This window comes from Maniola jurtina, chromosome 2, assembly GCF_905333055.1.
Source record: "Maniola jurtina chromosome 2, ilManJurt1.1, whole genome shotgun sequence".
NCBI lineage: Eukaryota > Metazoa > Arthropoda > Insecta > Lepidoptera > Nymphalidae > Maniola > Maniola jurtina.
Window position 1 is genome coordinate 5,848 of NC_060030.1, and position 72,089 is coordinate 77,936.

General features: G+C 44.3%; 2 protein-coding genes across 2 annotated transcripts in view; both read right to left on the reverse strand.

Moving 5' to 3' along the window:
* The window catches only part of LOC123877616, a gene marked incomplete at its 3' end in the record, with an annotated part of 11,611 nt that extends 5,719 nt beyond the window's left edge, over positions 1-5,892 (reverse strand). The window contains exons 1-5 of the mRNA XM_045924442.1: positions 5,405-5,892; positions 5,213-5,335; positions 5,003-5,140; positions 4,613-4,712; positions 4,430-4,534 (exon numbers count right to left, since the gene is read on the reverse strand). Of these exons, the coding sequence (XP_045780398.1) occupies positions 4,430-4,534; positions 4,613-4,712; positions 5,003-5,140; positions 5,213-5,335; positions 5,405-5,892 (954 nt within the window). The remainder of the gene's footprint in view (positions 1-4,429; positions 4,535-4,612; positions 4,713-5,002; positions 5,141-5,212; positions 5,336-5,404) is intronic.
* Positions 5,893-11,809: 5,917 nt separating this feature from the next.
* On the reverse strand, positions 11,810-50,735 carry LOC123872146 (Down syndrome cell adhesion molecule-like protein Dscam2). The gene is made up of 36 exons (XM_045916309.1): positions 50,584-50,735; positions 45,086-45,160; positions 43,571-43,751; positions 41,443-41,576; positions 40,640-40,795; positions 36,305-36,445; positions 35,792-35,909; positions 35,461-35,677; positions 34,707-34,920; positions 29,987-30,140; positions 29,720-29,871; positions 29,216-29,306; positions 28,626-28,807; positions 28,254-28,399; positions 28,040-28,175; positions 27,700-27,819; positions 27,373-27,594; positions 27,143-27,296; positions 26,893-27,041; positions 24,738-24,933; positions 23,543-23,688; positions 21,085-21,155; positions 19,387-19,648; positions 19,103-19,246; positions 18,853-19,026; positions 18,139-18,268; positions 17,896-18,065; positions 17,650-17,811; positions 17,226-17,417; positions 16,862-17,062; positions 15,782-15,948; positions 15,292-15,400; positions 14,853-15,134; positions 14,053-14,208; positions 12,009-12,107; positions 11,810-11,928 (listed from the first exon to the last, which is right to left on the reverse strand). The coding sequence occupies exons 2-36, from the start codon at positions 45,126-45,128 to the stop codon at positions 11,810-11,812; spliced, it is 5,490 nt and encodes a 1,829-aa protein (XP_045772265.1). The 5' UTR covers positions 45,129-45,160; positions 50,584-50,735.
* Between the last annotated feature and the right edge of the window lie 21,354 nt (positions 50,736-72,089).

Sequence of the window (72,089 nt, forward strand, 5' to 3'; positions counted from 1 at the left end):
CAAAATGGCGTCGACTTTTTTAAATTTTGGTAACAGTTTCTTATTTTGTGATCGCAGGGAGCTCTAAATATCAATTTTGAACGAAATCGGTCAATTAACAAAGAATTTCAAAATGGCGTCGACTTTTTAAAATTTTGGTAACAGTTTCTTATTTTGTGATCGCAGGGAGCTCTAAATATCGATTTTGAACGAAATCGGTCAATTAACAAAGAATTTCAAAATGGCGTCGACTTTTTAAAATTTTGGTAACAGTTTCTTATTTTGTGATCGCAGGAAGCTCTAAATATCGATTTTGAACGAAATCGGTCAATTAACAAAGAATTTCAAAATGGCGTCGACTTTTTTAAATTTTGGTAACAGTTTCTTATTTTGTGATCGCAGGGAGCTCTAAATATCGATTTTGAACGAAATCGGTCAATTAACAAAGAATTTCAAAATGGCGTCGACTTTTTTAAATTTTGGTAACAGTTTCTTATTTTGTGATCCCAGGGAGCTCTAAATATCGATTTTGAACGAAATCGGTCCATTAACAAAGAATTTCAAAATGTCGTTGACTTTTTTAAATTTTGGTAACAGTTTCTTATTTCGTGATCCCAGGGAGCTCTAAATATCGATTTTGAACGAAATCGGTCAATTTACAAAGAATTTCAAAATGGCGTCGACTTTTTTAAATTTTGGTAACAGTTTCTTATTTCGTGATCCCAGGGAGCTCTAAATATCGATTTTGAACGAAATCGGTCAATTAACAAAGAATTTCAAAATGGCGTCGATTTTTTTAAATTTGGTAACAATATCCTGTTTTGTGATCCTAGGGATCCTCAAATATTGATTTTGAACAAAATCTATGACAGTTCAAGAAAATAGATTTTAAACACTATTTAAATTATTATCATTAACATTAAATTAAATGAAAACACGACGCGCGACGTGTACTGCAGCCCCTGAGCTTGAGCACAGGCCGAGCCGGTATAAACCGATTTCTCTCCGTACGCGACGTAGCGCCTGTGCTCACGCACACACGCGCCTCAAGCTTGTAGTAGTGTACCTATCGTAGCGCGCTTGTATGAAGCTTTGACTCTGTTCGCTACTCATGTGGTTATACAACGCAATACCACACTAACAAACACTCGTACAAACATACAGACAAGTATATACTCACACACACTCACACACACACATGGACGCACGCACACACACTTTTGAACGGTTTGAACGGAACACGGTTTTGAAATTGAAATTGAAAAAAGTGTAAGAATTTGTAAGAAAATATTTAAAAAAGGTATATCAGCCGGTTTTTTATTCCAGCTCTTAATACATGTAAAAACGTCCAATCTGTTCATTTACTTGAGCCTTTACCCTAGTACCTAATTATATCGACCGCCCCATATCAAAACAAAGTAAATGTCATTTTTCCGAAAATCGTTTTATGTCATAAGCCTAACTTTCATAGTATGTCCCGTTGTATTGTAAGGACACCCACATTAAAGTAAAATTAAAAGCTAGTAAGTCGCTTTGACTATTTTAAAACATAGTAAGTCTATGAACTGGCTAGGTTTTTTATAGATTAATGCGCCTTACTAAGTTTTTCAAAGGAATTAGATTAAATAAAATAAATATCACCCATTATCTAAATACCATGTCAAAACAGTAAATACTTAATGATGCATTAAAACTTAAAAGTAAGATAGGAAAAGTCAATGACCTCTACATGTCAACTGTTAAATATGGCTTGCAAGGGAAATACTTTGCATACTTACATAATGTTTTTAGGGTTCCATATCTCAAAAGGAAACACGGGACCCTTATAGGATCACTTTGTTGTCTGTCTTTCTGTCCGTCTGTCCGTCTGTCGTGTCTGTCAAGAAAACCGATAGGGTATTTCCCGTTAACCTAGAATTATGGGCAGGTAGATAGGTCTCAACTCTCATAGCCCAAGTAAAGGAATAAATCCGAGAACAAATTTCGTGATTCTAGATCAACGGGAAGTACTGTATAGGTTTTCTTGACGGACGGACGGACAAATGGACAGACAACAAAGTGATCCTTTAAGAGCTCCGTTTTTCATTTTGAGGTACGGAACCCTAAAAAAGAAAGTGATGCACATCTAATGAATAAATGTGTAGGCCAGTCTTCACACTAAAATATTTAAACCCCTTTAATTTAAAAACTGTCATAGCCTAGTGGTTAGAACGTCCGCCTCCTAATCGAAAGTCGGGGGTTCGATCCTGGAATCACGCACTACTAACTTTTCAGTTATGTGCGTTTTAAGCAATTTAATATTGTACATCAAATCTTTGAAAAGAGCAACCGCCGAGTTTCTTGTTGAAGACTACGGCCTAAACTTCTCTTGAATTTAAACCACTTACTAGGTTTTGATCTGAGAAAGAAATTTGACATTAATTGACAAAATTGAGAGACCTAAGCTTGTATAAGAACACAGAAGTGTCATAATTCGTGTTCACTTTGCCTAACGTCTCTCAGAGAGAGATTTAAACTGTTTCTTATAATCACTGGCCATATTTCAAATGCGAAAGTGTGTTTGTTGGTTTAATATTCAATCACGCTGCAACGGAGCAACCAGTCGACGTGGTTTTTTGCATGGATACATTTAAAGACCTTGAGAGTGACATCTCTCTCCGCATCGTATTCTTTATTGCTGAGGGTTGTGACCTCTTTCCATTATTCCTACATCTAATGGTAGGTTTTCTTGGGATAATAATGCGGTGGGTTCAAAGAGCCTACGGAACTCGACTAGAAAAACGAGATTTTGACTCTTAGTTTTAACGGTTATGAATTAGTTATTATTATCAGTGATAAAATTGATTAGGGCTGCCAGGTAAAATTACATTTATCTCGGAAAATCAAAGAGTTTCCACGAGATTTTTTCCAAGTTTGCGCTACTAAGTACATATATTATGAAGAGGAAAGGTTTGTTTGTTTGTTATCGATAAACTCTGAAACTACTGAACTACTTGCACTAAAGACATAATCATCAACATCAACCGACAGACGTCCACAGTGAACATAGGTCTTTAATAGGGTCTTCCACATGCTACGGGTTTGCGCCGCCTGAATCTTTGCGCTTGCGCTTGACGACAATCATGCTTTAAAGAAAGCAATGATGAGGTCCAAGTTGGAGCACGCTTACCTGGAAGATGCCTATTCACTCTTGGCTTGCAGGTATCTATGGTATATATGGCAGGAAACACGGCCGCCGAAATGGCGTTCCAACCTTTAGGCTCTCCCCATTGCCCGCAGCATGAATCTGAGCTTCCTTATGATGGTTATATTATGTACATATAATATCTCATAAGAAATCTCTAACACACAATCCAGCTAAGTAGGTCCAATTTCAAAAAAAGCTAGCTAGCCGACAAATCTAACTCAGTTAGGCAGCCTTCGGGAACCTTCGAGATGTCTCTCGTCCAAAATTCCTTAATGCTTGAAGACCAGTCTTTGAATAGAGCATGATGTCAGTGATGAAAAATGGATCCGAAATATAGGTCTTTTTTTGTACACAGGAAATGCCTGACGCATACCCCTCCGTCATGTGGGGCTTGCACCAAACTTGCACTACTACGAAATCCATTTCGGAACACGGCGCCCGAAACGAGGCGCGCTATCTCCTAAAAAACATAGGTATAATACCTATTTAGAACACTTACTATCTGTCATCATAATCTATGACAACCTCCGAGTATTTACCTGGTAAAACCGTAACTTTCGAATAAATTTTAGTATATAAGCAGGCTTCATTTAGAAATGAAAAAATCCCTATTTTATTTTTCAACGATTATAAACACAACTTTCATTCAAAAATAATAAGCTTAAATTCATTTTAAATAATATTTTGCGACGAAATGACGCGCACAGTCCTTCCGCCATGACAGTCCAGTGGACACTGAATTCCATAGAGCGCCTGCAAGAAAATAAATAGCACAGGAAGTTTTTTGGTTAGTTTTAGATTATTTAAGAAATGAAAAACATTTAGTATAAAACTAACAGTTCAAATTGATTGCTAAACCTAAACATATCATTTTCTGGAGGTTGGCTTCAAAGTATCAAGATGTTAAAGAAAACTTTTACAGAACAAGTTGCGAACAGCAATGTTTTCAACTTGTTTTTTTTTATTATTGGGATAATGTATACTAAATTAAAAAAGGCCCTTATAATCTTCACAAACTGAAGTTTTTAATTGCATGTATTTAATAGATGTTAATGCTTTAGAAAAATAAACAATTTACTTCAAAGTACAGCATTTTTGCGATTTGTCAAATAGCAATTACCTTAAGTGCTAGTTTCTTAAATTAGTTTTTATAATAAAACATGAAAATCTGTCCAAATCAGCGGAAACGGATAAAACCAAGCGAGTAAATAAATAGTAAGGTACAAAGTACGGTGCATGATAACATTGTAATATACGCTTTACCTCCGCCGTGAGGTCGTTCCCGTAGTAGCAGTACAGGAACAGCTCGGTGAGGATGCAGACGATGAAGAGCAGCATGGACGCGAACTCGATGCTCAGCACTGCGAGCTGCACAAGCAGACAACACCAGGTCAGTTCATTCCGTTCAGTGTAGTGGCTCAACAGGATGTACTGAAGCGCGCTCACGCTCACGAGCTGGTAGGCCGCCATGCACAGGATCCAGCCTCCGATGCCGAACTGCATCAGCAGCGCTGTCCCGAACACGTCTTGTAACAGAGCCACAGTTCTACAATTGATAACAAATTATTGTTACTTACATCTTCTGTTTTTTGTTTTTATTATAATTTTTGTGACAGTGTTTTGCCTACACTTCGAGATTAGGTCCCGCAATTTTTGGTAAGTACCTATTTGAAAATTATTTTCTTTTTCCTCGCATTGTTCTGCGAGCTAAATTAGCCTTTATTTATTACATACTGAACTCACTCAATAATTGATAATCACGCTTCACCCGAGCGCGTCACTCATTCCACAAAGATGGATAGGAAGTGTATCGAATGTATCGCGGAGGACACTCACTCGGTGACCTTGCGGTACTGATGATAGCACTCCACGAACAGCCTCATCAGCACGGCCTCCGTGCTCGCGCCCGGCGCCGCGCGCAGGCTGGCGGCGCGCAGGCTCGCGGCGCGCTCGGGGAGCGATTGCAGATCCATTCTGAAAAATACTTACTAAAATAATAGCACTGTCCTTTTGGATCTCAACGCAATAAATACGAAAGCAGCTCACCTGAGTATAGTGAGCTGCGCCTTGCACTGCGCGAGCACGGTGGCCAGGAACGCGTCCATCGTGGTGTTGGCGATGGCCACCAGCGTCGTCGCGCCGAACGAGTACAGCAGCACCGCCGCGAACCTGCCGACACGCACGCGGTCACAAGCGGGCCGAGCGGGGCGGGGGCCAGGGGTGGGGCGGGGTGCTCACGCGGGCAGCGGCTCGGTGCCGACGCCGGTCCAGAAGGGGAAGTCGTCGGGCAGGCCGCGCGCGCGCCGCAGCACGGGGAACAGCAGCCACAGCGTGCACGTCAGCACGGCGGTGCCCGCGTACACCACCAGCAAGCGTCGCGCGCCGCGCGCCACGCCTCGCTCCAGCGCCGCCGCGCGCCCCGCACGCGCCGCGCCGTCGAAGCTATGCACCATGGCGTCGATGCGGTCGGCGTCTGCCAGGAACACGAGCTGCTTGGCGATGGCGGTGACGTGGCACAGCAGCAGGAACATGACGCGCGCCAGCGCGCGCATGTCGCGCAGCGCGCGTGCCGCGTGCGCGCACTCCTGCAGTAGGTAGGTGGCGGTGAGCGCCAGCACGAGCGCGCGGTAGGCAGCGTGCGCGCGCGAGGCGGTGCGCGCGCGCATGTAGCCCGCGCGCCGCAACAGCGCCGCGTGCAGCGCCACGCAGGTCGACGCGGGCGGCATGGCGCGCTGCGGAGGGAGCGTCGTTACTGAAAGTGCACAGCTCCGGCGGGCAGTGACCTGACGTAAGGATTGAGGAATTCGATGCAAAACATTTACCTAAAGTCACCACCCCTCGAATCTATTCCCAATTCCCAATTCATCGAAGAAATCGATCTCATTTTCAAAGATCTTTCAAGGGTTTAGCGGAGTTCAGGCTGAATGTTGTACAATACATATAAAAATCTGCTTCATTTCTTGTTTTTTTGTACCTTTAGTACCTGCTACATCTAAAAATGCCTCGCTTTTAAGTTACCAAGTATCCATACTTTCTCTAAAGAAGATAACTCACTCTCTCAGTTTACTGAAATGACGGAGGTCTGGAGACTCTAGGATCTTACTATATAAAGATTTAATCAAATTGGTGAATTTGTTTTATTTTAAAAACGGGTTCGAGCAATTACATCGTCAAGGTGTGTACGGGCTCGACGAAGATCGTGCGCGGCAGCAGTGCCAGTGGCCGTGTCGGGCGGAGTGGCTGGTGTGGCAGCGTGTGGCAGCGTGTGGCGCGTGGCGCGCCGGTGGCGGTGGGCGAGGCGGGGCGGAGACGGCCCGCCTTCGTCGGCTTCGTACTTCATTAGGGGACGTTTTAATTACAGCGTGGCGTCGTACGGCGTGACCTCGGGAACAGAGTGTAAATAATTAAGGATTGTCCGCGGGCTATATGCTTATTTATTATTTTGACTAGCGGCCAGTCCCGACTTCGGGTTGAATGCCATAATGGATACGTTGTTCGTCGAGCGCGGCACGCGGCGGTCAGCGCCGCGCGAGGCACGCGCCGGTCAGCGCCGCGCGAGGCACGCGCCGGCACGTGGAGGCGGAGTGCGTGGCGTCGCCTACTGACTGCATTAGCTGACGATGTGGGACTCTACCTTCCGCGCCGCTCGCCCTCGCCCCGACGCGACTGCACGGTGACGCGGTGCGCATCGCCGCGCCGGCTGAGGCTGCACTCGAAGGCTACGTTTTTTAAAATTATAGACTGACGTTTGGCTGCCATTAGTCCTGTCGGCAAACGATTATGTAGCCTGAGGAGGAGCGCGCTTGCCGAGAAAATGCCTTTTCACTCTTTACTTGCAGGTAGGCTCTATTACAAATGAAGGAGAAAACTGATGCAGGAAGGGTGTTCCATATCCTAGCGGTTCGAATTATAAGCGAGGAGGACTTATGACAGAAACTCGGCGCAGTACTTACAGCTGGGGCTACTCGTCACTCGTCACTCGTCACTCGTCACTCGTCACTCGCATATCTCATTCCAATCGGATGTTATCCTCATCCACAAATAATGCCATCAAAATATAGATAACGTCAAAAATACGAACCAAGCCACAACAGCCCGGCGCCGTGTGCTCCTTGTAATCATAATAATTATAATAGGGGTTAAAGTATGAAATTGCCGATTTGTACTGAAAAATAAAAATTCGTTTTTTTTTTTAATTTAACATATTTATTTAATCAAAATAATTACCATTATTATCTATACGTTGCTGTCATCTAATAGGAAGCTCATTTATGCCTTTGCGATAGAACTCTGGTGATCTAGATTCGACAAACTATGTGAAAGCATTTTGCACTGCCTCCTGAGAAGAAAACTTTTTATCACGCAGAAAATTGTCCAAATCACGAAAAAAATGGTAGTCCGTTGGAGCAAGGTCTGGCGAATACGGAGGGTGACGAATGGTTTCTAATTGCAGTTCCTGTAGAGTTAAAACGGTTTCTCGTGCTGTATGAGGTCTCGCGTTATCATGGAGCAATAATGGTGAAGATCGATTCATAAGTCGAGGCTGTTTCACTGCTAGTTTCGCTATTCAGAGTTCGGTGTTCGGCGCAGTAGACATCTGCCGTTATTGCTTGACCAGATCGGAGAAAGCTATAGTGAATAACACCACGCTGAGACCACCAAACAGTTACCATTACCTTTTTATTGGTAAGCTTTGCTTTAGGACGCTGTTGCGGCGTTTGTCCTGGGGTCAGCCATTGCATTTTCTGCTTACGATTATCGTAAAGAATCCATTTTTCATCACATGTCACAATTGGATCCAATATGCCTTCATTTCTGTATCGATTCAACAAGGCAACGCAAGTTTCAACACGCGTTTCTTTCTGCAGATCAGTCAAATCATGAGGCACCCATTTTTCATATTTTTTTATTTTATTGATTTGACGCAAATGAGTCAATATTGTTGGTAAGGTAACGTTAAACCATGCCGCTAATTCCTGGGTAGTTTGGCTCGGATCGGCTTCCACCATCTATTTCAAATCATTGTTATTCACCTGTGTGGGCGGTCTTCCACGTGGTTCGTTCTTCAAATCGAAGTTTCCATCACGAAAGCGTTTAAACCAAAATCGCACAGTGCGTTCATTAGCAGTCCCCTCTCCAAACGCAACATTAATTGCGTTGCACATTTTTTTAAAGAAGAACTACATAGGTACCGTATGTAAAAAGTTTCAAAAATCTCATACCATGAAGGTTCTATGTCAATTCGAAGTACCTATTACAATAAGACGGCAATTTCATACTTTAACCCCTATTATAGTAATTAGTTATCATGGTTGTGATGGATCAGATCGCAGCGCAATACATCTTGCGATTACACTGATTGATCGTAAGAGCTTGCCGGCAGGCGCCGTGTACTTAACAGGGCTCTCTCCGTCACTCGTTTCATACAATCGTAGTTCCAATTTCATTTGAATATCAAGCAACCAAAGTCCATGAAATACAGACATATTCTAGAAACTAATATCTGTGGTGTTTTAGATTTTTCTAAAAATATGTAGTTTTAAAATTACAGGGGCTTTAAGATTTGTATGAAAATTTTTAAGACCGGGTAACTTTGAAACCGAATATTTTAACAGAAATCTGGAAAACCACAGACATTAGATATTAGTTTCTAGAATATGTCTGCAAAATTTCAAGGACTTTGGTTGCTTAATATTCAAATGAAATTGGAACTACGATTGTATGAAGCGAGTGACGGAGAGAGCCCTCTTAACTAGGATATATGCATCATTAATGTACTGCAGTCCCTCGCCTCGAGATAAGCCGCGCAATTCATTAGCTGTTATAATGCGGCGGTCGGTGACGTCATCACCCTGCACTTCAAACGATTAACTTCAACAGCCGACATCCGCGGCCAGGGACTCAGGACGATGGGAAGGAGCATCGCCGGGAACCACGCGACGACGCGGACGGCTCGTTGATGTGTGGGGCGGCTTCACCGCGTCACGCATAATAATATTATACGAGTCTATTGCATATTTTTGTAGATATTCAAAATCTCTTTCTTCCTCAGCACGATTCTGTGATATACTTATTATTTCATTGAACAGAAGCCTAGCAGGTCATCAGATGCTCGTCTCCGGCGCCGAAGCCTCGTCCTAGTACTGCCTGTGCACTGCACTGTGCACTGCACTGTGCACTGCACTGTGCACTGCACTGAGCAGTCCGCTCGCGCCGCGTCGCGAGAAGTGCAGTGCTCGAGCGGAGTCAGGATATAATGTATGGGTAAACGTGATTATTTGTTCAGTGGCGGTACAATTAACTTCAAGATGTACATAGTAGCTAAACACTAACGTATGTGCCGGAGCTTCGCGTGAATACAGGAGTGTGTATCGCAGCGTTGTGAGTGGCGGGTGTCGGGTTCGCGTCCCGGCCGTCATCCGCCGAGCTCGCTCAGTCCGACAGCTTTCAGGTTGTTAACGTGTAAGTACGACAGTGGAACCCTCTGGTGTTTAATTATGAACGTGGAGACGAAGGGCGCATACACGATACTTACACCGATGAGAGTCCGGGAAAGGGGGACTGCGCGCAGGTGGGTATCGTTGCACTAGTGACCGAGCGCGGCTTCGCCCGGGTGGAGTTTATCTTCACAGCGGGCTCCGAGCTGAGAGCTGTGCGGCGGTGTTAGGTACTTTCCCTTTGCTCAGAGTTGCAACAACTCCAAGTAATATCTAAATAATGTCAGAGCTCAACTCGGGCGATATAGTACATAGCTGCCTACCTCTACGTCTCATCGTATCCTACGAATAAAAACATAACTGACTGCCAGTGACTTTTTTTTCTCGATTCGTAATCTACTCTCAATTTCACATCATTCAAAACCATAAAAGTATGAAAAATTTGATTTCATTGCCTACAAATTAGCGTTTTTTACTGTAGCCATAATTGTAGTTGCGGAAAAGATCCGACGAAAGCAGCCCCCGATGGTGGCATCGTGAGGCAGCTAGTCGCTTATCATGGTCTTAACTTTTAGCTGTTATGAACTAGTCGCCGAGATCTGTTCGGCTCTCACTCGTGTAGAAACTTTCTTAAAAATCTATATGTAGAGGTTTTCTGATGAAACTTCAATACAATCGCGTAGAACTTCAGACTTTACCCGATCCACAGAGAGAAATTCATATAGGACTCTCAATGTCATACAAATGACCAAGACAAAAAGTTAACCATTTTGACTGGCCGACCAATCACAAACATAGGCTATGTTTTCCGTATTATAATAAAGTTGTTTCACAGAGAGAGCTCTACACGAACTCGTGTCCGTGGACAGAGTGTACTTCGTGTTTGTCGTGGGCAGAGTGTACTTCGTGTTTGTCGTGGGCAGAGTGTACTTCGTGTTTGTCGTGGGCAGAGTGTACTTCGTGTTTGTCGTGGGCAGAGTGTACTTCGTGTTTGTCGTGGGCAGAGTGTACTTCGTGTTTGTCGTGGGCAGAGTGTACTTCGTGTTTGTCGTGGGCAGCTAGAGGCAGAGAGAGGTACAATAAAACGTCAGCGGAAAACATCACAAGTTTATTAAATAGAAGATTCAGTCGCAATAGAAACACTGGGATCGCTTCGCAACGGACAAAACAAGTTTATGTACACTTCCTTACGCTAAAGTTCGCTGCTCACGTGACGTCACGCGGCCGCGCCGCGGCGCCGCCGGCGGGAACCTGCAACACAGCCGCGTCACTAGCCGCGCACGCGCACAGCTCGCTCCACCCCCAAACACCACTGGCCTTGTACTTGCGCAGGAGGCGAGCGCTCAGCGGCGCTTGATGTGAAACGAACTGCACTTGACAAGAATTTCATCTATGGAACTACATTCAGCTTCATGCAGCGGGAGCGTCCTTGCGGGTACATAACGTGACTGTAGCCGGGTAATACACACGCACGAGTCTGTCTCCGGCGGAGGGCCGGCGTGGTCAGCTGCGGCGGCCCCCGCAGCAGCCAGTGGGCACAGTCATCCCCCAACATGCGCTTCATGCATATTCCACGCCAATGAATTTCTGATCTTTGATAAATTAGGTTTCTTACATTTTGAATGATAATGGAATTTATTGATACCTCCGAGACACCATTTAGATGTTATCGCATACTTTTGAAAAAAAAAAACTTTAATTTAAAAAACAAATAAAAAACTCCGCGCCGCGCCAGAGCGGCGAGCGATCACCGTGCTTAAATTTAAATTCTTAGTAACGCGAACGGCGAGTTAGCAAAGTTATTCCTAAAACACAATAGTTAAATGGTGCCTCGGGTTGTTCGTTTAAACTAAGCATTTAATGGAATCGGAGCCTCGCGCTCCGCGCGCCGCGTCGCGTCGCTCGCGCCACTACGAGTAGGATCGGAAGCTCGGAAGCCATGCCGGGGTTCGCGCGCTAGCTAGCTCTCACTACGACACTCACTAGCGCCTCTCCATCTTAGAACCGATGGCTTCAGGAAACAGAGAAAATATCCATTTATAGTTACACCATCGAAACCAACTCTGTGACTATCACATTAGCCAAACTGTAACCTACAAATCAGAATCTACGGTTCACCGCACGGGGTTCTTAGTGATCAATTGAAATTGAATGGCACCAAGTTTAGTACAGAATGGAGGAGCGGAGGAGGGAACTATCGGCGGCATCACCTGGCGGCGGGCGCGTGGTCGCGGCGGCGCGCGCGCGCTCGCGGCGGCTCGCGGCGCGCGTACGAGCCGTCGTCCGCGCTGGAGTCGGCGCCCGGCGCGCCGGCCGGCAGCGTGTCTGCAACAGGCGGGGCGGTGAGCGCGGCGCGGCACACGGCGCGGCACACGGCGCGGCACACGGCGCGGGGCGCTACGTACCCGACAGGCGCGCGGCGGGCACGCGGTACAGCTCGGCGGCGCACGCGGCGCACGGCGAGCCGCTCGACTCGGAGTCGCTGTCACGCGCGCTGCCGTAGTCTGCCGCACCGACAGACAAATCCAATTAGTTATTGTAGGCACTTATTCTTATCGAGTTAAATTAATGCGTTGTGTAGATATTGACTTAGGCTAAGTTTGGTAATTTTTGGCACATTTTTCTGACAGAACAATAATAGAGTAATAATACTTATTCAAAGAATAAGTATTATAATCTTCTATATATAAATATATATTCTTTTATTAGAGTAATAATAGAGTAATAATACTTATTCAAATTTTTAGTTCGAATATTTTCTACTCGAGTAGGAGATGCGAAACTAATGATTAGTAAATAAATAACTTTGGGAAGATGATGAAGATACTTTAAGATATTTTTATTTTATTCGAAGTCACTTAAACAAAACCTTAACAATGGCCACAGTAGTAAAATTGTTGTTGTAGTTCAACGTTTAAGGTGCCAACGCACGTGAGATCTCGTGCAGATCTGTTGCGCGCGATGACGTCACACGCCCTCGCTAACAGTGATGCGGCTCACCATTGGGATGCGCGAGCAGCTGCGGGCGCGGCGGCGGCGCGGCCAGCGCGAGTGGCTCGCGCGCGAACGAGCGCAGGTGCAGCGCGCACGAGCGCACGCCGCCCGCGCTCGCGCTCGACATGCTGAACGTGGCGTACGGGCTGATCTCGTGCAGATCTGTTGCGCGCGATGACGTCACACGCCCTCGCTAACAGTGATGCGGCTCACCATTGGGATGCGCGAGCAGCTGCGGGCGCGGCGGCGGCACGGCCAGCGCGAGTGGCTCGCGCGCGAACGAGCGCAGGTGCAGCGCGCACGAGCGCACGCCGCCCGCGCTCGCGCTCGACATGCTGAACGTGGCGTACGGGCTGATCTCGTGCAGATCTGTTGCGCGCGATGACGTCACACGCCCTCGCTAACAGTGATGCGGCTCACCATTGGGATGCGCGAGCAGCTGCGGGCGCGGCGGCGGCGCGGCCAGCGCGAGTGGCTCGCGCGCGAACGAGCGCAGGTGCAGCGCGCACGAGCGCACGCCGCCCGCGCTCGCGCTCGACATGCTGAACGTGGCGTACGGGCTGATCTCGTGCAGATCTGTTGCGCGCGATGACGTCACACGCCCTCGCTAACAGTGATGCGGCTCACCATTGGGATGCGCGAGCAGCTGCGGGCGCGGCGGCGGCGCGGCCAGCGCGAGTGGCTCGCGCGCGAACGAGCGCAGGTGCAGCGCGCACGAGCGCACGCCGCCCGCGCTCGCGCTCGACATGCTGAACGTGGCGTACGGGCTGATCTCGTGCAGATCTGTTGCGCGCGATGACGTCACACGCCCTCGCTAACAGTGATGCGGCTCACCATTGGGATGCGCGAGCAGCTGCGGGCGCGGCGGCGGCGCGGCCAGCGCGAGTGGCTCGCGCGCGAACGAGCGCAGGTGCAGCGCGCACGAGCGCACGCCGCCCGCGCTCGCGCTCGACATGCTGAACGTGGCGTACGGGCTGATCTCGTGCAGATCTGTTGCGCGCGATGACGTCACACGCCCTCGCTAACAGTGATGCGGCTCACCATTGGGATGCGCGAGCAGCTGCGGGCGCGGCGGCGGCGCGGCCAGCGCGAGTGGCTCGCGCGCGAACGAGCGCAGGTGCAGCGCGCACGAGCGCACACCGCCCGCGCTCGCGCTCGACATGCTGAACGTGGCGTACGGGCTGATCTCGTGCAGATCTGTTGCGCGCGATGACGTCACACGCCCTCGCTAACAGTGATGCGGCTCACCATTGGGATGCGCGAGCAGCTGCGGGCGCGGCGGCGGCGCGGCCAGCGCGAGTGGCTCGCGCGCGAACGAGCGCAGGTGCAGCGCGCACGAGCGCACGCCGCCCGCGCTCGCGCTCGACATGCTGAACGTGGCGTACGGGCTGATCTCGTGCAGATCTGTTGCGCGCGATGACGTCACACGCCCTCGCTAACAGTGATGCGGCTCACCATTGGGATGCGCGAGCAGCTGCGGGCGCGGCGGCGGCGCGGCCAGCGCGAGTGGCTCGCGCGCGAACGAGCGCAGGTGCAGCGCGCACGAGCGCACGCCGCCCGCGCTCGCGCTCGACATGCTGAACGTGGCGTACGGGCTGATCTCGTGCAGATCTGTTGCGCGCGATGACGTCACAATAATGATATATTCATAAAAATTATTTAAATATTGTAATTTTTTGCTAGGACGAAAATAATAATATCATGAAAGAATATTTGCAGCAATTGAAGGTGGATTACTTAATTGAATTTAATCATAATTTAATTTAATTTTTTAATCAGATTCCAATATCCCAATTGCATGAAATTCAAAAAACATTCGGAAAAAATAACGTTCATTTTCAACACTGGCACAACTCTTGACAGTTGACACTTGACACTTGTGACGTGTGCGCGGCAAATTCAAATTATGCTGCCATATAAATGAAGAACTTCATTTACATAAATGAATCGGAAAAACATAAGGAATCGGTGGAACAATCAGAAGCCCCATATTATAGAACTATGATGGGAAATATTCTGTTATGGTTTTATGTGTAAACGTATAATAGGCTTAAGTATATATACTTTACACATTACCATCCATAGGAGTTATCCAGAATTTACGGCCGAGTTACATGATTGAAGGAAGTACTCGGCTTCCCCTCGTCCTCCCCAAGTGAAGTGTGTGATGTGTATTGTATGCGTGCGTGTGAACATAAAACACCAAACGATTTTTGAAATAACACATAATTATAATCTAAATAGCATGCGCTCACCATCGGGTGGAGTGATCGTCTTCCCGTTGGTCTGCGCGGGTTGCGCGACGTAGAGCGGCTGCGCGTGCGCGTCGCGCGGCGGCTGCGCGTGCTGCGCGCGGCACGCTCGGCACGCCAGCAGCGCAGCGGCGCCCAGCAGCAGCGCCAGCGCGGCCGCCAGTAGCGCCACCGCCGCGCCCGCGCCGCCGCGCCACCACGCCGCCGCGCGCGCCTCGCCCGCCTCGTCGTCCGCCGCACTCATGCGCGCCTCGAGAGGCAGCTCGATCGGTTCGCCTATCCGATCTGAATGAGAAACGACGCATCTAAAATTGGTTTAATTGATACGAGTCAATAATATTATACTATGTTTATTTCACGATTATAGTTATTTAGTAACATAATTATATTGAATGTAACTCAATTTTTGCTAAATTTTTAATAGTCATATAATTTAAATCACCTCCATTTTCCGTGAGCGTGGCGGCTCTGTAGAGCGCGGGAGTGTCACCTGCCGGCGAGTGTGCCAACACGCGAATCTCGTACCACGTGCCCGGTTCCAAATCGGTTGCCTGTCGAAAAAGGACAAAATAACACACAAAATAAATTTACATCGATGTCAGGGCCACTGCCTCGCCATACGAAATAACCCTGATCTCGGGCTCCGCAATATAGCCTTCGGTCGGTTTGGAGGTTGTGGATCAATTGACCAAGTAAAATAACGATTTAGGACAGGACATTTCTAAGTGGCTAGGACATACCTCGTGCAACCAAATAACCGCAGCAATTATCCGACCCTGTGAGTGGCGTTTTGGAGTAATGTAACAAGTATAACAAGAGGGTTAATTACGAACTGCACTCGAACTCGGAGCAGCGAGACAGCGGATAGCATGTTAGCACTACTGTTCACGTCGCAGCGGGCAGGCGGACGCGCGTCGGTCGACGAGACTCACCTCGGCGCCGTCGGCGGCGGCGGGCACGTCGGCCCAGGCGCCGCCCGCGCGCCGCAGCGCCAGCGAGAAGCGCGCCACGCCGCAGCGCCCGCCCCACGCCAGCAGCGCCACGCGCAGCGCCGTGCTGTTCACCCAGATGCATTCCTTGCCCGTCGGCGCCACGGCCTCTGTGCACAAAACCCCTTCTCATTTCCTATCAGTTTCCAATATGACTACGAACCATTTATTATGACAAACATCAGCTGTAGCTCTGGACTGACAGAGTCAATTCATACCGTCACATAGAGAAGGCTCCGCTACAAATGCGGTCATTTAGAACGAACACCGCCACGGTTCATGGAACAAGAAACAATCCTCAACATGAAGCTGATTACTCAAAAGAGTAGCTCGGGCGTTGCCTCACTTTGAATGGAGCTGTAACCCCTGGTACCTTAGACCCACATTGTGTACACAATTGTAGCATCTTCTTACAAATACATAATATGCCTACACCATCATCTAAGGTACAAGCACATCACGGAGAAAAGCTATAAGGCGAGTGCCTTCTCAAATCCTAAATTTTGCTCTCGGAACCCCATCCGGGTACCGACCGTCCCTCTGACTCCATCAGCTTAGGTTGCCTTCGCTGTGAACCCTGAAGAAGTTTCACAATATTGATTCGGGTCAAATCATTAGAAATAATATTATCATGAATTTATTTATTTTATTTATTTTATTTATTTAGTGATAGACTTAATTTAAAGAGAAACAGTTTTCACCATTTTTTATAGACCAAAGCACTAGATAAAAAACAGACTGGTGTTTATTAATTATTATTAAGAAATAGCTGATACCCGCGACTTCGTTCGCGTGGATGTAGGTTTTTAAAATTCCCCTGGGATCTCTTTGATTTTCCGGGATAAATAGTAGCCTATGTGCTAATCCAGGGTATAATCTATCTCCATTCTAAATTTCAGCCCAATCCGTCCAGTAGTTTTTGCGTGAAGGAGTAACAAACATACACACACACACACACACACATACAAACTTTCTCCTTTATAATATTAGTGTGATGAAATGAATGAAAGCGAGCATACTTACTGTCACCCCGCGTGCGCAGCGTGAGCGTGCTCGAGGGCGGCGACGCGCCCACGCTGTTGTGCGCGCGCAGCGCCACGCGGTACGGCGCGCCGCACGCCAGCCCGCGCAGCGTCGCGCCGCGCGCCACGCTGCCCGCGCGCCACTGCCGCGCCGCCGCCTCCGCGCCCACCTCCGCCTCCGCCCACCACAGCAGCGTGTACCCTGCCCGGCATACGCATTCAAACTGGCAATATATTATGTCCAATTTTTTTAAAATAATAATGCCATTTTCTATTCCAGTAGGGACGAGTAGGAGTCGAAACAAGATTTACTGCCGACTACGTTAAAGCATGACCTACGACTATACTTGGTGCGGTGCACTCACCGAGCAGCGGCGCGCCGCCGTCGGGCGGCGGGTTCCAGGCGAGGCCGAGCGCGTGCGGCTCGGCGCGCACGAGGCGCGGCGGCGCGGGCGGGGCGGGCGCGCGCAGCACGCGCAGCGCGTACGTGACGGCGTCGGCGCCGGCCGCGTTGCGCGCCCAGCACGAGTAGTTGCCGCCCGACTGCTGCTCCACCTCTGGCACCGAGCGAACGAACATTCGCTATCAATCATTTCGAGCTTCCTATCGCTCGATGCTATTAGTGAAAATGTAAGTTGGCCTGTCTTAGATAGGCTTCATTCTTAAACAATTTTGTTTATTTGTATTATACTCTGTTTTATATGCTTAAAGTTGGTTATAGTTACTAAAGTATAGTTGTCGACCGATAAGTACCGGATGATGGAATAAGTTGATGGGCTAGTAGCTTACTATGTATGACGAGGTCGCCGGTGTCGGTGACGGTGTGCGCACGCGGCAGCGGCGCCCAGCGGCGCGCGATGGGCGGCGCGCCCAGTGCGGCGCAGCGCAGGCGCACGCGTGCGCCCAGCGCCGCGCGCACCTCGCGTCCCAGCGACGAGATCCGAGCCGCTACTGGCGACACATTTGGATAGTGTTTACATGGAGCGACAAGCTTCCCATCAGTGGAGTCGTATATTAATGATCAGATATACTCACGGAGGGGTTGCGGCGCGGCGCTGACGGCGCGGCTGGGCGCACCCGCGCCGGCGGCGGTGGCGGCGCGCACCCAGAACTCGTACACGGCGCGCTCGCGCAGCCCGCGCACCTCGTGCCACGCCTCGTCCTCGTCCGCCGCCGCCACGCGCTGCGACCACTCACCGCCGACTCTTCAGTCACAAAGGCCATTAAAGTGTCATTCGGCAAGTGGCTCGCGACGGGAGTAGTCATCAAAGCTCATACTTGCCGAGTTCCCGGGTGTAGAGCGTGTAGTGCGTGAGCGTGCCGCCGCGCGCCGCCGGCGCTGCCCACGACACGCGCACGGCGTCCGGCCCCGCCGCCAGCGCGCGCAGCGGCTCGGGCGCGCCCGGCACTAAGGGCGAAGTTCCACTTAGTGAGGAGTGTTACGAATAAATCAATTAGAAAACGTAACGTAGCCGTTTTGTAATTTATTCTCTTCATACGCTACTCACGTACGCCATTATAATGTGCCATATTATTTATTTTTATCCTATACTACTTGCTCTCACGCCCGGGTACAAAATAGATATATTATACAAAAGCCAATGGGAATATAATATACTTACATACATAAAAATAAATACATATACCTATGTACCGGGCGGAGGATTACACCCCGGCAGGGGAGACCAAACGGCCGGGGGTCAGGGCGACAGGTTGAGAAACTGGCGGACTATCTTAGCCGAGTCTAGCAAGACCGCGTTTTGCATCCTGGCTGCGAGCGAACTGCCACGGAACCCCAGTCGCCTCAGATGGTGAGCGAGGCTTACTGGGATCTCTGACTGGCTTATTTATTTTACTATTTATTTATTTAATTAAAGACTTAATAAAAAGTGAACATTTTACACCAAACTTAGTAGACCAAAGCACTAGATGAAAACTGAGACTGCTGTTTGCAATTTGCAGCCCAAATATAATATTAGACCGCAGTCTCACCTTCGTCCCGCGTGCGGCACAGCGCGGGCGGCGACGCGGGCCCGGCGCCGCGCTCGGAGCGCGCGCGCACGCTCACGGAGTAGTTGGTGGCGGCGCGCAGGCCGCTCAGCAGCGCCTCGCCACCCGGCGCCGCACGCACCGCCTCCGTGCCGCTCGCCTCCACTCCACTCCACGCTGTGGATCACGACTGCCATTACCGCTACGCTACGACGCGTCTGCAGAGATACGAGAGAAAAATTCGAGCACTAACTGTCGGAGTGATCCACGGGCGCATAGTGCAGGTCGTAGCCACGGAGGGGCAGTGCGGGCGCCCGGGCCGGTGGCAGCCAGCGCACGCGCAGCGAGCGCGCCGACACCGCCTCGCACGACACCGAGCTCGGGGGCTCCTCCGGCACTGCGGAGTGAAAAACTTGTGAGATTGTCAGTACTGAAGCACGAATATCTTCACACGATTCCAATATAATATAATAATTTTATAGTAAATTTAAAAAAAAAGTGTTATGTTACAGCAGTTAGTTCCTTGTAGTTAGGTACCTCCGTCGGCGGTGGCGGCGTACACGGCAGCGCAGGGCGGACCGACGCCCGCGCGGTTGAAGGCGCGCACCGTAAGTGCGTAGCGTGCGAAGGGGCGCAGGCCGCGCAACGCCAGCTCGGCGCCGCTCCAGCCGCGTGCCACGGCCTCGCCACGCGGCGCCGCGTCTTCTCGTGGCCCATCGGCTGGCGCACCACGCGCCACCTCGCGCCACGACACGGCGTAGCCCAGCAACTCACCGTTCCAGCTGTCCTGCGCCGGCGCCTGCACCGGTCGTACCATTATGAATTGTAATATTAAACACGCTAAAAGCAAGTACCGAGGGGCTTTCCCGCAATTCAGCTCATAGTCTAGGTCATGTGAGTTGATGCAAGAGAGTGTACAAAAAGTGTGTGTGATCTAGGAATACTAACGACCGAGACCTGTAGTGACGTAGTGAGGTCGTCGTCCTCCAGGCGAGGCTCGGAGCTCTCACAATTCGTTGTGAACCAAAGTTGTGATCCAGAAACCCCAATTTTATCTGTTCCGCCTCAATATCCGGTAATCATCAGAGAATCCTTTCTGGGTAGTTTAATAAATCATAATAAGTACAATAAATCATATTCTGGCAATATTTTTATTATGATTCACATTTTACATAATATTTAACCACCTAAACATTTTACTAGAAGGGTATATTCGAACGCGATCAAGGTGCGGTTATCGGACAAGTACGCCGGACAACACCACTCTAAGCTTTATGAATCCCGGTCAAATTACGCATCACCAAATTATTGCGTATAAAAAAATCAAATGTCAGTTATCTTGTTCGTACAAATAAATCCACACGGCGTTTTGTTGGGATTCAGAAAATAGTTCAAAATTATCATGAAGGCAAGAAATTAAAATCAAATCGTCATATTCAATTCTTATACAATATCCCTTAGCGACAAAACGTATCCATATTCTCAAAGCGATATTACTAAACTATAGAATTATTATAGTAGGTACGCTACGACGCACGTACGTACAAACCATTCACAATAGAATTATGTACAATTTTAAGTTCCCCAAGCAATACCACGTTCACAACCATGAATCAACGCAACGGGTTACTATTCGATAATCACAACATCACAATAACTCAACGGCTTTCCTTACTGGGACAACAATAACTAGCCAACTAGCCAATATTAAATCACTTTTTCTTGCGATCAAACTAATTACGCTATAAATTCATATCACACTAATATTATAAAGGTGAAAGTTTGTATGTGTGTGTGTGTGTATGTTTGTTACTCCTTCACGTAAAAACTACTGGACAGATTTGGCTGAAATTTGGAATGGAGATAGATAATATTCAGGATTAGCACATAAGCTACTTTTTATCCCGGAAAATCAAAGAGTTCCCACGGGATTTCAAAAAACTTAAATCCACGCGGGCGAAGTCGCGGGCATCATCTAGTCATTAATATTGGCCACGAGGTCGGCGCGCGCCCGCACACCGGCAGTCGGGAGGCGAAGTGTTGCGCCCTGGTGCGGACCAAGACTACTCAGCGACTGCCATTGAAACTAGTTTCAAACCGTACGAACGGTAGCATCTCATGAAGGCAGCCGAAACGGTGGGCGTTGTGGAGGACGGTGTACCCATTGGGCGCGAACAACTTGGTGATTTCATTTTTGTTAGACAAAGATAGATAAATAGGAAAATATTCACTTACCGACCAAGACACGAGGAGTTCTTCCAAGCTGACAGCTCTTACTCGAACATTTTGAGGAGATCCCGTCGGTGCTGTGTAAAAAACTGTATCTGCAGTTCGCACGCGGTACAAGTGAAACCTTATAGAGAGTGAGATGAATGCAGATGCAGAGTGAGATGAGAGCATTCCCTTCCATTTGGTCGAACGATTCCTTAGAAGCCTATGCGATCGTCCACTGTGAATTGGGGTTCTGGTTTAGCCGTGAACCAGTGGGCCGAAACATAGTGACAGAGTAAGGATATGATATTACACACAGAGCTTCGTCGAACCGTCTAAACACAGTAGCGACAGAGTAGCTAGTGTAACTACCCTAGATTCTCACCATAGTGTTATAAAATTATATAAAAATAGTATTAAAATTTTTGCTTCAATTTTATCAAAATCAGGTCAGTGAATACTTGTAGAGATGTACTTACACATACGAACATAAAATTAATTCCTTTAGACGTTTCAATCTTAATGTGGGCCGTCCGCATTTTCGAAAAGAGGCAAACACCGTTTGGCATGTCGGTGATGCAGCGGCGCGATCGACTGAGGTCGAATTGCGTCGTGAACGATGTGTGCGTGGGCGTTAGCGCTCGAAGCGAGTCGAAATCAAAACGTGAACGACTAACCCGCACAGCGGGACCGCGTGCATTTGCGTCGGCGGGCGGTGCCTGCGCGCATTTGCGTCGGCGGGCGGTGCCTGCGCGGACGTCGTAATGCGCGAAGATAATTAATTTGTTTAAATTCTGTACTGGGGCGATACATAAAGTTTATATTAAAGAATACTGAGTTGAGACTCGGACCAAGTTGGTGTTTGGAGAGAAACATTCTAAGCAAACACTCGAATAGAAGGGACCACTTTAATTACACAGATATATTTGTTATATAGGGGCGATACCTCCTAAGATCTAAAAGCGATTTATGTTTGAACTGTTGACGACGTGGCTGCTCAGGCGGGGAGAACCGCGTGTCCTCCGGATGTTCGGTGATCTTTGCTTGAGATGGCTTTCGGTGATATTAACAAACTATCTGATATATGACAGAGCGCGTTGGAAGAAACTTATGCGAGGGAGAACCCTGGTGCCTTTGATGCTTTGTCAATCCTAACTGAGGAGAGCCCTAGTGTCTTAGGCGCTTTGTGAATCCTTTGCTGAGATGATTCTAATGTGCTTTAATAACAGACTGACCACAGAGGGCAGGTAATGCTGCTGTTCTGTTTGTATTCTGACATTTGTTGGAATACTTAACCGCCTTGTGGTGGTTACCCAATATTAATAACATACCTATACAAAATTACGCTAATGCATATATACTGAAGGTTGGGTTAAGGCCTGTGGATATTCCCGCAGTGAGTCTGACCCGTCCTTGAAACCTATTACAGGTCTGTAGTGGGAGGGCACCACTATAAAAATGCTATTTCAGCTTCGGCTGCAACGTGGGATCATAAGTGGCACGCACCACTTCCTAAAGTATGCTTGCATACGCTGCGCTGTTTATTTGGATGATGACGTGTGTGTGTGTGGGGGGGGGGGGGGGGAGCTACTGTTCGTTGGTATTTTATGTGCCATATTGATCTCTTGATTTATCGAGGGTCCCAGTATGACGATGGGATACCAAGGGAAGGCAGAAGCTCACCGTACGTGGCGTGGTGGAGCTACGTACCATCATTCACTCTAAACCCCTTTTACGCCAACTAGAGTGAATGATGCCGCACACAACTTCTTCCTTTACGAAGGAAGAAGCACACTCACACACACACGTCTAATAAGTAGGGCTCTATATGAAGTGTTGTCTTGTAAGAGCAGTCTCATGATCCTTTCATATTTTAATGCGTTCCTATGCGGAACACACATTTTGATTCTTGAACTAGCGTTTGTCTTATCAGACCAAATGCTAAATAAATATTCATACACAAACAACACACTTTCAATACTCGAACTAAGTTAGAACTGGCAATAGCGTTGCGGACCGAATGCATGAGAGATGTTATACGCAGACACACATTTTCAATACTTGAACTCCGTAAAGTCGTTTAAGTCTGATGAACTCATTATTTCCGACGCTCTAAAAGTTCTTGGTTTATTATGGACACAACATCACAAGGGGTCCTACCGCTATACGATACACGTGCCACTTTAAAGAAATTGTTTTAAAATGTAATCTTTAGAAAGATCCGAAGGAAAAATAGGGTAGAGTTTCTTAGGACTCCGTTAGTTCAGTTACAATTTGGTGCCGTGACCAGGATTGGTCATAACGGCTTAATAGAGTAGGGTAAAGTAGGCGAAAGCCTACACTAGGAGTGGACCGAACCGCCCTACGTAGTCAGGGGCCTACGTCGAAGGGTCGTCGTGGTCGTCATTTACCACGAGACCAAAGCCGTCAAAAATTTTGAGTCATCTTATGTACATACACATTACAATACAAACACACCGACCTTCCTCGAGCGTGGTGAAGAGCAGTGCATCGGAGTGCGGCGACGTGCCCACGTGGTTGGCGGCCAGCAGGCGCAGCGAGTAGGCGGCCGCGGGGCGCAGGCCCGCCACGCGCGCCGCCAGCAGCGCGGAGCCGTCCGCGTCGACGCTGCGCAGTGATCGAGTTACACGCTACACACATGGCGACGTACACGAATGAAAATAGAAACAGATAGTTGAGGCAGCTCCGGTCAAGTGTCTCAGCGCCGCCGACGGACCACACGCCTCACAATACTTTTTTCTGTGATACGAACTTAGAGCAGAGGTGGAGATGCCTTTTGTTTTTAATAACACAGTTATTAACCGACTTCCAAAGTAACCCGACTACAGAAAAATGAGACAACTTGAACCTGACTTGGTACAAGTAAAATAAACTAAAAAGAAAGAAATGAGATAGGTGCTTAGTGCTATCATCGTCTTCATCGTCTTGAGTAAGATTCAATACGAATGTCGTGGTCGTGCGAATAAAGCAACAGCAATAGCAACTAAAAATTTTTTAAGACCCTCACTTTTTTTGATGTAACATCCGTCTGGCCAATTGTTTTCGTATAAAATATAGCCTATGTCACCCAGGCCTATACAACGAATCGATTGACACCTCATTCATCAAAATCGGCCCAGTAGTTTAGGCGCTACGGTGGAACACACAGAATCTGGATACAAACATACATACATACATACATAGACTGCTAAAATCATAACAGTCGGAGAGGATCCAGAGCCGGTGAAGCGGTGGCTAACATAACCCTATTTATTTTCATTTCTTATGCGCATGTTACACGCTCCAACGACAAACAGTTCAAATCACTTGCGCAGCAAACCAGGCTTGGAGCACGTCCAGCTCACGAGTCCAGCGCAGCGCCACTCGTCACTCCAACTGATCGCAACTGGTCTTTGTTTTAATATTACCTGTTAGTTGAAGTACTTACGCCAGTGAGAGATGTGAAGTCACACCTCGCCGCAGTTTCTTGGTTAGGTTAGATTAAAGTAACTTTAGGTCGTCATAATATAAATGCAGACGCTAAGTTAGGCTAAAATGTAAGGACTTTAGAATTTAGTAAAAATTCATTTCCGTTTCCTTCAAAAATCCTTCCGGCTGCCGCTTACGTAACTCGCATGGGCTAAAAGCAACAAACCAATAACAAGCAAGTACTGTACTCGTTGTCGGCGCGTTGTTCCACGGTGAGGTTGAGCGGCGCGGGTGCGGGGGACGGGTCGCGCGCGGGCAGCGCGTGCAGCGGCGTGCACAGCGCGGCGAAGTGCACGCCGGCGCCGAGCCGCGCGCGCCACGCCACGCGCACGCCGCGCGCGCCCACGCCCGCCAGCCGCAGCGCGCGCGGTGCCGCCGGCGCCTCTGCGCACGAACACTACTGTTTCACGCTCACTTGCGAGTGATTATTATTTGATTAGTATTTGAAAATTAATACTAGTATCGGATATAAGAAATGCGCAGGCATTGTTTTCCTTGAGAACGGACAAAGATCTGTATGCCCATAAATAGATTACGGCCACAACTTCACGTAGATTTAGGTTTTAAGATCCCGTGGGAACTCTTTCAGTTTTAAGATAAATATTATTTGGCCTCTATAGAATAGCACAGAATAGAATATATTTCTATTCAAGGAAACTTTTACAAGTACTTTTGAATCGTTAAAATAATTTGCCGCTGAGAAACTCGGCGGTCACTCTTTTCAAATGTTCAATTCATACTTAAGAGGGGTTTCTCTGTCACTTGCTTCATACAAACGTAGTTCCAATTTCATTTGAATACTAAGCAACCAAAGTCCATGAAATTTTGCAGACATAATTCTAGAAACTAATATCTATGTCTGTGGTTTTCCAGATTTCTGTTCAAATATTCGGTTTCAAACTTACGCGGTCTTAAAAATTTACATACAAATCTTGGAGCCCCTGTAATTTTAAAACTACATATTTTTAGAAAAATCTAAAACAACACAGACACAGATATTAGTTTCTAGAATATGTCTGCAAAATTTCATGGACTTTGGTTGCTTAAAATCAAATGAAATTGGAACTACGATTGTATGAAGCGAGTGACGGAGAGAGCCCTGTTAATATTTTACTTAAGTATATTACTCATTATTACTTATTACTTATTTATTTATTTAACTTTTTACTTATTTACTAGCATGTGGGTATTATTGATTAGAGCTCATTGTATGTGTATATATATTTCAATCTTAAAAATAAGGAAATGGGGGTCGTTAAAGTTATCAGTTTTAGACCATTTCTAACCGACTTCAAAAAAAGGAGGAGGTTCTCAATTCGTCGGAATCTTTTTTTTTTTTTTATATATGTTCCCCGATTACTCAAAGACCCCTGAACCGATTTGGATTTTTTTTGTTTGAAAGGGTACGGGTGCAGGTGCTGTGCAGGTGGTCCCATATAAATTTGGTGAAGATCTGATGAATACCTTCGGAGATGGAGAACAAAACTTCTCAATGGATAAGAGCAAATCGCTCGCGATCAGTGTAATAGCTTTGTAAACAGTAGGGTTTTAACTGGGCTTAGCACATTATAGTACAGTGGGGCCACTAAAAATTGTGAAATAAAAAAAATTCAAAAGAAAAATAAAACTGTACGGGAGCTGTGCTGTATGCTCGACCGTAGCAATAGGGAAATTTCCCAACCGAGCGGTGTTGTGCTCGGTAGCGCCAGCTGGGCCGACGGTTGTGCGTCGAAACTCCTATATATAGTGGCAATCTGGTCATTGCGATTGAAAGTTGCGTGTTCTATTTTGAGTTTTTCAATTAGGCTACCCGTGCTGCCATCTAGTGTTTCGAGCGTTGTTGATTCATTGAGTTTTAGAAGCGACATCTTCTTGCGAATGTGGCAACCGCTACAAAACCGACTTCAAAAACCACAAGCACTAAAAAGTAATAAATAATTTTTGTTTAGTTACACGTGTAACGTACCTAGGTATGAAGTCGGGCGAGCTTCACATTTGGGTTTCTAATTTTGTTTTATGCTCGCTCGACTTCATACCTAGGTACGTTACACGTGTAACTAAACAAAAATTATTTATTACTTTTTAGTGCTTGTGGTTTTTTTTGAAGTCGGTTTTATTTTTCTTTTGAAAATTTATTGTTACGGGGAATATCTCAAAAACTAAACCTGAAATTTCGGTATATTATGTACCATATTCTGTATTAATTTAAACTTCAATCTCTCTCGATCTCATGGTTCTAATTTGCCAATGCAGCATGCAAATGACAAAATATCCGAGCAACGAGGTTCTTCGTTTTCCTGTCTAAACTAGATCAGAGGATCGCGAGATGGGGTGGCGACGCACCTTCCACGGTGAGCAGGATGGCGGTGTCGGCGCGGCCGTGCGCGTTGCGCGCGTGGCAGCGGTACTCGCCCGCGTCACGCGCCTCCGCGCTGCGCAGGCGCAGTGTCGAGCGCACGCCCGCGCCGCGTCGCTCCTCCGATATCGTCCATCTGCAACCACTCACACGTCACTAACGCGGAGGTCTATCGACTAATTCATCTGTATTTCACTGTTTTATTTCATTTATCTTTTCGTTAAAAGTATTAAGGACCTGTAGGAGTCGAGATCGAGCTTGTTCCCCCGGTGCGTCCAGTGCACGGCGAGCGGCGCGTCGCCGAGCGCGAGGCACTCCAGCGCCACGCTGCGGCCGCGCACGCTCGACACGTTGCGCGGTGCGTCACCCGCGGGACCGAAGTGCGCCGGCTCTGCGGACGCGAACCATTCGTTACGGGGGGCAGATCGCTGCGACGCGACGCGCAGTGCGACAGATGCGGGGCCTACCGTGCACGGTGACGTTGACGTGCTTGACGAGCGGTGCGCCGACGCCGTTGTCGGCGGTGCAGCGGTACAGGCCCTGGTGCGAGCGCGCGGCGCCGCGTGCCGACAGCACCGCGCTGCCCACCGCGTCGTCGGGCGCCGCGAGTGCTCCGCCGCCGGCCACGCCCCACTCGCCACCCGTCGCCTCCCATCTATCAGAATTTTCCATTCCATTTATGATTTCACCTGTTTTTAGAAGAAAGAAGAAAAACCATTTATTGAAAAGGTGCCCTCGTTGTTTCGATTTCACTTGAATCGAAAGCAGGAGGAACTCGCGAGGCGGAACCGTACCTATGTTCCTGTACCACGTGACGAGGGGCGCGGGGTGGCCGCGTGCCGCGCACTGCAGCAGCAGCGGCGCGCCCAGCAGCACGGCGGCGTCCAGCGGCTCCGTCACCCACGACGGAGCGACTGTAGCACAGTTTATATTATAAAAAAACTTGCTAATAAATAACCTTCGCGAAAGTGGCAACCCAATAAATAAAATTACTTCATAAAGTATGATAAAGAATTACTACCATCGTATCAAAATTACCAAGAAATAGCCCACCAAAAACTATGATTAGTAAAATACAATATGGAGTAAGGTAGTGCAGTTCGTCCGAAAGTAAAGCAGTGTGTGACGGCGTACCCTTGACGCTGAGCGTGGCGGTGTAGGTGGCGGCGGCGGCGTGGTTGGCGGCGCGGCACGTGTAGGCGCCGCTGTGGCGCGCGCGCAGCTCCGGGAACACCAGCAGCGAGAACTCGCTCAGGCTCTTCTCCTCTATCTGGTGCGGAAACGCGGGTCAACATCGCAACACTGCACGCGCACGCCGACGCGGCTAGCCACTTCGGTGATACGATACCTGCAAGTTCGGCGGAAGAGGAGCGCCGTCTTTGAGCCAAGAGAAGTACATGGGCTTGTCTCCGGAAGAAACCCCGCACAGGACTTGGACGGAGCTGCCTTCGGTCAGGTCCGATGAGAACATGAATGGAGAAATTTTCGGAGGATCTGTAAAAGAGTTAACCAATCACTATCACGACCGAACAAAATATGAAGTATAAAGTTTAAAGCCATTCTTGTGTCAAACAGAGCCATATTAATAATTCTGATTTAATTACTCTTCCCGCCTGCTTTTTAACCACTAGCAGTCGTGACTTATAGCCATAAGTTACTCTACAATATAAACAATTTTTTTGTTTGTTACTTGTTACAACTGATACACTAATGCACTAACTTCTAACTTGTATCTCAACGTCCCTGGTGGCGGCGGGGCCGGAGGGCGCGGTCACAGTGCAGGCGTAGTGGCCCGCGTCGTGCGGCTGCGCCGGCGTCAGCTGCAGCGCCGCGCCGCGCGCCGCCGCGCGCCCCGCGCCCGCCAGCGCGGTCGCCGCGCCGCGCCGCCGCCACGACACCGAGCTGCGCGATACACCACTCTCACATTACGACACTAACCTCGCTACTAAGTTGTTTTACTGGCTTCGATACGTACTGATAGAGTGTGAAATATCCTCGTGACAGCCTCGTGCCCAGCTGATAGCTATCGATCGTGTTCAAGATAGACGAGTCCGGAGACGTCGAGCCCACCGGGCCTCCGCCGCTCCGATCGGCCTCGTCATAATTAGTAATTAGTCAATTGACAGTTTTTATGAGGGCGTGGTTAGAGCCGAGACCCGAGTTGCGTACGTTACGATCGCACCGTCTCAGAGAACCAGCTGGCCGGCCTTACGACGCGTCACAAGTCATGCAAAAACGAAAGAACAGTTCATAAAATAAAGAAGCGTGTATCGTTATAGGAATGATCCTATCAAATGCACCTCTATAGACCTGATCGGATATCCAGCGTAGGGGCAGTGCAGCGTGAGGTTCTCGCCCGCCACCGCGCGCACCGTGCTCATGGGCCGGATGGACGGCGGACCTGCAACAGACGATTCTCAGCAACGGCCTCGTCGTCTGCTATTTAATATACTACTGTCTGCCAAACAATTTTTAGTTCTCAATTATTTATGTGCTCCAGTTGCCGAATGGCACCGATTTATATGAAAAACAAACATTCACCAATGAATAGTATCCGAACCAGTCTAATATGAACGAGCCCTAAGGTGACTCTGGACAAGTAAAGCTTACTCCTCCGCCTGACTCTCACCCGGTCGTGTCAGACTGCCGTTTCAGAGAAAGTGATGGAATATTGAGAGGAACAACTTATCACGTTTTTGCACCTACTTTTGCACCATGATATCTCCTATTGGGTAACCTCCGTTGTTTACTTTCATTGCCGAAACTCGGTAAGAACAACATGAATGAAACAAGCGGTAGTTGGGGGGTGAGTACCGTATATGTTGAGGCGCGCGGAGTGGTCGACGGCGCCCAGCGCGTTGCTGGCGCGGCACGAGTAACGGCCGCCGTCGCTCGCCGTGGTCGCCGTCACGTTCAGCGTCGACACCACCTCCCCCTGCGTCGACGCCTCCTCGCTTATTGAGTACCTGAGAAGTATAAACATATTATAAACCCTGCGAGACTGTGGTAACGCGCTGCAAATGAGAGATTAGCGTCAAGTCATATAAACATGTACTGAGCTCCGGCGGAGAGTCGACTCACCTGTGATGTGGCAAGTAGTGCTCGAGCGGATGCCCGTCCAGCAGCCAGGTGACGCGCGGCGGCGGCGACGCAGCCGCCACGCAGCGCAGCGCCACGCTGCCGCCGCCGCGCAGCGCCTGCTCGATGAACGTGTACTGCAGCTCCGGCGGAGAGTCTGCGACAATCACACTCTCTCTTTGACAAAAGTAGCGGCTAGTCGCTGCAAAGGGAACCCAACAACATAATAAGCATTGCTCCCTTGACCGCAGAGTACGGTTTGAATGGCACAAAGATAAGTAGGTACGTCCAAAATACCCCGAGTTGATACGCTCGACTATATCAGAAGGACACAAGAATGTAGAAGCAGAGTTAATTCTTTTGAAGTGAAGCTTCTTGTGGCACCTAATGCGCTCTAATGCCGGTCCAACAAAATGATTGGATTGGGCTACGGTCGGCAGTTGCATACCATTGGTTGAAAGGATCTAGAATCCCCAAGTCGACTAGCCGCTGTATCTCACCGAGCCTGATATCGCTCATACATCCTGAGATAAGGGTCCTTTCGTATAGTTAGGCAGTGGTCCTAACAAAAATCGCATCGAATATTAGTAGAAATATACAAGGGTAGGTAATTTTATTATCTTTCCACTGGTCGAAAGGATCCAGAAGACCCAAGCAGAGTATGATCCAGAACCCCCAATCTGAGCAACTTCTCATCGGCCCTGACAACAATTGCAAACATTTGCTTCGGTCAGGCGTCCTGCTGACCGCAGGCTCTTTTTTAGTTTGAAAACAAAATTTTAAAAGTGGATCTGTAGAATAACAACTTTTTTATTGATAATATTATGAGACTGTATAGTCATTCATTTTAATAACTAAATGAAATGTGCTTGAACCATCTGTGTGTATGACATTTGATCGTCGCTCCAATATTCATTACTCACTGAAAGCTGGCGAGTGAATTTATTCATTTCAATCGGGCTCCACTTGACAAATGGGCTTGTCGTCGATTTAATTCCATCAAAATGATATTTAATCGTGCCATACATCGCGATCAGCGCTCTCGCTGATGGCGCGCGCGGTGTGCCACGCTTTGCGCATACACCCGATGGCTGCGAACGGAACCTTGTTGCTAAGCCGTCCGTTTGTCCATCCTCCGTGCATCCATCCGTCGAAAATTCGTCCGTCCGAAATAGGTACAGAATTGTCATTCAGTATGTATATCGTCGTATCCTAACGAATAAGGCCACAACGGTCGGAGTGACGTTTTCCCTGATAAACAAAGCAAGCGGTTGTTGTGGCTCAAGTGTGGCACAACGGTCGGAGTGACGTTTTCCCTGATAAACAAAGCAAGCGGTTGTTGTGGCTCAAGTGTGGCACAACGGTCGGAGTTACGTTTTCCCTGATAAACAAAGCAAGCGGTTGTTGTGGCTCAAGTGTGGCACAACGGTCGGAGTTACGTTTTCCCTGATAAACAAAGCAAGCGGTTGTTGTGGCTCAAGTGTGGCACAACGGTCGGAGTTACGTTTTCCCTGATAAACAAAGCAAGCGGTTGTTGTGGCTCAAGTGTGGCACAACGGTCGGAGTGACGTTTTCCCTGATAAACAAAGCAAGCGGTTGTTGTGGCTCAAGTGTGGCACAACGGTCGGAGTTACGTTTTCCCTGATAAACAAAGCAAGCGGTTGTTGTGGCTCAAGTGTGGCACAAGACTCTATCGAATACAATTACATTCTACACACACCGGTACTGCAACTCTAAGTAATTTATCACTCTGAGAATGGGGCATCGGTTACAATTTGTATGCAATGTATCTAAAGTATCGGAATGTAGGAAGGCGGGGGACGGTAGAGATGGTGGGAGCGGAAAGAGGGGGGGGGGGGCGCTATTTGTTAGAGAGGCGGGCGGCGGTCGACTGCGGGGGGTGTAACGTTACTTACATCTACTACTAGTGGACGAGTTATAAATCACTATCAAATTTAAAGAAATAAAAAGTAAATAAAAGTTTATTTAGCTCACATAACGATACAAAAAAGCAATATATCTATCGTGATGAAACTGCAAAACTACGAGTTCAAAAATACGAAAAACAAAATAGGGTTTCGTGTGTGAGCTACAGGGGCTCCTGCTCAGCATACGAACACAGTCACAGATAAATGTCGCCATGACATGTCGCCATGTTCAGAAATACCTACATCGATACGACTCGAAAAAACAACGAATTCAATTGAAATTAAAAATAAAATTGGGGCACAAATCACAAAAAAAAAAATCCCGCTGTTAGGTCACAAACCCGATATAAGTGATAAAGGAAACAGAAACTCACTCACAAGTTAGCCAATGAGGTGCGTTTATATGTCATCAAGCGAGGGTCGGCTGAGTGTATCAGCTGTAGGGTCGGAGTCGGGTCGGAGTCGGGTGGGAGTCGGGTCGCGCGCTCCGGTAATTGGGGTCGGAAGTGATTGACGCGTGAGCTTAATTACTAGCGGGGCACTGCGGAGTGTTCCTCGTGATTATACTGACCAGGATCATATTATACTCTCAAATAAGTGTTCTCTCAATGTACTAGTTGATGTAAACAACCCTAGTATTTTATTTAACACATCTATAGTTTATTTTTTTTAGATTACTTTTTTACTAACCAGCGCTTGACTGCGATCACACTTTGCTGGCAAGTGATTATGCAGTCTATGATGGAACGCGCTTGGCTGGAAGATGCCTATTCACAATTTGATTTAAAATCGGAGCGGAAAACTGATGCCAGAAAGGCGTTCCGTATCCTAGCGGTTCGAATTAGAAACGAGGAGGCAAATCGTTTTTACGTGTTCGTGGAAGTTAAATCGCACAACAAACGGCCGCTGTTCTTGTTTTCCGTTTCTGTTTTTTGTCGTTGTTTTAGTACAAGTAAAGAGTTTAACTGAATAAATTTACGTTGTATGACGATTCAGCTCATTAACTTGTGATCAATTCCGTTGCAGATACACAATACGTCATGATCAGCTCTCGCGCTCGGTACGCAGCGCGCCGCTGTAGGAGTCAGGCTCACGCGTCCATCACTCTCGACCCCAACTTCGCGTGACCCCAACCCGACCCAACGGCCGACCCTCATCTGATGAAATAAACGCACTTAATTGGACTAATTGTAAGTGTTTCTATGTTTCCTTCGTCACCCAAATCTAATAATAGATGAGAGTGCGGTGCGTGTATGTTATTTCAGTATGTTTTATTTGAACCCGTTCAATAAGACGCCAAGATTTTGCATAATATGTAGGATAATAGGTAAAATATCAGATTTCTAGAGGTGTAAGTTGATAATAAATAAATCCTTTGCCACCGATATATTATTTTCGTTGACGTTTGAAGAATGAGTTAAAATTTGTTAAATATTTTTTTTGTCAATTGAACACTTCAGCTACATTATCCTTCAGCACACATGAGATAGAATAAACAAGATCCCACCAAAAACATTTTATGTAAAGGTTGCCAAGACTTACAAGTTCATAATGTTAAAAAGGTATGAGATCTCTAGTAGAGCCAAGCCCCTAGCTGAGCTTAGATTTGTGCTGGCCATGGGAGCTATCCCAAGTCCAAAGTATATAGCTCTTAAATGCTCTTGACTTATCACATTTATAACAATAAATAACAATTATCTCTATTAACGAAGCACGAAAAACTCGATATTTCAGTAGAAATGTTTCCTTTCACGACGTCGCTAAAATGTGCTGTCTAGAGTAGTGTATACAGGAAGTGTGGTGTGGTGTGGAGTGCGCGATACTCTGGCTGTTAACATGACGTGGCGTGGCGTGGCGTGGCAGCTCGGGCGCTGTACAGAGAGCACGCCGCGATGTTGAGATTTATGTCACTCTCGGACGGCGCTCCACAACTTTGTATGTCAATGTTAGAAGAACGAAGTATATTGAATGGAAGCACTTTGTTACAATTTCCGTTTTTTTATGCGACCAAAACATAATTGCCCTCTGCACGTTACACACCTTGCTCGTCTTCGGAATGATAACTCATATCATAGATAATGTAATTTACTATATAATCGTTATATATAGTCTTGAAAGTGCAACTATAAAATGAATCCAGTTGGTTTTAAAAACACTTCTGTAACACTTAAATTATTATTATCATTTTGACGTTTGAAATAGAATGGAAATTATAAGTTGGCTTTTCAATAAGTTACGAGGATGACGTAATCTTGAAAAAGATTTAATTTGGTGTGAATGTTCTCCGTGAGGAACTCTCCGCCGGCGCGGCGAGTGTCTGCACGTAGCCGTTATCTGGGCTCTGTGTGTCGGAGTGCCGGAGTGACGGCGCTTGAGTACTGCGGGTGTTGTCGGTGCAGGACTCGCGCTGTCATGGACTGTCACAGTGATGAATGGAGCGGAAACTCGTGCCTTGACTCCCGATAACTGTGTATAGTATAACAGACTCTAATATCGAATTTCAGAGTACTATAATTGTAGAGTACTAATTAATTACTCATTCAAATCGGGTCAGTGTCCGTGGAACCCATCGCAGGTCTCCAGTGGCCACCATTTTAAAAATTGTTTCAGCTTACTATTCACCGTGGTATGATATAACTGGAATGCACCACTTCACTCATAACTTTAGTTTCGTCAATCAGAAAGGTTCGTCGTGAAATAAGGTTTATAAGCAAGAAGATCGCATTAAAGAGAGCTAACATCGATGTGGAGTGTAGAGGGAGAGGGAGGGAGGGCGAGGACGGCGAGGCACTGACCTCCGAGGCGCAGCTCCGCCGCGGCCTGCTCGGTGCGCGCGCCGAGCCGCGCCACGCACTGGTAGAGGCCGGCGTGCGCGCGCGTCACGCCGCGCAGCAGCAGCGCCGGGCCCGCCGCACCCGCCAGCGCTGCGCCGTCGCGCCACCAGCCCAGCGCCGCGCGCGGCTCGCTGCAGCTGCAGTTGAGCCGCGCCGTGCCGCCCGCCTCCGCCACCTGCGCACGAGCAGCGTCGCACTCATGCTGCTTCGCCTTACGCTTCATTCTTAGCGAGGAGGAAACACCACAAGAACGGGAGACCCCACGGCGGGAATCTCCCGTTACCGTGACGTCTGCCTCGGAAAGAGATCACAGATAGAGAAAAGGAAGTAGAGATGAAATAATCTGTCGGAAGTCACGAAGGCGCCCCGGGAAACACGCCAAGAGCAAGTACGGACAGGGCGCTCTCCCGCGTTTCAACCCGTATAACCACGATGTCGGTGGAGCCATGGGAGACGGTGGAATACCCTTCATTTACAGAAGTGTATCCGAGGCGCGTCTGCATCGCGCACAGTGTCGTCCCTACGTGTGCAGAGACCGGAGACATGTGGGATGGTAGCACGTATTTGGCACTCGATACTCTCTCGAAGGTCGGCGATCGTTTCGGCAACTTGAAATTTGGGTGCTTTTAATGTTAACCGAACTTTGTTGAACCGCTGGCACAGATTTTGAGGCAGACAGGCCTGCACTGACTCACGGCGTATGTCCAATGCTCACCACGAGCGGCGGCGTGACGACGACGGTGAAGGGCTCGTGCACGTCGAGGCGCAGCTGCGCCGTGGCGTCGCCGAACACGTTGTAGGCCTTGCACAGCCACGCGCCGCTGTGCTCGCGCGCCGCGCGCGCCACGCACAGCGCCGCGCCGCCCGCCCACAGCCACAGCGCGCCGCCCGCCGCCACCGGCTCCAGCCGGCCCTCGCGCTCGCGGTACCAGCTGCCGACAGAACTGCACTGACTCACGCCGTAGGGCCAAATTATAATAGGACTGACTATTTTAAAGTTTTTTCACTAGAATATTTAAGTTCCGCTCGTCGAGTAAGTTACGTACGTGTACTGCGGCGGCGGGTAGTCGGAGGCGACGCACGGCAAGCACAGCGCGGCGCCGGCGCGCACGCTCAGCTCGCTGTCCGCGGCCGCCAGGCGCGGCGCCGAGCCGGACGAGCTGGCTGCAACACACGCCACGTCTCACTCTCAGCTACGTCCAGCTGTACTGTGACTTCGTTCGCACGGCGAAGGATGCATAAAGTGATTAACTTAATGTCACAAGCTCTTTACAACTATAAATGAATTACCATATTAATTGTGTGTGAGAGTATTCTCTCTCGGTTCGTTACTCGGTCAGTGTGACAAAAAGCTGGGTCTGCAGAGGACGTGCCACTGCGCTCCGAGCGCGCGCGGCAGCAGCGCGAGGCAGCAGCGCGAGGCAGCAGCGCGAGGCAGCAGCGCGAGGCAACGGCGCGTTCGTTGCTGCGGCCAACTCGCGGTTGACGGTGTGATCGATCTAGGATGGATCGGCAGAGTACGAGGTTCGGTGTACAGCTGGAATAGCGATGATACTAACGCAGCACGGTGAGGAGCGCGGGGCGGGAGCGCTTGGTGTTGGCGGTGAGCTCGTGCCGCGCCAGGCAGCTGTAGGCGCCCGCGTCCGTCGCCGCCACGTCGCGCACCAGCAGCGCGCCGCCCGCCACGATGTAGCGCGCCTCTGCCGAACACCACCACAGTTTTACACCTGCACTGAGCTACGTTGACAAAGCGAATGGAGCAAGCACAGGGACCGACTGTTGGCCGAATTTATTGATCGGGATGGTCTCTTCATAAGGAATTTCTTTTTCCAGAAGTGGCCGATCCGGAAATAGACGTGCACGAGGCTTCCACGAGTAGTGGAATCTCGACTTCATCTCGACCGAACGACGTGGATACGACGATGTCCTTTTGATTAACGAGGTCAAAATGGGGAGCGAATCTCCGTTATATTAATTGTTTTTAAAATAAATTGAACACTCAGGCCTCACAGAACACTTGGAAATGCATTTGTTCTATTGGAATGCTTTTTTAACGGACGTTAAAAAAGCTCTCGTGCGAATGAGGCCTTAACAAGCGCTTTTAAAATGGACTTTACAATAAATTAGTTAAATGGATGTAAATGAATAATTTGGATATTAGAATCTGATTAAAGTGTGGAGTAACAGCTTTGATTGTTGTTTCTCTTTTCAGAGCAACACAAGTTCTTTTATTTCGCACAAAAAACACATTATAAAACAACAAAGTTGAAAACGTGTCCACAGTGAAGTATTCTGAGTTAGAACATTTAGATAGAAAGTCATTATTGCACACAAAAACACATTATATGGAGTTAAGAATAGTGATAAACTACACAAAATCGGTATAAATAATAATTGAAAGACAATATTATTATAATTTAAAGGCGCCCTCGTCTCTGGCTACATACTGTGTTCAAAATGACATCAGGATGTATGCGGGAAGAGTCATCGAGTCGAGGAGATTATAGCGAGGCTTGCGTTGAGTTCTCAACGTCGTGAGAAATAGCTTTAATTAATATTGTTTCGCCGTGTTGTACACACGCCGCGAGCGAGCTCGCCGCTGCGCCAGCCGCCACCCAGCCGTTGCGGCGCTGCGCCGCTGAGCCGCGTTAATTACCCCTCTCCTCCGTACGTTCGAGCTCTATGAATTTCAACGTTGGCGCCTTATTATATTCCCCTCTCGTAAATTGTACACATTTGTGAAAGTTTAACGCTTTCATTTCCGCCGGGTTTTCGCCGATATTAATTATATTGCTGAAGTTTATCGCTAATTTTGGAAGTTAGTGTGTATTAAATTTGTATGTTTAGCACAAAGCGCCCAAAATATGTACAAGTTGAATTTGAATGCGCGACACCGTAGAGCTGAAGGCAATATGAAACATGTGCCTCGACATCGACGCTGCGACATTCGCAGCCAAGTGGGTACACTTACATATTTCTCTTTGTGATTGCAAAGACTCTTATTAATTTATAACGAGTCCATTTGACTTATTTACTTATTAACTTTACTCATTTAAAATATACGATGAAACTGATGCCCAACTGACAAACAAAGAGAAAAGGAATCACGAACGCCTATTTTCTTAGCAGACAGTGTGAGTGCAAATCTCACAATCGCCATTACTTAGTTTTCCATGTTAAGGTCTACATTTAGTAGCGCCAAAATTAATTCACCATCAACAGTTCTGGAATCTTTATAGCTCAAAATGAACAGTTTTCAAATGCCCTCAGTTTCAGTAATTGAAGGTATAGCAACCCTGCAGCATCAGGATTGATATGTTGGAACCACCTTCATGGGCAAACTTTTCTCTCGATTAAAAAAAATATGCAAATCGGTTCAGAAATTTCAGAACAAAAAGAAATACTTACGTCTCGAAAACCTCCTCTTTTTCGAAGTTGGTAAAAATTAATATCCGGAATAACCCTATCCTCTATTGGCCTTCAGAATACATACTGTCTCTGAGTCAAACTTCATTACAGTCCGGGAGCCACCAATCCTGAAAGCTCCGAGATCACGGATTCTAATATTTTTAATAAAAATAAAAGTTAACGTTTAGACGAACAAGATGTGCTTGGTCGGCGTGGATTTGATTGGCCGGAAATATTTTAATTAAATTATTTATTATTAAATTTCCATATTTTTTTTCCGTCATCACGGATTTTGATCAATCTTATAGAATTTTGTGTGGAATATTATGTTCAACAAGAAAAAATCCGGCCGACCAATGATTTTTAGCAGGAAAGGTCACGCATACCTATTTGAATGGTGTGATAAGGGGTAAAATTTACCCACCAAAAACATTTCATGTAAAAAGGTAGCCAAGACTCACAAGTTCATAATGTTTTCACTGTTAAAAAGTTATGAGATCTCTTGTAGAGCCAAGCCCCTAGCTGAGCTTAGATTTGTGCTGGCCATGGGACCTATCCGAAGTCCAAAGTAATATAGCTCTTAATTAATGTTCTTGACTGTATCACATTTATAACAATAAATAACAAATCACTCTACTTACAAACCCTACATCTTGGTAAAAAAAGGACGGCTTGGCCGTTTAATGGATCAGCGGGCACGGCAGTGCCCCCGCCAAGACGAGCCAAACGCGGCGACCGGGGCGCTACGTACCTTTTTCTCGAAGTGTTTCGCCGTATTTTCGAACCGTCATAACTTCGGTCTGGAAGACGCTAGAAAGCTGAAATTTTCAGTATAAGGTGTCCTCAGCAAGCAAGAAACAGTTAAAAATTATTTTGCTATAATCCGCCAACAGGATAAATCTGTATGGTCAAACATGCAGTTACAAGCTAAGCACCGCTTACCTTCCCAACCAAGCAATAAAGCCAAGTTCCCAAGCAAGCACTGCCACCACCATTCACATGCAACACCACACAAGACTTTTCCACTACTCTCGACGCACGTTTCGCCCCGACACCGGAGCATCCTCAGGAGATTTTGACTTTACAATGCTGTATTGTCAAGTGACGTTCTAATCAAATGCGCGGTATTATATACTGTTATTTAGTCAATTTGGAATGACGTTTAGATGTTTGCATTGTTGATTGAACCAAATGTTTTGAACCGCGACACGATGTAATTTAGTTAATTTGATGTATAAAGCCTAGCCTGTACGGTCAAGCTCACCGATTTTAAATATTGGATAGAATCAGGCGTTACTTTGCGGAAGTTCATGTTTAGCAAGAAACAGTTAAAAATTATTTTGCTATAATCCGCCAACAGGATAAATCTGTATGGTCAAACATGCAGTTACAAGCTAAGCACCGCTTACCTTCCCAACCAAGCAATAAAGCCAAGTTCCCAAGCAAGCACTGCCACCACCATTCACATGCAACACCACACAAGACTTTTCCACTACTCTCGACGCACGTTTCGCCCCGACACCGGAGCATCCTCAGGAGATTTTGACTTTACAATGCTGTATTGTCAAGTGACGTTCTAATCAAATGCGCGGTATTATATACTGTTATTTAGTCAATTTGGAATGACGTTTAGATGTTTGCATTGTTGATTGAACCAAATGTTTTGAACCGCGACACGATGTAATTTAGTTAATTTGATGTATAAAGCCTAGCCTGTACGGTCAAGCTCACCGATTTTAAATATTGGATAGAATCAGGCGTTACTTTGCGGAAGTTCATGTTTAGCAAGAAACAGTTAAAAATTATTTTGCTATAATCCGCCAACAGGATAAATCTGTATGGTCAAACATGCAGTTACAAGCTAAGCACCGCTTACCTTCCCAACCAAGCAATAAAGCCAAGTTCCCAAGCAAGCACTGCCACCACCATTCACATGCAACACCACACAAGACTTTTCCACTACTCTCGACGCACGTTTCGCCCCGACACCGGAGCATCCTCAGGAGATTTTGACTTTACAATGCTGTATTGTCAAGTGACGTTCTAATCAAATGCGCGGTATTATATACTGTTATTTAGTCAATTTGGAATGACGTTTAGATGTTTGCATTGTTGATTGAACCAAATGTTTTGAACCGCGACACGATGTAATTTAGTTAATTTGATGTAAAGCCTAGCCTGTACGGTCAAGCTCACCGATTTTAAATATTGGATAGAATCAGGCGTTACTTTGCGGAAGTTCATGTTTAGCAAGAAACAGTTAAAAATTATTTTGCTATAATCCGCCAACAGGATAAATCTGTATGGTCAAACATGCAGTTACAAGCTAAGCACCGCGGTAGAAGAGCGTGGGCGCGGCGAGCGCGGCGGGCGCGGCGCGGCACCACAGCGCCGCCACGCCGCCCGCCGCCGCCGCCGCGTCCGACAGCGACACCTCCCACTGCGTGTCCGCCACTGGTGGACGAGCGAGCAAGGTTAGCTATTACCGGGGCTCGGCGCGTCGACGTGCAGCACTCGGTCGCCGCGGTAGAAGAGCGTGGGCGCGGCGAGCGCGGCGGGCGCGGCGCGGCACCACAGCGCCGCCACGCCGCCCGCCGCCGCCGCCGCGTCCGACAGCGACACCTCCCACTGCGTGTCCGCCACTGGTGGACAACATTTCAACTATCACAAGTTTTCCATCACGTAAGTGTGGCGGTCACTATACGTTGACACGATACGAGCTTAAGATGCGAAGTGACTCACGACAATCTCACTAGATGGCATCACAAGTATCTTCAATCGCTCACTATGAAGCCTGAGTCACGCTAGCGAAATTTTAATTCCAGAAGAGTATAATAAATACAAGCATGTTTCATGATTCACTGGTCTAACCCGCTGGGCCCCGAGCGAGACATCCGCTCGGAGGCATCTCTTCCTATCGTCAGGATCGAGCCCGCGGCACACCGCTGCCGCACAGAGGCACGCTACCAGGCCCTCAGACAGAAACGAATTAAAAGGAAAGCAAATAATCGCGGAACAGTATTAAAGAAGAAGTTTTCGGTCTAAAAATTTAAATTAAAGGACGTGTTGTTTGTTCAGCCGGCGGCTCATCGCCGAGTGTGCGGGGCGTCTGAACAACTCTACAAACTGGCAACCGTGAAATAAGACGAGCCACTGCCCTTGTCTTGGAATATTTACCGGCAGCGGTAACTATGTTGTTTTGGCTGAGCTTCCAAGCAAAATCACAATAAGTAATTTCAAAGTAACGTTTATTTGAAGAGTTGATCGTAAATGATGAAACTGAACAAACCTGGCTGCAGCACGACGTCGCGCGACACGAGCGCGCCGTGCGGGTTGGCGGCGCGGCAGCGCAGCGTGCCGGGCGCGGGGCCGGCGCGCGCGCCCGCGGGGAACAGCTCCAGCGTGCCGTTGCTGTACACTCTCCTGCGGCCGTCACATGGATTTAGTCTCAGGAACACTTCCAGGCTCCGACGTCACTGGCAGGCGTCAAATGTTAACTTACATTTGACGCAGGTGGCCCTATTTTTCTTCGATGTTACGTCCCCGTAGCCTAATATTTGACATATTATCGTCGTTTCAGAATCAAACCGAAAGTTTCCTCACTTTTATTTGCTGTGGTTCAGTGGAGTCAAAGACAGCGTATGCCACTGTGCCGGCAAAGACAGTACTACTTAATATTAGTTAGTAATTTTTGACTACTTAATATTAGTTAGTAATTTTTGACTACTTAATATTGGTTCGCAATGCAATATAACTTGGGCCTGACCATCGAGACGCGATAAAGATTCAGTAAGCGTTCTTCCAGCCCTGAAACTGCTGAAGTGCTGCAGTGAAGCAAGGAAAGGAGGGAGCAACTCGTCCCAAAATCGTTTGAATATTCGTCATTTATAGCAATAGTGATAGATAAACTGTTTTTATTTTACCTATTGCTAGAAGTGACGACTTTGCAGAACATTTTTTCTCTATTTCCATACTTAATTAGATCCATCTAAACGTAAACATTAATCAAAAAAAGGAATTCCATTGAAACCTGAATAAATACTTTCAAAGAAGATTTTATTGTAATTTTACTTAAAATGCACGCGACTGTAACCATTCGACGCTCCTTTATTATAGTGCTACAACAAAGAGTGTCTTAGGTAATTAAAAAATTGCACGTAAATACCGTCCGATTAATGTTATTCTTCAATATAACTAATGCCGTTCATCTTTCTCTTCAGTAATAAAATATGAGCCTCGTTATAAAATGAGTACCGTCCGCCAGATGGCGGCGCCCTGTCCGCGCGAATATTATAGCTCGTTACGACGCGACAAATTACGCGCATTTCTCTACAATACCTATCCATTCATGTCTTAAAATAACCGGCCAAGTGCGAGTCTGACTCGCACGCGAGGGGTTCCATATTCCATCACTATTCACTACTAACGAACAGGAAATTAAACTTTTTCATTTTTTTTGTGATGTCACCATTTTGCGTAGGTACTGGTTGTATCTAATGGTTGTATATTTTCGTTCTGTTACATCCCTAGCTCAGGCCACATAATTCCGAATGGCTACTACCGAAATTGGCATCAATAATAAATTGTCAATCGGCAGTATGGGACCTATAAAAACGCTACATTTCAACTAAATGGTCAGTTATTCCATTCTTCAATGTCATCTGCTCCAGGATGACCTGGTTAATGCATGCCCGTTAGATCTCAGAGAAGGACTGAAGGCGGAGACTCTGGGCCGAATAAACCCTTCACTAGGGTTCCGCGAGTGGCGTAATCCAAAAACTCTGTGACTCAAGTGTGGACACAAGAAACTAAATAAACGGAGTGTCTCTCAAACGTCGTGTTTTGTTTTATTCCACCACACACTTCTACCTAACATTTCGCACGATAAATTTTAGACTTAAATCAGATTTCAAGATGTTATTTCTATAAAATATGTCCTATAAGAGATAGAGAAAATATTTTTTTTTCTTCGGAACGCTAAAAAATTTAACATTTTCTATTTGTTCCCAGAAGCTGAGAAATTATTCTAATTCGTCATATCTGAAGCTGTCTCGTTCTCGAAGATGGAACGTTTGGAGTTGCCATTCATTATGTTTCTTTCTGGGATGTCGTCATAAAAGTTTTACAAGTGTCGTTTGTTCGCGGCGTCGACTCGTTTGTTGGAAACTTGTTTAAACTCGCAGGCGAGTACTTTACCAGTTAAACATTACTGAACATTTCTAGGAAAAGAAGCGCCCATTTGTCGCGAGTCACAGCGGACTGATCAGCGACAAGACCTGTCGTGTGCGAGTACTCTATACGGTGCTCGTTTCAAATTTTGTATTGTATCTTAGTAAACTCAGAAAGACTTTGTGTCAATACATTGTATGAAGTGAGGTCGGCCTGCTCCGTTCGCTGAAGGCGGAAGGTGAGTGTACCTGATGCCCGGTATATCAGTGAGCGTGCTCCCATCCTCGTTGAGCCAGGAGACGCGCGGCAGCGGGTCGCCTCGCGCGAGGCACGGCACGCGCGCGCCGGCCGACGCGGCGTAGCGCACCAGAGGCGGCGGCTCCACGGCGAACGACGGCGCGAGGCGAGCCGGTCCGTCCGAACACACATCTGTACAACCAATGGAGCTATACAATACTGACGAAAATGTCGTTACAGTCCCCGTCCGTCCACCGCCCACTACTGAGCACAAGTCTGACCTTTGCTTTGCAGACCTTCGAGAACATTATGGAGAACTCTCAGGCGTGCGCTTTCGATGTTTTCATTCACCCTTAACGATATTTAGTTGCTTAAAATGGACATTACTCAAACTCTCGACCTCCGACTGCTACGAGGACGACGTCCTAACGACACCGCTTCACAGAGAGAGTAGACTGTATCACAAAGGAAAGCTCGCTCGGTTATTTATTGGCTCCTCTAGCAGATAAAGACTCCCGCAGTTTGTACTTACATTGAAAGTAAACACTTGTAATAAAATGTTTCTGTAGGTAATGTTTAGCTGAACTAAATACTTAGAACTTAAGCTTTGTAAATAGATCATCATCTAGTAGGAAATAGTACATTATCAAAAGTAAATTGCAGCCGTAAGCTCCAGCGCCGCGGGCCCCTATTGTAAACTTCATAAACGTCTTATTCTAAAGAGTAAACTTTTTACCCGCCCGGGGACGGTAAAGAAAAATTTCTCTTTATATTTTTAACAAACCTTTAAACGCAGTCTCTAACCGGGCGTAACTCACCTGCCTCGGTGCGGTGCGGCGCGGCGCGGCGGCACCCCATTATACAGTTGCGAACATTCTTTTCGCAAACAACGACTAACTTTAAGCCACTTAAAAGTCTTACAGCAAAAGTGGAGTTGGAAAGTGTTTGAACTAAAAAAATCGGTCAAGTGCGAGCCGGACTGGCATACGAAAGGTTTGCTACGATCGCATATACAAAAATATTTTTTAATTTCATGGCTGACATTTAGAAGTTTTTAATGTTTGTTGTTTGTTATAAGCGGTAATTGAAACATGCACACATTTAGTGACAAATCTCTATCTATCAGCACAAAGTGACGATAGCACGTCACTAGCGGCCAGAGCTGCAGAGCTTCCACGAAGCCATCTAGACAGAGTAACCGCGCGGTGAGGGAGTATATGGAAAAATGGTCGTGGTCGTCACTTACCACGAGATCAAAAGCATTGGGGTACCGTTTCTCTCCTTACACTGTACTGACATAGCTCGCCGACAGACGGACAGACGGACTGCAAAGACTTAGTGACAGGGTCCCTGCCGGGTCGCCGGCCTGCGACGCGCGTCGCGGTCGTCCCCAGCTGTGTGAACTTCGTTGCGTCGTTGATCGTTAGGCGCATTCACCTCATATCGTATACCCTGAACTAAATTGTGTGGGTTGGAATAATAATACAAAGTGTTGGAAATTATAGAGGTACTAGAACGTAACTTACTTGTAAGTGTGAGGGTCAGTGACATCAGAAACAGAGCGAGCATCGTGGCGTGACGTCACATTCCCGCAGCTGCTCCTGCAGGACAAAGTACACTCTCTTTCAGTAACACTTGTAGCCCGCTGTCAGTTCGCTAACTGTGGACCTACTATAACTAAACTGCCTCGCGCCTCCTAACTTCATATATTATGTTTCTGTCAGTATGTGCATAACTTCAACACTAACTCGATTAGTGTAGGTACACAGAGGAAAGTCTGAGAAAACAAATCAAAATTTTTGAGCCAACAGTCTGTTACCTAATATCAGCTGTAACCCATGCGACGCGAACGAGCGCGCAGCGCGCTGTGTGATGTAATGTCAATCAGGCGTCACTCGAGCTTTTGCTCTCGGCTTCGGTCGCTTGAAATTAGTGTCAAGCATTATACCGACAGTTGATTGATCTAGTTATATCTAAGCTTTAAAACTGATCATAGACTTATCCTTGCTGACAAAGTTACTCGTACGCGAAACCGACCGGCTGAACTTTCAGTTGCCCACAAATGGCGCAGTGTATTGTTACACAATGTAACTTTTTATGATTTGGAAAGAGATTGCTGAGTTTTTTGGCGGTTCTTCTCAGTAGAATCTACATCCCGAACCAGTTATAGAATCATAGACGTAGCACAACTAGTTGTTTTACGAAGTAAATAAATTTTGATTTTAAGAGGGCTCTCTCCGTCACTCGTTTCATACAATCGTAGTTCCAATTTCATTTGAATATTAAGCAACCAAAGTCCATGAAATTTTGAAGACATATTCTAAAAACTAATATCTATGTCTGTGGTTTTCTAGATTTCTGTTAAAGTTACGCGGCCTACAAATCTTTGAGCCCCTGTAATTTTAAAACTACATATTTTTAGAAAAATCTAAAACAACACAGACACAGATATTAGTTTCTAGAATATGTCTGCATAATTTCATGGATTTTGGTTGCTTAATCTGTACTAATATTATAAAGAGGAAACCTTTGTATTTTTGTATTTTTGTATGTTTGTATTGAATAGGCTCAAAAACTACTGGACCGATTTCAAAATTTCTTTTACTATTACTTAGAGGGATTCTTCCGAATCCGTATAGGCTATATTTTATCCCAGAAAATAGATAGGATTTTTCGTGGTAGTGTCCACCCGTCCGAAGCCGGGGCGGGTCGCTAGTATTCAAATAAAATTGGAACTACGATTGTATGAAACGAGTTACGGAGAGAGCCCTGTTAATGCTTTGGTCGTGTCAGTGATGCGCATACAATAAAATATAAGCAGAAAAACTTTACAATAAAATATGTATGTGGTTGTTGCGAATGCTTCGCAATGAATGTAATTATGGCATTCATGAGAGTGACGTCATCGCCGTGGTACTGTTGGTTTCCTTTGTCTCTTGTCTCGTATTGAATCCGATAGAGACAAAGCAAATGACGGCAAAAAGCAATATAAGAGGAAAAGAGGTCACAGCACAACAATGCGGGTAATTTCATTTCAATTGCTCAATTCGGAGTAGAGAGCGATTCAGCGGCGAGGTAGTCATTTCTGCCCGCCGCCTGGTCCCGGCGGTGCGGTGCGGTGCGGAGCGGAGCGGTGCGGTGCGGTGCAGCGCTCTCAGCCGGTGCTATTGCCTCGATTTCGCCGAGTTTTGTATATTTCATTAGCTTACTCCAGTCCCGAACTCTCACAGAATGGGATCGCAAGCATTTATTAGTATTTAATTGATTGCAGGAGCCCATCTTGTTCCAGCAGTATAGCTAACAGTTTACTCACTTGTTTTAAGCGACTGTTACATTATGAAAATACGTTAAATGTCCAGCTGAGCTACGCGCTTCATTTTAGATCAGAATGCATTTGAACCTGGACTGATTTTTTCGTAGATTTTAGAGCATATTTTGTAACTTAATAATAACTTAGGCCTGGCATACATTGTAATGTAGGTACGACAAAACTTTCTCGCAAGACCCAACAACAGTTGTACAAACTCGTATAAATGATGCGAGAACGTAGAGGGCTACCTCTACGTTACTAGAGTGGAGAGACAGACTGACAGACAAATGTTAATATTTATTTAAAAGATCACCGTCAAACTTTGATAAAAATGAACACACTAGAAGATAGGCACAAAGTATTGACCAAAGGTTCACGCGAGAGAAGCCGAGGCTAAGAGCCAGTCACGTACTGAGTAAGTTTCAGCTTCGTAAAAAGTGCATCGAAGTTGTTTGAAAAAAAAATTGGCTTAAAAGTATACATCCTCGCGCAGCTGCGGCACAGCCTCGCACTCACTACGAACTGTTAGTGTCCCAACACTCGGCAACGCGCTATGAGAGCTCGATACATCTCGTGCTTCAATGACACTCTTATACATATATACCAATCGTATACTCCTTCTGCCCGTTAAAAATGTAAGTATATAAAATAAATAAGTAATTTTTTTTCTTTATATATTAAGGCAAGCGCTTGACCACAATCACACCTGATGGAAAGTGATGATGTGGTCTAAGATGAAAATATAATTTAAAGCTTTATAATACTACGAGTAGATGACGCCCACGACGTATTCTTTGTGAATCCAGAATACTTTGTACATGGAAACTCTTTGATTTTTCAGGATAAAGAGAAGCCTATATTTCTGTCTTTAGGATGCAAGCTATTTCTGTACCGAACTTCATCAAAATTGGTTAAACAGATGGGCTGTAAAAAGCTAGCAGACAGATATATTTTATCGAATAATGATTTTAAATCGTAAATCATGTTCAAGATTAACACAGGCTCTTTTTAAGGTAAGATTAGGGGATTAGGTCGGGTTTCTTTTCGATTAAAAGTTAGTTTAATTGAAGACTGATAAACTGTATTCGCCGTGAAAGTAGGAGTCGTTCAAGTAGTGTAGACGTGTAACCCTGTCCCCCAGTGCGCGGCGCTGGCTGCAGCGAGCGAGAAGCCCCGCAATACGACAACTTAACTTGATAGTTAAACTGATAGACGCTCGGTTTAACACCGTTAAGTAGTGTCCAGTCAATTAAACTTCTTTATATCCACGTTAGATACCTACTTTGTTATTTTATTTTAAATTCATTTTTACTTTACTGTAATTTTACAAAATCTTCTTTTTATATTCTCTACGAAATGCAATATTTGCCTGTATATTGCACTAACTGGTTCGCTCGGTTTCGCTCAAGTGTAATTTGATATATTTACATAATATTATGTTACTATGTGCCTATGTTACTTAAGGATAAATTAATTTTCTAATGGCAAATGAATTGTTAAATATTAAAGTTATACTAATTATTATAATATTATATAATTAATAATATTTAAGGAAGCATTATTATGAAGGAATAATGAAAGGAACAATAGACCGGCTTCAAGTAAAGTAACTCCTACTCAAGATAGTTACTATTTTAATGAGGTTTGAGTGAAAGTGAGTGAGCGCTAGTTGTTGGGAATATTATAATTGAGTGGCGGCGCTGAAGGCGCGCAGCTGCTTTGTGTGAAGTTCCCGGCGGCAACTTGCTCTCTGCTCCCACTTCCATCTCATCTCATCTCGCCGCCGCAACTGATGCTGCGATACTTTGTAAACTAATTTGCCTTCCTCTCTAGTTACCCTCTACATCTAATTTCGTGAAGAAACTTTGTTAAAGTAATTTCTGACTATCCCTTAATGACACAGTTACTTGTATACAGAAAAAACGGTGATACTATAAGAATACCTGACGTAGTTTGTTGTGACCTTCTTCTCTGTATATGGTGTATCGTAACTATCTTTAATTTTAAGTCCCTTCTAATTTTCTGCATTATCTTTCCTAAAATAACAAACTATCTGTGTTAGACGCATCCTATCATTTTGTTTTTTTTTTCTGTTTTCTTCTTACTGTGTTGTTATCCTTTACATGTGTTTTTGTGTGCAATAAAGTATTTCTATCTATCTATCTATCTATCAGTCAGATCAGTCCAATTCAGAATTACGAGATTCTCAAATTGGACCAGCTGGAGGAACTTTCATAACATGGAGCGCTCATCGAGGAGTTTATTTCAATGTATTATATTCAATTATATTCGTACATTAGATACAGCAGAACCTTTGGTAAGAAATGCAATAACTTGTTTATTGAGTTAGCGTCGTAGCTTTGTCGTAGCGTCGTAGCCGAGTTACGGGTGTGTGTAGCGGCACTACGGACGTTCGTAGCGGCGCTACGGGCGTTCGTAGCGGCGGTAAGAAATACGATCGAATTACGAAACTTTTAGATATTATTACGATACACTATATTATTATTATTTAACAGAATATACACTTAGTCTCAGCTGCCATTAAATTTCAGGTTTAAGTTCGAACTAAATGAATTCCAATTTGTTTAATTTTAACCAACTTCAACATTTTCAGGAGAAAATTCTCAATCTCAATCCAATATTTTTTATTATGATAAAGAAATCGGGTAATCATTAACGTTTTTGTTTCAGTAAAAAAAAATATGTCTGTTGATTGTGGAAGCGCCAACGATAAATAACTTTAGTAAATGTTTTAAAAATTCAATTTTAAAATAAAATTTAAAATGAAATAATCATTAATTTGCAAGAACTCATAATAATTATCATAATCATACACTATATTCAAATCTCGTTTCAATAATTTTGCATGATTTGCACAAGAAATTAAACAAGAAACGATAACTATTTTATATTCGTAGTTTTTTGGTACTGTAATTTCGCAGTTTTTGAAATGTAAGTCAATTGTGGAATGGAATCGGTTTCCAATAAGCCTCCCCCCCCCCCCCCCACCGCTCCGCTCCGCTCCGCTCATTGCCCGCCGCCGATGAAATGGATCCAATAATTCATGAAATGATGAAATGTCCGCTGTAATTAATAGTCGCGCCGACTTTGCTGACAAAAGCTTTTGTGTCACTAAATAACTTTATGCCATAAAGATTTATTTAAAAAATAGAATTGACGATTTTATTTTAATCTTGACTTAGTTTTCCCGGTTTCATACTCTGTAAAAACTAAGTAAGTAATATTTGGCAATATTAAATTTCAGTACGTTTTGTGACTATTCTTTTCAAACATAGTGTTGGGGCCTACACTTTAGTGATTTTCTAGAGTATTAGAAATCTGGTGTTATAAAATTTCATACTTCAATTACTGAATTAGTTAAAAGTTGAAATGATAGTTTAAAAAAATAATAGTAATAATCTACAAACATTTTTTAAACATTTTGAATACATATAAATAATATATCTTACGGTTTTAGACAACATTAAAAGTCACGCTTAGTTAACCGTTTATTTTTTATTTTATTTTTATTATTTTGACTGAATTTACTTTTATGTTTAACCAAGACTGTCTCACCATTCTTGATAAAACTATCCTAGTCGTTAGTCGTCCTAGTTACATTAGTCGTTAAACTACAAATTTCATTGTTTCAAAACTTAGAAGTAAAACTTTTACAAAAAATAATAATTTGCTTTACAAAATGACTGAGCTTACCTATATAAAGTAGTCAAACATTCTGTCGACATAAACACAACTTCAGTCACACCAATATCGTAATCACTATCACGTGGAATCACGCTCGGTTCGCAAACAGCGCGAAAGCCTTCGCAACTTTGTGTCGGAAGGCCGCGCCACGTCCGCCCGTGCCTGCGCCCGCCCGCGAACTGAGCCGACCGGCCGCGTGAGCTTTGCCCCGCTCGAGGGATGCTACGGAGTACGGCTTCGATTCCGAAAGGTCGCATGCCCTTAGCACCGTTTTTAGTTCTTTGAGTCGGGAGGGCTTGTTGTAGATCCTATACAACCCGTATTTTAATGTAGTGCTAGAAACACTACTGCCGATGGCAGATTTGTAGTTTCAAAAGTGGCTATTTATCAAACATAGTGTATCTATCAACTTGATATATATTAATAATTTGTGTTTTTTAACCTACGAGTTGTTCCAAGATTAAAATTGTTATTGTTGCAGAATATTTGCGGCTGTTATAAAATTAATAAATTATATATCCGTTGCATGAAGCAAAGACGATTGGTTTTGCTCTCATTTGAATACCGACCGATCAAATTCAATGAAATTTGTAGTTTTTCTTTCTAATTTTTCTGTAGTTTCCCATATTTCCGTTAAAATATTAGATTTCAAAGTTACGCCGTTTCGAAAAATTTACATACTTAGATATCTTTAAACTTCAGTAATTTTAGTGTATGGCGCGAATGATGGAGAGTTTCTGTTAGTTAAGAGTCAAAATTTGAAAAAATCTTTTTTCAAGTAGGCCTTCACAGGATTTTCGGCGGTCTCGTTTGAGTCTGGGTGTAGAAGTTGAAGGACGCTTTTGTAATTCAAATTTAAATATGTTTTAAAAGTTTCGTCTCATGCATTTTTCAATATTAATAGTCCGCCCTGAAGAGCTTTCCTTTGCCTTTAATCTCATAACGCTAGTTTATTTGTTTTTATTATTTATACTAGATGATACTCTTGACTTCAATTCATTTCATGGATTAGATTTTCTATAATCTATTCTCAGGTTAAAAAGAAGCTTAAATGTGTTAATTCAGGATTACTGTATTCCAAATTTCAGTCATTGTCGTGTAAAGGAGTAACTAACTTTCACAATTATAGTATTATTAGTAAGATCTAATGTCAGAGATAGTGGTAGTGCAGTCAGTCCTTCTCCTACCGACACGGAACGAATTAGACACGTTGTTGGTGCAAAAGCTAATTGGACATCTATTGATACCCAAAGTTTGGCGGTAATCGAACTCGGAACTTCGTTTATACAACTACAGAGACTGCAGTAGACTACATGAACGAGACAGTTACTGTACACACCAAATGGAGACATGAGTCTTAAAAAATAATAGAGAAGGTCTAAAATATCGCTGCTTCAGTGGGGGTTTGAAGTATCGCGCGGGGTTTCATTGTTTACTTTCAATGAAACGTCCGAAGAATCGGTATCGGATGTCGAACGACAGTGTCGTTAGACCTAATCTTGGCCGCCAGCAATTACCGACGGAGGCAGTTTATGGCACCGTGAGTAAGGGGACCAATCAACATTGAGCTATGCGCTATGTTTTTTTTTATAGAAACAACATTGAGCTGCGCGGTGTGGTGTGCGACTGCGACAGCGCGACATGTATGCGTACAAGTGTAAGCGAGATAGACGGAAGACTGGGTGAGATGGGCAATGCGAAGACAAGTGAGTCAGTATGTATAGCGTGACTCTTGCTATGTTGACAGAGGGCTAAAGTTCCTCCATTGTAATCTTAGAGGAGCGATAAAGCATAGCACAGCACAGCGCAGCATAGCTCAGTGTGGATTGGTCGCCTTTATTCGGGACAAGGAGCGCGGCGAGGGCGAGGGCGAGGGAGAGGGAGAATAATGTACATTGAATACAGCCCACTTCGAGCAAACTGTGTACTCCTAGATAAATTGAGAGAAGTCATTTAATATTCCATTTAGTGAGCTGATATCAAAATGATATTGTTTCACGTCCTTTGCCAGCACCCAATAAGTTGTATTCTCTTTCTGTCTTAGAGAAGACATTATTGTTAAAGTAGAAACAAAGTTTGTGTGTGCACGCGAATGAGCGGACATAAACAATTGGAAAGAACATTTTTTAGATATGAATCAACTAGAACCCGAAATACAGCTCGATCAGATTCCACGTCGGCAAAATAACAGGCAAAAGCTATGTAATATCTATATATATTTATACTTTGTAAAGTATCGCTAAGATCGTCTTGGGCGTCATTTTATCAAGCTTTATCCCTGGTATACTTTTGAACTCAACTTGAAGTGTAACAAAGATTGTGAGCAGTCCAACAATCACCGTCCCTGTGGGAACGATTCAATTATACGACCTGAACACTTCAGTCTCGCTATAAGTGACCATTTTTGGTTATTGATACTTCCCAAATGCTTTGAAGTTTAAGAAATTAGAATCCCTAGGGGATTTTTAAATCTAACTGAGTAGAGACAAAGGACAGAAAAATAAACATAAGCCAGAGAATGTAACAAAGGAGCGGTTATCGTCGGAACGACTCCGGCGTGAGTGCAACACAACAGTTCAAACTAAACTTTGCGTAAGCGTTGTGGTGACGTCACAAAGCTCGCCGCCCGCCGTGTACAGTGCAGCTGTCTGCATGTCGTGTGAACTACTATCTACCTCTTGTACTAATGTTGGATCTATTTTTCCTTAAATTATTAAAAAATTGTAGACAAAAACAAAGTGTAGAAAATTTTTTTGAAAACACATCTAATTAAGTTTGGTTTTTACGACTACTAGAAGTTCCAATGTTATTCATATAAACTGTATTAGACCACGATAGTCATAACTATGGCTGCATATTAACTAGACCATGGGCAGATGGTCACTAAGCATATTGACCTCTTATATCCATTATCTCATATAAACCATTGTTCCTCTAAATATTAAACTACTTGCAAAAAATAATGAAAATCTTATATTTAAGTATTGTAAAGTGAATAATATTTATGACAAAGTTCAATTTACGCTTCTGAAAGAACATTTTTTTAATTTATCCATACAAAAGGAAGTTATTAACAAAATACAGACACGCAAAGTAACTCAAAAAAAACTAGTTACCATCTTTGCAAAAAATAAATATGGTGAGCGCACCAGCGCGTACATGATCCCTCGCCTAATAAATAGTTTAGATAATACTTTTAGGTCAGGACTTACCGAATTCAACTTTAAACACAAGTTAAAAACATACTTTAACAACAAATCTTAACAATTCCCATTTTTAAAAATTAAACTTAACAAATTATTATCTTGTAACGTTCCCTAGTGCTTCTATAAATAATGTAAATATTATTTATGGAAGCACTATACCCTAAAGCGATTGAGACGGAATGATACGCAACAACAGTAAACCTTAGTGGTTTTTTTGTTGTGTTAAATGTAATTTGTAAACATTTAATATTTGATAGTTAATAAAAAAAAAAAAAACACGGATTATAACCAGTGTGAATTAACACAATTCTAAAGTCGAACTCTAGAGTCTACTTTCAAACAAATAATTTTCTGTATACCCTAGGACCATAAAACTTTTTAGTCTATGATGTTGATACAGATTAGAAAGTAAATTTAAAATATATATATAAATGCATGAAGACATAATATATAAAAATAACGGAAATATGATAAAACAGGATATCTTTTTATAAAAGATATTCGAAACAATATCTCGAGCATTATCGCGCGGCGGACGCGCCATTCTTCGCGCGCTATGCAAATGTCCGAGCACCCGATGACTCGGCAAAAGCTTTCTTTAAATGGAGACAGAGAAAAAATTAAAACAGTTTTAAATTGAGAGGGACGGGCGGGCGCGGGAGGGGCGCGGCGGGGCGGGGAGGGTAGTGGAGGGGGGGGGGAGGGGGAGGGTCGCGGAGACGAGGTCCGCCGAGCGTGAAGATACCTTGATGAAAAGAAAATGAAACCTGCAGCGAGATGATGTAGCGCCGCACAGACTACTGCACACCGCCGGACAAAATACCTACGTCTCCTTAAACCAGCTTCCGAAAGTACACTTTGTCTGTACAGGTAAATATTGTTGATTATTCTTGGATATTTTGGTAAATAATTATCCGATCCGACTTGATATTTTTGTATACACTAAAAGAAAAGCAATTCGTAGTTTAAAAAAAACGAGTTAAAAAGTAAAAATTTCTACATTTGAAAATGGCGCCATACAGCCACAATGTTGAGTTTTGTTCATAAAAATTTAAACCAATGTCACTTGAAATGATTGAAGGATTCTAACGATACTCCATACATCCAAATCTGTTCAGGCATTCAAAAGTCACTCTCCAGTAAGTGGGCAGCCGCGTCCCACTCTGCAATGTTGTGGAGCGGTGAGCAGGCTTCGTACGCGACATTCCTTCACTTTAAACTGTTACAAGTTTGCACGACGCGTTGATTCGCAAATTCAGGTTGATATAAAATAACACGAGGTTATGCTAAATGTCCGCAAAGGCCACTCACTCCTTAGTTACTTTATATAAAAGCTGAAAATTTGTCTGCGTATACCCTCCCTGCCAGAGGTCTTTAAAGTTTGATAAATCGTTAAATATTAAGGATGTCTGGCAGAGGATTTTTAAAAAGAATATTAGCCAAGTTTATCATTATGACTAATATTCTCCTTTCCCCTCCTACTAAGCGTAAAGCTTGCGCTAGGAGTAGGTACGACAATAGTGCAACGGATTTGAACCGGCGACCGTTCGGATTTCAGTCCGCTCCTCCACCGTTGAGCTATGTCTCTCAGAAGCTGTCACACCAAAAAAAGCAAATAAAAATAATACAAATAAAAGTATTATCTGTGGCACGCTGCTCTGCGCGTCTCGGCCGACATCGGGCGCATTGTGCTCACTCGCGCACAGATTCATCTCGGCGCAAAACAGATACATCCAGCATCCGACGACACTGGGTTACGTCACTCCAGCTCGCAGGTCGTCGCTCCCGGCGCCCGCTCGCCACTCGCCACTCGCCCCGCTCGCCACTCGCCACTCGCTCACTCGACGAGGTCTACAGGGCTTTTTAATCAGTTTTGAAAAGAAAAATATACTCATGACGCCTTTTCGACTCTGACGTTGCGTTTTGTCTATCGTTTTTGTGAGAAAAATTTCCCGAGCTGAATTCAGGAATTGGGTTTGGGTTGGTCAAAGGAAATTATTTACACGTTTGGTTCCGTGAAAGGTTTCAGGCATAGAAATAGACTTTTAAGTAATAGAAATTTAGTTTAAGTTAAGTAAGTCGCCTTACATGCCGGTGTTCCATATGTTCCATAGGTGGTTAATATTGTTCTATGACATTAACCTCCGTAACTTTTTATCTGACACAACAGTATCATTTATAGTAAAAAAAATCTCAAGTCAATATATAAATTATTTTATCGCTTTAAGAGTAAAGGCAAATATTTAGATCTGCCATTGAAAGTCACATTAAGGAGCGCTAACAATTCGGGCTCTGTATAATGTTATTATATTAGGAGCTCCAAACGTTTCGAATTTGTAAAAGTTTAACAAAAAGGATCACCCCGGGGCACCCCCGGGGCACCCCCGGGGCACCCCCGGGGCACCCCCGGGGCACCCCCGGGGCACCCCCGGCCCCGGGGCGGCGTTAGCTTCTCGCAGTCAATAAGGAAATACTTTACTTCCGAAAAATGAGTAATCGTGAAAAATTTAAACCATTTTTATTAGCTTCAACCTCCGCTAATTATACTATCATGTCTTGTAAACCATTGTGAAAGAATGTTTAATGTTGTTTCATCGTTGTTCAATAGAAAGGTAATATCTAAACATTATCTTGTTATAGCAAAAAGCCAACCTACAGAAAATAAAACTGGCTCGGTCGTTAGTCTGTCAAGTGTCAGGTCATGTTCCTGTGGAGTCAGGCTCAAGGCCTTTTCAAAGCTTCATTTAACGATTTCTGTATTTGATCCCTAACGTGGGACCTATATTTTTAATTCCGTTACAAGTTAGCCCTTGCCTGTAATCTCGCCTGGCGCCTCGCTATTGACACTTATGTACTCTAACTTACAACTTACTTATCTTTTACTTACTTACTTATCATTTAATGATACGATGGATGCGGGCTTACTTGGAAGGTGTTTTACTAAACTCCTTGTCAGTTTCTACATGGCATCTTACCGAAGCTCTATATCGCTTCGCAGCATGGCATTTCCGCTAGGGTGGTAACTAGCCACGGCCGTAGCCTCCCACCAAGCCAGACCAGAAAGAATTGAAAAATTGTAAATTCCGAAATTACCCCTGGAATATCCTTAACATTGTGAATGCTCACCACTGCACCAGGAGAGAGTGAAATTGTTTGCTATTGCTTTCATATATCTTCTAATTACCAGATTTCTTGGGGCAGAGAGACCCGATGAAGTGTAAGAGCGTTTATTTGACGACGGAAACTTAAAGCTGTGGGTATTCAGTTCCAGCATCCGAAGCTGTATCTCAGCAGTAAGTGTATTTGCGTCGTTCAACGCGGCGCTATTCACTCGCTCGGGAAGCTGTCTATTCACTCGCTCGGGAAGCTGTAACGCGGCGCTCGAGTCGTTTTTTCCGGCGACCGCTTTGTTTGCTAATGGATGAGGTGTTGGCGGCTGCGGTGCTTTAGATCGCACGATACGACACGTTTTGAATTTCTGTACCCACATGCAATATTCCTAACTCTCCAAGCCGTGCCGCCACACCGTGTTAATACAAGTAGGAGAGTGTGTACTTATGATAAGATTAACCGTAGCATTTGATAGTCTATGAAGATTTTATTATTTTGTTCAAATCATTGCTGAATTTTTGAATAAGTCTACGATTAATGAAAATAAAATGAATGTTTAGTTTGTTTTACCTTTTTTCTGAGTAATGTTACATAATATGATTCGCGCTATTACTGACTAGCTAAACCCGCGACTTCGTTCGCGTGGATGTAGGTTTTTGAAATTCCCGTGGGAACTCTTTGATTTTCCGGGATAAAAAGTAGTCTATGTGCTAATCCAGGGTATAATCTATCTCCATTCTAAACAGCCCAATCCGTCCAGTAGTTAAAGGAGTAGTTGAAGGAGTAACAAACATACACACACACATACAAACTTTCTCCTTTATAATATTAAGTGTGATTTATCAAAACTGTTTTATTTTTATTTTTTTTAAATAATCTATATCACTCTCCTGGTCTTTAGCTGCACCTTTGAAAAATAACGTCGATCAATGAAAAATAACGAAGGCCAAATCAATAAACCTACAAAGCAACACACAGCAACAGTGATTTACAGGAGGCGAAACCGAAGGCAAGAGCTACGATACGAATGAATGAAACTAGTTTGGTTCGGTTTCATTCGATTTTTGGTAGATTTTGTTGAATTAAATGTCGTATCGTACAGCATTATATGATATGAGGTATTGGTACACACCACACAGCTACTCAACACTCGCTGGGATATGTTCGGGGGTCGCGTGTTGATGAAGTTACGCGCCTCGCCGCGCTGCCGGAAAACTACTCAATAATAAATAGATAATGTACGAGGCTTTTACTTCGCTGTATGTGGCTGTACGTGGCTGTAAGCGGCTGTACGTGGCTGTACGCTGTAAGTGCTCAGCTTTTAGAGGATGTTATTATTCACGCTACACATTGAGTGTACGGTATAAATCAAAATCAATTCAATATTTTATTTCACTTAATAATTAAGTTTTACTAGTCCATACTATATAATAATATTATAAGCTCGAAAATATGTCTGTCTGCTAGCTTTTCTTTTGACGCTAGGTGCAGAGATATCTAGCATTTTGGGGACAGAGGCTACTTTTTATTCCGGAAAAGCAAAGAGTTTCTACAGGATTAAAAAAAAATATGAATCTGGATGAAGGCGTGGGCATCAGTTAGTTAAAAATATTCAATACAGTACAATATGCAGAAAGTGAAACTTTTGCTGCTACTACCTAGCTCCTCGATGACTTATAGGGCTTCATTAATTTGGCTTTTATGAGTTCACTGCCATAGCAACTACATAATGTCTAACTAAACGAACCTAGATCTGAAAAGTTAGAGATGCGGGATCGAACCCCCGACCTTCCAAATAGGAGGCCTACGTCTTAACCACAAGGTAATCCTCGCTCGCTTCATTGAAGCATTATTTTCCATGTGAATATCAAAATAAAGAGTTTAGAACTAGGTATACAAGTGTAAATTAAAAATTTATAACACCCCCGACAAGTGAAGTTACAGTAACTAGAAAAGACCGAAAAGACCTGATAACTTTCAAACGGCTGAACCGATTTTCTTGGACTATTCCGCGCCTACGATCCAAAGTATCAGAGTTTTCCAAAACATCATTTTCAAATAAATAATTATGTATCAAGGCAACGTCCATCTTGACAGCTTGACATTTGTCAATTGACATAATATTATGAACCTAACAGTTATGTAACCTTCTTTTCTACAAGAAAACTAGAAAAGAGCTGATAACTCTTAAACGGCTGCACCAATTTTTTTGGATTATAGCTAAGAACACTCTCGATCAAGCCACCTTTCAAACAAAAAAAACTAAATTAAAATCGGTTCATTCGTTTAGGCGCTACGATGCCACAGACAGATACACAGATACACAGATACACAGATACACAGATACACAGATACACAGATACACAGATACACAGATACACAGACACACAGATACACAGATACACACGTCAAACTTATAACACCCCTCTTTTTGGGTCGGGGGTTAATAAAATCAAATGAAATTATAATATTAGGCAGTACTTAAAGTAGAAATGTAGCGTGCACAATTATGCTTGAGTGGAGTTGTCAAGCGGCTGTTAGCCGTTAGATCTGATCCAGACGCGGCGAATTCGTTGCGATTCGTTTCCGCGTCTGTTGCGTCCGGAAGACGCGCAACGCGTTAGTAGTCGTGCCACCCATTTTCCTTGATACTTGAAGCTCGCGTCTAAATAAATAAATAAAAATATTTTTTACTAGCCTATGCCCGCGACTTCACCCGCGTGGGTTTAGGTTTTTCGAAATCCCGCGGGAACTTTTTGATTTTCTGGGATAAAAAGTAGCCTATTTGCTAATCCAGGATACTATCTATCTCCATTCCAAATTTCAGCCAAATCCGTCTAGTAGTTTTTGCGTGAAGGAGTAACAAACATACACACACACATACACACAAACTTTCACCATTATAATATTAGTGTGATTCAATCAAACTTTTACAAGTACTTTTGAATCGTCAAAAGCATCTACCGTTGCACGCAATCAAGGAGTCTCTAGTGTCTAGACTCGCGCAAACGCCGCCTGTGCGTTATAACAGCGAGTCGAGTCTGGCGTACCCACTACCCACTACCCACTACCCACTACCCACTACCCACTACCCACTACCCACTACCCACTACACGCGACTTACGTGCGTATTTTGTAGACGCCGATGTATTGACGCTCGGTAGCTCGCCAACGCGCTCCTCTGGACAAAGCCTAACTGCAAGAGGATATCATTTCGCACTCGCGTCAAACGCGCGCCGCGTCCGCATTCAGTCGCTACAACTATTCACAAACAAGTCGGCTCGCCCCGCGAGATGCAACTGCCAACATTTACACGAATCACTGTAAAGCCTAAACTACTGAATAGACTGCGCTCTAACATTGTGAAGTTATACGGCGGAGGGTTTTGTAACTACTCGTACAAATCTAAAGCTCTAAAATACAATTTTACTAAAAGCAAGAAATGATGTGTTATTTTGAGGGGAAAAACAATATCAAAATACTAAAATTATTGAATGTATGAATCTTTCCCAAAGGATTCTATTTGTACTCTGATACTTTAGAGTTTATAAAAAAAAAATCCACACGGAAAATATCAATCTTCTGAGCCTGCTCTTTGAAGAAAATATATTAGTCGGTCAGTCAGACTCTTCTTCATTATTTTCAATACTAAATGATGCTTGCGACTTTGTTCGTTTGGATTTTTTGGAACTCGTTTATATTGCAAACTAAAAAGTAGCCTATTATATCACTCTATCTAAACATATATCTCTATTACTTATAACCATGAAAATTTTATAAACCACGAAACAAACACATTTTCGCATTTAGAATAGTAACTAGTGATAATATAATGCCACTTATTAATTTTAAGGTTTTCTAAATCATTCGAAATATTGATAGACTGCTAAAATTACCTCACGAATTAGTTTATGTATAACAGTCAAAACTTTGCAGAGTTCCTTAGGGTAAATAAGTAAGATTATAAAATCAAATTTACGAGTTAATTTAGTTTCGCAAGATGGCAGTGAATGACCTGCAGGTTGTACAGATGTTGTATAACGGTAACCAGCGCGAGTCCTGGCGGCGCGCCAGTCCCCGCGTCAGGCTTCCAACATAATGGCAATCATTGATATGCTAGATTTGTTTTCATTCGCATAAATAATGCCTTAGCTCTTTATACCACTGAGGTTATTCAACACCAGTTGAGCCACCGAGCCTCCTTCCTCTGCCGCTACTGCAATTGAAGTGGTGTTAGCCGGAAACCTGCGTGTCTGAGAGTTCTCCATGATGTTCTCAAAGGTGTGTGAAGTCTGGCGAGCCACACTTGGCCAGCGTGGTAGAATATCGGTGGTAAAACTCTTCTCATTCTGAGATTCTTACGGAGGAACTCTCAGGAATACAGGTTTCTTCCATATGTTTTTCTTCACCGTTGAAGCGAGTGATATTTAATTGCTCAAAGTGCACATAACGTTGAAAAGTCAGAGATGCGTGGCCGGCATCGAACGCCCGACTTCTCGAGTAGAAGGCTGACATCTCAAAGCGTGGTACGCCATGGTCGATTCGGTTAACAAACCAAAATAATTTTGTTTCAAAAACAACTCTTTTTCATTTCTCGTTTAATGTTTGTGTCTAGACGAGGTGCCACAAAGCTCACGGCGGGCGCCCAGATAACAGTTTCCACCGCGGCGTTGCAATTTTAATTTGAATACGAAAGAGTTATAGTTTATCTTTTTGTGTAGCGAGCGCGCGGCGCGCGGTGCGCAGTGTGCAGTGTGCTGTGTGCTGGGCGCTGTGTCTCGGAGGGAACACAATGCACTATTCAGCCGCGCACCGGCCGCGTCGTGGCGGAAGACGGCCGCCGACGCGAGAACTATATTAAAATGTTCATTTTGTGCGAATTCCTGCACAGTACGAGTAGCTAACGTACCGAACTGCAGAGCGGAGAGATACAATCACATCTCATGAAAAGCGGTGAGGCTGTATAGCATGTTTTCAAGCTACGGTCCGTCGTCGCCACGAAAGTAATTTCTACTTCTATGTACTTTTCTACTTCTAACTTTTAGTTAGTCTATTTTATATAGCTTTGCTGTTGGCTACAATCAGGCCTACTAGCGAGTGATGACGCAGCCTAAGATGGAGCGCGCTTGCCTACAGGATGCGTATATTCACTCTTGACTTGAAGAATTTTCTTCAATTTGTATAAAGTATATTTTGTATTTTCATTTTGTTTCGCCAATGTCCGCGCATCATTTTGAAGATCGACGAAAAATCTTTCTCGATGGGTGAGATTTAGTCATTCGTATTCATTGCAATAATATTTTTTAAGGCAGTGTTCTTTCATCATCATCATCATCTTCAGCCTGTGGACGTCCACTGTTGGACATAGGCCTTCCCTATAGAGCGCCACCACACCCGGTCCTCAGCCTTCCTCATCCAGCCACTTCCCGCCAGCCGCTTTATATCGTCGGTCCATCGTGCTGGAGGGCGTCCCACACTACGTTTGCTTAAACGCGGTCTCCACTCAAGGACTTTCCGGCTCCAACGGCCATCGCCTCTACGACAGGCATGGCCTGCCCACTGCCACTTCAGCTTGCTAATAGTTTGGGCTATGTCAGTGACCTTGGTTCTCCTGCGGATCTCCTCATTTCGGATCTTATCCCTCAGGGAAACTCCTAACATAGCCCTCTCCATAGCTCGCTGAGTGACTTTGAATTTGTGAACAAGGCCATTTGTCAGCACCATAGGTGAGGACGGGAAGGACACACTGGTTGAAGACTTTTGTTTTCAGGCATTGAGGAATTGACGATGAGAAGACTTGACTTAATTTTCCAAAAGCTGCCCAGCCTAGCCGAATTCTTCTGTTGGCTTCCTCATCGAAATTGCTTCTGCCTAATTGAATTATTTGGCCAAGGTTCTTGTCTTGTCAGTGTTCTTTACTAAACACGAAATAAATATATTAAGATAAGAAAACGGTAACAGCCTACTGGTGAAGGCGTCGTCAGGGGAGAGAGGGAAGAGGGTTCCTGTAGGATTTGATTTCCTCAACAGGGACACACATTGACGGGTCTTGACAGACAGAAGAAATCCTAAAAAGGTTCCTTTGTTTCTCTATAGAGATAACGCGGTAGGAACGCGGTTTATGGGTCATTATTATTTCAGCGCACGAAAAAAGGTTACAATCGACGTAAGTGGATATTGGAAAAGTTAGCGAAGTGAATCCATCGCCGAGTTCGCTCGCTGTACCCACTCCTTCCCCACTGCCTGCTTCACGGGCCGCAACTCCGACGTGAGAGATTTGCTGCCACCTTGCGTAATTGCGTTACTACAATGTGGAATACTATTTCTAAGTGTCCTTTTCCTACTTATAGAATCTTGCAGAAACGAAAGGGTTTTTAATAAAAGCTGCATTTACTTCATCGTCATCATCATCATCAGTCTTTGGACGGCTCACTACTGAGCACGGCTCCTCTCAGAATATGAGAGAGTCTGATCGGCAGACTTCACACATCTTTGAGAACATTATGGAGAACAGACAGGCGCGATGTCTTCAAGTGATAAAACCACATAATGATGAATAATGAAAAGTAAGGGTTGCGTTCCCGAAATCGAACCCCTGGACCCCTGAATCTACTACCACCACTAGACAATCACCCCTCTCAGGCATAGTTAATTACTTATTTAGTTGGCGTAGCAAGGATGTTAAAATCGAGCATTCGAGGACATAACTTGAGAGCGCAAGAAACATTAGTAGAGAACTCTGTAGTGAGTGTAGTAACTAGTAAGCAAGTAGTAGGAATCAATAGCGTCGAACTGTTTGGAGTTAAACTAGCGGCACGCTATGATGGCCGGTTTGACGTTTGTCCGCTCATGAAGTTCCGTATTAATTGATAACGACTTTGAAGGAAATAATTGTATTACTTTATTGACGATAGTGATGTGCAGAGATTCATAAATTTTATCGAATGTAGTTTTAGGTTTAGGACTCAAAATTTATTTATTAAATTGATTTCTTAAATGTAGACAAGTGTAGAAAAATCAGTTTGCACCATTTAAGGGGTGAATGTACTTGTGAATATGAACAATTTTCACTATGTGGACAAACCTCTGAAATCGCAAAAAAATATCAATAAATTTTTAAAAATGGAATCTAATACGATCGTCACATAGGATCGCTGGCTAGCACAACTACTACCTCCGGCAAACTCGCGTCAATGCTCAATGCAAAACAAAGCAGTTTCGAATTGACGTTGCTTCGAAAAGTATAAACTGTCAGTGCAATGCGATTGTGATATAGTTTTGACCTGGCTTTGGATTTCAAATATTGATACTGCATTACTGTTGACCCTTGCTCGTTAATTTGGACTCTGTTCAAGCCCTTTGTTGTGGATTTCGTCGATATGACCGAACGTACGCAGAGAACTGTTCTAAATAGTCAGACACGTGAGTTCGTAATACGCCTTCGTAACTATTTCGATCGTGAAGCTCAAAATGGAGGGCCAATTTTACCTATAACGTCAGTGGTTGAACGCGTAGCTGATGCGCTTAATATTGGACAACGAACTGTTAGATGGATAACTAAAAAAAAATATGGCGAGACTGGCACAGAAGAAAATAAACTTCACACACCAAAAAAGAGAAAACGACCAAAACCAGTCGTAGGCATCGATAGCTTTGATGCCGATGCTATCCGAAGACATGTTTACGGCTACTATTTACAGAAGGAGTATCCAACAAGAAAAAAGTTGGTGCATTCACTGAAGGAAGCTGGATTATTCTTCGGTGGGGAAAGTTCTTTAACGAAGATTTTGAAGACCATTGGATTTCGATACAAAAAATGTAACAAACGCAAAATATTGATGGAAAGATTTGATATAGCGATGGCAAGGTATACTTTTTTACGGCAAGTGAAAGAAATCAAAAATTGGCAAAATGTTGTGTTCTTGGATGAAACATGGCTTAATGCTAACCATACTGTAGGCCGTTCTTGGAACGATGACACAGCAGCATCTACTTCCAAAGTTCCTGTAGGAAAAGGATCGCGACTTATAATTTGTCACGCCGGAACCATCAACGGGTTTGTCGAAGGTTCTCTCATGGCTTTTGCGTCAAAAACCACTGGAGACTATCATGAAGACATGAATGGAGAAAAGTTTACTGAATGGTTTACCTCAATGTTGTGTAGCCTCCCTGAACCATCTATTATAATTATGGACAACGCCCCATACCACTCGATGCAAATTGACAAGCCACCTGCCCAATCCCAAAAGAAAGCTGATATCGTCGCATGGCTTCGTAAAAATGGCGTAGATGCAAACATGAATATGTTAAAAGCGGAATTAGTACGTCTTTTAAAAGAAAACAAACCAACCAAGATCCGATACGTCATTGACGAAATAGCATTAGAACATGGGCACAGAGTTATACGGTTACCGCCTTACCATTGTGAGTATAATGCGATTGAGTTGGTGTGGGCTCAAATTAAGGGATATGCTGCAAGACACAATACAGAACCCCCATTTACCACAAAAAAAATGCTAAAATTATTAGAAGAAGCTTGTGAACATGTGACTAAAGGAGACTGGGAAAAGGTTGTGAATAGAACTGTTAAATTAATAAGGGAAGATTATGAAAGAGATGTGAAAATAGATAATATTATAGAAAACGAACATATAATTATTAATGTATGTGATGATAGCAGTGACGACAGTGAAAATAGTAGTATGGACGAATCTGATTAATTATGGCCTTTTGTGGCACCTTTTTTGGTATCTTTTGTATTCATATGTTTCTTGTGTGCATATAAAGTATGTATATTCATTTTCGTTCAAATATTCAGTTCGTTCAAATAAATTAAATAAACATATACATTTTTGTTTTATTAAACCTATTTAATCAGGTACAAAAACAAAACTTAATTGTTTTTTGTTCGAGAATAAATTGACATTCCACATCACTATTGTAATGTGTCAAACCGGCCATCATAGCGTGCCGCTAGTGTAATTAAGTTGTCTTTGTTGCGAACGAGCTGCCCGCTCCCCGCGCCCCGCCCCCCGCACCCCCGCACCCCCGCCCCCTCGCCTCTCCACTGCCAACAACACGGCCAGCGCCAACACCAACGTTGACGTTCAGCGCCAACGTGCCAACATGTCTCACTCAATGCTGCTATCGATTTCGATCGATGTATGTTTGTCAGTCTTGAGCAAAATATAAGCTTTCCTTTTTTGTTTCTTACAACTTATTAGTTGCGATTGCTAAACATTTACTATTTTAACGTAGTTATTTAATAGAAGAAAAACTTATAATAAATATTTCATCCTCACAATAACTGTTAAGGTAACTGCAAACTTTTCACTTGAACTTAGTATGTAACTAGCTTATAAGCCCTAGATTTGCTCGAGAGGAAATTTTAAAAATCAGTGAGGAGGTGGCATTCGCAAAAATCTTGAAACACGTACGTACCTACTTTTCCTTTTTTCTCCGAAAGCACAAATATAAATTTTCAAAAAATATGTTTATCTTGAAAAGACGGACTTTCATACGAAATCAATTCTTGGCTACGGTCTTGTCGCTATATACACTCTCATTTCACTTCTAATAATACAAAGGACAAGTAATTTTGTCTAACGGGCTGTAGGTGGGTCGACAATCAAATAAAACCCGAAAGCCATCTCGGCTCTCGGCGTAGATGTAATTACGCGGACCTCGCTGTAGTGTTTTTACGGCGCGGAATTTGATGGGCCATTCCACGGAGAGGAGCCAGGATCTTGGTCATTAGTCTCTGCTAATTGAAAGTACAGTAATATTTAAATGGGGCCGTAACTCAGCTTGTTTTATAACCGTGATCGTCACAGATGTCACTTTATTTCCAGAGGGTTAAAACCAACGTAGGTGTCTCCAAGAAATTCGGTATTTCCAAGTATGTAACTGCTTGGAAGAAGCTCTTTGGCATTTTCTCGGTAGAATCGGAATCTCAGACTTGTGGTGCGATATACTTATAGACAAAATTAATAATTAGTAAAATGACTGAGCGATATTGTAGTTCTTGTAGAAGTTTTCACGACGACAAGGGGGTTTTGCACCGCTGCGTTTTCCGGTTGACATTGGTGTCCTAACGTGCTAGACGTCAGGACACCAATGTCTATCGTATTTTCAAACTTTATGCCCTGCCCATCACTTCAGCTTCGCCACCCGCTGAGTTATGTCGGTTACTCTGCTTCTCTTACGGATCTCCTCATTTCTGATTCGATCGCGTAGAGATAACTCCAAGCTCCCTCCATCGCTCACTGAATGACTCTGTGTATTCTTATCAGCCACATTATATTCGCTATTTTATACTTCGATAGATATTATTGAATGAATTTTTATGATAGTAAAAACACGTGCTAATTAGTATCTCGATCTGCTAGCGAGGGTCGTCCTCACGGAAGCAGTGAAGTAATCCTCGTGTCGGCAGCGACTCCTCTCGAGATGAAACAAGCCCGGCTCTTGTTGTTGTCTGTACGGCCCGGTGTCGGCTGCGGCGACCACGCCGCTAGCGTCTCGATGGACAAACCCATTTCCTTACTCTACACATTAGTTTTTGCTACTAAACTTATGCTAACTTATTTTATAAGTTTTGTTGAAAGTTGAGTCGGAAAATAAAACCGCATGGTTGCTTCCAAATTATAAAAGCTACAACTAAACGGATTTTACGGTTCTTGTGTAATGCAAATACAAATAAATCAATAATAATTCAACGATGATCAGCAAAGTAGAGCAGTAGCTTTGTTAGCATATAGTATACTTATATCTACACATAATTTTCCCTAGAACAGAACTCTTCAATTGACAAATTATTAGAACAAATTAAATTGGAAAATATATTTCGACTCAATTGCATAATTACTGAGGACTGAGTTGAAATAAAGGTAAATAAAAGTCATAAAATTAATCGTGGTATGTACACGTTATCTACAATAATATAATAGTCGTTAAATTGTAGCGCCTTTCAAGTATAGGAGTGTCCGCAGCGGCCGCGCCGCCCGGCGGCTCTCGACGCGGAGCACTCCGGATCGCTCAATTATTGTAATTGGCAATCGTTCTGCTAAATAAACTCCTCTCCCGCCTCCCGCCTCCCGCCCTCCCTCCTGTTCTTCTTGACAGTATCGTTGGCCGCTCGCGTCGGCTCAATAATACCAGATTTTCGTTCTCAACTCAGATTGCAGCTCGTGTTCAAGCACATGATATATACCTACTGTTGGAGTGTAAAGTGAATACTGTGTTCTTTTCAATGTTATATTGAAACACTAGCTGATCCCAGCGCCGTTCGGGTTAGATCAATTGAGATGTATTGATACACATTAATTGTTCTTTATTCTTTCTTCATTTGCATTCATGTCTTCCATAATAAAAAATATTATAATATTACAGCATGAAGCCTCGTCGGGGCGTTCCAAAGTATAACATTTATAAAATTAAAGCTAATATTACAATTCTAGTAATTAGCAAGTTAGCTCTCGTGCCTTCAACTGCGTCAAACTCAAATTCAAAATCATTTATTCAAAGTAGGTATTGACACCTTTTGATGGTCAGAATTGTTAGATTTGTAAGATGATATAATGGGGGTACGATAGTATCGTGGTGGTGGAAGTCGATAGTGGAGCTAACGAGGGTTCCAAACGCGCCCAAGTCGTTTAATAACTATTTCGGACTCGGGCTGAAATTCCGCCCGGAACGGAACTGCAGCCCCGTGCCTCGGAGAGCGCCTGATGCGATAAAAAATATTTTCACCAAATTAAAACTAATGACAACACACGTCCATTCCATCCATTCCCAGGATTCTAAACGTGTCATCATAAGTGGTACATATGCTGCTATATAAACTCATTTCATTCGTTTTCATGCATGTCCACATGGTAGTGATTTTTCCCGAGTCAAGAGCCGAAAGTTAATCCGAAGCCCCCAAGCAAAACATGTAGAAGTAATAGCACGGGCTCGTCGAGAGCTAATGTCGTGTCTCACAATGAGGTTAAGAGGTCTTCGGAAGAGGGTCGGAAATCGCGAGCTGAGAGCCCTCTCCGCTACACTCGAGTTGCAGGCGCCGACCTCCCGCTCACCGGCCTGCTCCCCGGAAAAGAACACTAATCCCAAGGAAAAGCTATGTTATACTTTACCTACTTGTTTTTCTTCAAAATCCAATTAAAACGTCTTGTCATTTTATTTGTTTGATTTCACCCCGGCTTTAGACACTTATTATAGGCATCAATGGGATTGGTTGGTTTGTGACTAGCTCCATGACGATTATCTGGATAATTCTCTACTCCATCAATAAAATAATGATGTCATTCAAGTTTGACGGAACTGACTGAGACTTCTATGGGAAGCGGAGACGGATGCAAGACTTGTAATGGGAATCCATAAATTTCATGATGATCAGTTAGTTCCGTTGACTAGGCGGCATGAATTCAAATGATTTTCGTTCGTTAGAAAATGAATTTTCTACATACACGTATTTTACCCACTAAATACTGAACGGACCCGTATATTATTTGGAATGTAAAATGCTCAGTTCTCTAAGTAAGCAGTAGGTATTATAGTTTGTATTCTAAAATGAGAGAGTAATGGAAAAATTCTTGTCTCACTTTCTTATTTAAAATTTTCCTTTAAAACTCAACTTTTATGGTTTTAGTTTTTCTTTTTTAAAGAATAGTCTATAGTCGTTGAAGAAACTAGATAAATGGCATAATGTGATCCACAAAATATAAAGCAATATTTCATAATTAAAATTAAAATTAATGATAATTATATTGATCTAGATACATTAGTTAATTTTATGATTTTTCGAAATTTTTCTAATTATATAATCACGTATACCCACCGCATTGTTCACTTAAGAAATCTCCTAACATGATGAGAGGTGTTTGTTCGTGATGCCCTCCAAACACAGAATACCCCCAAGCGAACGTAGTTTGTGTTTCATTTGAATGCTAAGCAATTAAACACAGTAAAATTTCGTAGATACGTTCTTAGAACTAATATCCGTGTCTGCGGTTTATCACATTTCCGTTAATACATATTGTTTTAAAGTTACACGACTCAAGAGCTTACAGACAAGAGATTTTTTTTAAACTCTCGTTACTGTAAAACTAGGCATGTGTACGGAAATCTAGCCAGCCAAACATACAGATATTAGTTATTAAAACCGATCTACAAAATTTCATTGACTTTGATAGCTTAATATTTAAATGAGAATGAAATTACGTTTGTACTTATACGGTGAGTGACGGAGAGTTTTCTGACAATGGAAAGAGTCATAACTCTCAACAATGAGGTCAGTGAGAATCACGTACACAACAATAGCTTCTAACATCGTCATTATCTCGCACTACAATGTATTACAATTTAATTGATTAGTATTGTAATCACGGTTTACGATAAGACGCTATCGGCAATACATAACTCACTCGGGGATTAACGTGACGCCGTACAGCGCGATATATTGTCGCGCCGAGTCAGCGCGGAGCTCATAGCGGGAGGAATATGGATGTATCTATACATATAATAAAATTGTAGAAAAGTGGTGTCTGTACAATGGAAATATATAAAAAAAAAGTAGCAGGGGTTGTTATTATATCGATGCCGAACCCGAAATTGTAATTATATATTTTTTTGTCTGTTTGTCTGTTTGTCTGTTTGTCTGTTTGTCTGTGTGTTTGTGCACGCTAATATCAGAAACAGCTTATTCGATTTAGATACGGTTTTCACTAATATATTGTAGTAAGCTTCACTTAACATTTAGTGTTTATTTCATAAATAAAAAAGCTATGTCAATTTAAAGAATCACGGCGAACATTTTTAACGTACAGAGTACGTACTACACGCTGTGATGGTACGGTGTGATCGTCTATACTAGTGGTTAAGATTAGGCATTATGAAGAGATAAATAAGAAATAAACTCAGCTGAATTATAGAAACACCTAGGTATTTAAAGTCATGAGTTATTTACAAGTAATTAATTGGTACAGTACGTTGGGTGAACACGTAGACTTCTCGACCAGCTAACAGGTTTACACGGATTGAATTATAAAAAATTAATGTAAAATTTCAACTCCTCAAAATAGATATAATGAGTGGAGAGATTTGCTAATTTAGAACGTCCTGTTAGTGTGGAAAATCAGTTGATACGTGTATTTGCCTTATTTAGGCCATCGGTTTGAGACCAACCGGCATTCCTCAAGCACGGGGGGAGCCCTACACTGAAATCTCAGTCTTTTAGCATTGTTATCGGGGCACAGCACTTGGACTCTCCTATTTCGCTGCGAAGCGTTTTCAATTTGCCTAGGTACGGAAACCTAGGTTCTTTTCAATGAGCTCTGGGCTCGCCCCAAAACCATGGTATTTTTGTATATTTATATATTTGTTTGATTGATTGTCAATAAATTGGCCAATTTATTAGTTCGGAGAGTCCAGCTGTATAAAGACATGACGTGTTTGCTTTGTGCCGGAATCTCGCTGCTGGTACGTCACCAATCAACCATGTACCATATAATATCAAGCAAAGGAATTACAAAGTACAGCAAAACTAGTATTTTTATCTATTCAAAAACTCGGTGATTCACAAATTCAGCTGGCGTCGGTTTTAACAGATAATGTTACCTAAAATGCTGTTTGGGAAAGATCGGTACACCATAAAAAAAAAGGTACCTACCTGCCTCGCCATCTGTCCTCCGGAGGCAGCGTGTATTCCATTGTCTCGTTCAGGGTATTTTAGTAGGTAGATGAAATTTAGCTGTTACTCGAAAGTATCCTCGACAAGGTCCCTTTAAGGTGTCTTTAGCCTGGGATTCGAACCCAGCCAACCCTATTATCTTTAGTAGTGGAGAGCATTCTTGGTATATTAGTACTAATCGTTTTGTGATAATAAAAGTATAAGGAAAAACCATCGTGAGAATTTCACATAATGGTATAAAATACCATATGATGAAGGTAAACTTGATCGAGAGTTCTCTATGAAGTCCGCGCTCAGTAGTGAGCCGGTGAAAGCTGTTCATGTTGATGAAGACGATGTTTATACCGCGGTAGCTAGTAGTTTATAGCACACCACCTTATTTTAGCTATTGAGTAATTTTTCTACCAAATCTATAATTGTAACGACAAGTGTCATTCCATCAGACTGCATTAGACTGCTAATTCAATTTTATTCCCTATTTAATGCTGAATAAGAGCTAGTATTATAAA

Excerpts from the sequence above, each read along its gene's own strand:
- LOC123872146 (XM_045916309.1), bottom strand. The coding sequence starts at position 45,128 with ATGCTCGCTCTGTTTCTGATGTCACTGACCCTCACACTTACAA. Across the intron at positions 21,156-23,542 it reads CTTCACCACGCTCGAGGAAG|CACCGACGGGATCTCCTCAA; the intron begins GTCGGTGTGTTT and ends TTTTTTACACAG. Across the intron at positions 12,108-14,052 it reads GCTGCTCGCGCATCCCAATG|ACTACGGCAGCGCGCGTGAC; the intron begins GTGAGCCGCATC and ends TCGGTGCGGCAG.